Below are 70,597 nucleotides of genomic sequence, written 5' to 3'. Positions count from 1 at the left end.
TAGGACGCCACCCTGCCCAGGGGAACACCCTTGAGAAGGGCGGAGGGTCCTTACCAATATTCCAGGTCTGGCGACACCGAATGGGGGACGAGGAGCACCCTGAGCTTGTGTCGCCTGGGGTCCAACCGTTGGCGAGCAAACCACCGCTGGAGTCTGCGCATAAAAAGCAGACCCAGGGGGACCACGGGGTGGGCAGCTGCCATCAGCCCCAACAGGCGCATGGTGGACAGTGCGGTCACGTTTCTGCGAACGTGAAAACGGGAGAGCGCCGACAGGATGGCGTCTCGCCGAGGAGGCGAAAGCATCGCAGTCATGGTGGCTGAGTCTAGGCAAAGCCCCAAGTAGACTGTCTGCCGGCTGGGGAGCGGGGAGCTCTTCTCCCAGTTGATGGCAAAACCCAGGAAGGAGAGATGGTTTATCACCAACATGGTGTCCCCTCTCGCGGTCTCTTCTGAGTTGCTCAGAATAAGCAGATCGTCTAGGTAGAAGAGAATCCTCTTTCCCTGACGTCTGAGCGGTTCCAACGCCGTCTCCACACACTTCGAGAAGGTGCGCGGAGCCAGGGAATAGCCGAACGGCAGACACTGGTACTCGTACGCCATCCCCATAAAGGCAAAGCGGAGAAACTTCCTGTGCGCCTGCCGAACAGGGACGTGGAAGTAAGCATCCTTGAGATCCAGGGATGTGAACCAATCGCCCTCTCTCACACACCGGAACAATGCTCCGACCGTGAGCATTCTGAACTTCCTCGTGGCAACGAATCTGTTGAACACGCGAAGATCCAGAATAGGTCTCATTTCCCCTGACTTCTTGGAAACCAGGAAGTAGCGGGAATAAAAACCTAGGTGAGACTCGTGGGGGGGAACGACAGTGATGGCCCCCTTTACCAAGAGACGTGCCACCTCTGCTGCCAGAGCCGTGCTCGCAGCCGGGTCCCGTAGCGTGGTCTCCACCAACCCCATAAAGGGTGGGGGACGACGCTTGAACTGTATGGGATGGCCCCATCTCAACGTGGTGTCCAACCACGATGGCAGAACGCACCGCTCTTGCCAACACGCATAGCGGTTGGAGAGAGGGCGAGCCGACAGCTGAGGAAGACCGTCCAGGAATAACCCGTATTCCTCTGCCCCTACCGCCTCCACACTGCGTGTGAACCAAGGGGGGCTTCCCACGAAAGGGAGGAGGCTCAGCGAGCGTAGGAGACGTACCAGAACTAGCAGCTGTGAAAACAACGAGCTGTCTAGACGTCGCGCTCGTGCCCGCTGAACAGGGAGCGAGCCGTCCGGCCGCAGCACCTGTGCGCATGCGCTGTCCGCAGGCTGTAGCCACAGCGCGCAGACCCATCTCCTCACCTATAATGTGGGGAACCAGGAGACCGGTACAAGCGGCCGTATCCACGGGCTCGTGCAACGAGTCTCTGATCCGTCCATGAGGCTCCAAGGGACGCCGCTTCTTAGAAGCAGGTGAACCAGAGGCCATGTGAACACGCCGTCCGACCGTCACCCTACAGCCACCGGGCTGAGAGGGGGAAATAGGCAACATGGAGGAGCGCACCACAAGCGTAGGACGCAGGTGGCCTGGGGAATATCGCTCTTTAGGTACCATGTACTGCCGTTCGGCCGAACGGTCTTTACTCTTTTCTTTAATAGGGAAAGAAAAAGAGGCACAAACGAACACCCTGTCTGTTAGGCCGACAATCTGCTTCTGGAGGCGGTCGGGGGGCAGCGGCTTTTCGTTAAGGAGCCCGGCGCCCGGACAGAGAAGCGCTGCCAGGGGAGGCTCCAGGCGAGGGATCCCCCTCGCCTGAGTATCGGCCCACCCCTCCACGTTGGTGAAATCCGTGTAGGATCTTACCGGAGCCTTCAGGGTCGAACGGTCCTCACCGGCAGCAATAAACAAGTGCTGCAAAGGCGGGAACAAGGGGCACTGGGTAACCCGCCGGGAAAAAGATGGGGTGCGAAAGCACTCGCCCTGCATATCGTCAGATACGGGGGCGAGAGGCGGGACCGGCATGGGAATCCCTTTGATGGCCGCCGCCTCACCCATGATCTCCCGGAAGAGATCGGTCATCCGGCGCGAACCCTCGTGTTGTATGACGGTGGCGGTTGTAACCCGAGAGCGGGAAAAACCGGACGCCGAGTCGCCGAAGACGTCGTCCAGGGAGGCGTTGATGATGCCATCGTCGACGTCAGGTCCGAACAGGTCGATGGCGTCAGCCATTTCCACCGCAGGGGAAAAGAAGAGATGCCTGGAGAGGATCCCCTCTTCAGGCAGCTCCCGGCAGGCGACACAGGAGACGGGGGCCGCCATAGCAGCCGCGGCGTGGTCGGCGCCGAGGCACCAAAAGCACGCCAGGTGCCCGTCACCCGGTGCCAGGGAGGCGGGACAGGAGGCGCATAGGAGTCCTGAAAAGGACCTAGCTCTAGGAGCGCTCTCAGGTGGCCCTGAAAAGGGCCGTTTGTCCGCGGCCTCGCCCGAGCCGCTGCCACCGGCTTGGGAGATCCGTGTTGAAGTTCTCATCTTCTTAATTGTAGTTCTCAATTTCTCGCTGATAAGCACAAGTGCTGAAAGAAAAGGGAGGATGAGCGACGGTATACACCGCATTATATAGACACGATACCGTGGGAAATGTGGGCGGTGCCCACGCTGATAGGTGCATAGTTTGAATTTTCAGCGCGCGCACGGGACAAGCCCATAAGGCGAAGCCTAGACGGCGTAGCCTACATGAAATAGAACATATTTTCCGCCGAGAAACTCTGCTCATGCATACTCATGTTCTTGTTTAAAAGTCTGAAATAACTGCACTTATGGCTTTGTTTGCTCTACTTATGTTAACGTTATGGCTCGATTCTTCGGGGCCACCACTACTGTTTGGCCAGCAGCAGACTTTATTTTATGTCATCCACTACAACGCAGTCCCTTATTGGCCCGTTTACGTCATCAACTATGACTCAGTCCCTTATTGGCCCGTTTACGTCATCAACTATGACTCAGTCCCTTATTGGACCGTTTACGTCATCAACTATGACTCAGCCCCTTATTGGCCCGTTTACGTCATCAACTACGACTCAATTCCTGATTTGCCCATTAACGTCATCATTTACGACTCAGACCCTGATTGGCCCGTTTCCGTCATCAATTACGACTCAGTCCCAGATTGGCCCGTTTACGTCATCCACTACAACTCAGACCCTGATTTGCCCTGTTACATCAACTAGGACTCAGTCCCTGATTTGCCCGTTTATGTCATAAATTACGACTCAGTCGCTGATTGGCTCCAATTACATTGTATTTCAGGACAGAGGAATGAGTTTGTGATCAGGACGGTCTGTAGGCTGCTTTCTACCAGCCCCATGTATCAGGGCTCCAGACTAACTTCATGCGTTGGTTGCACTAGTGCGGCTAACTTTTTTTTAGGTGCACCAGCACAAAATGTAGGTGCACCAAATTTTTCATTGCATCGCCTTTAACGCCATAAGGTCACCTTTTTATCGCTTTCCATAACTTTCATATAATGTGACAGATTTTTGAACAAGAATAATGGTGCGTTCCAGGCAACCCGTAACCCGTGTTTTTCCACAACCTTCTACGCGTGAAATGCCCTGGAACGGCAGACAATCCCGCAACTCACTACCCGTGAACTCGTACCAGACCGATTCACTCCAAGTTCCAGCTTGTAACTTACGGGCTAAAAGGTTTCCCTGGAACGCAGCATGAGGTGTAGAGAAATGTTTGTCTTTATTTGAAGCACAATTATATATAAAATAAATAAATAAAGTGTTTCAAGTTTTTCACTGAGCTGTAATGGAACATTTCAAACTAAAAAATTAAGCAAAATAAAACATTTCCAAATAAAAGGGCTTGTGCGGCTCATTCAGACTCTCTTAATAACTACTCTCGGTAGTAGGGCAAGTTGGAACAGTAGGCTTAGTTTTTTTTTAATGAAAAAACTGAAATGAATGAATGAAAAATGTTTTCACCTCACTTAATTTTCGCCCTCTTTTGTCGCGATAATTCTTTTTATCCGTTTCAGTTACTCTGGCGCTCAGGTCGTTCGCAATTTAAAAAAAAAAAAAAAAAAAAAAACACAAGCAGTGAACAGGACCAGAGCCAATCGGAGGCAAAAAAACGACAGAGCTCTTTCTCTTATTGGTTTAGACCACGATACGATCCTACCATGAGTGTGAGTTAGATTACAGGAGAACACAGAGCGATGATACGATTGCAAAGGAAATTATTTTTTTCACCCGGGCAGCGTCAGGTGCACCAGTGCGACCTATAAAAAATATTAGTCGCACCCTTAAATATTTTGGTCGCACTCTGGAGCCCTTTGTATAAAGTTGCCTTACAAGATCGAGTGATGGAAAGATGATATTTGTATTGATGTTCAAGGAAAAACATTCTCCATCATTGAACTCTGATGACAAACTGATGACCATGCATATGGTGTCAAATCCCTTTTATGTTTGTGGTCGTAATGAATACTGTCCCACAGGTGATTCAGTATGCATTGAGAGACTACATCCAGTACTGGTACTACACCCTGAGTGAGGATGAATCCTTCCTGCTGGAGATCAGGCAGACTCTGCAAAACGCCCTGGTCCAGTTCTCTACACGGTACCTCGCTCACAGACACACATGGGACCCATTAAAGTTTATCATGACCAGTTATCGTCTAGCCTGGGTATACCCATGCTGCCTTGCGCGCAATCTCATTTCGCGCTGCTAGACAGCCTGGATTCCATGGATCCGATTTTCTCCTGAGATAGGGAATCTATCACAGAATGGGGAGGGACGGCAAGACGATGACGACGTCTGTGCGACACACCCATCGGTTTCTTCCTCATCGAATATCTGTCGCTCTACATACGTCATCTGGTATAATTGATACGATTGTACAGACTCGTATGATAGACATTTGTAGTGCCCAATAAACGGCTCCGGGCAATCGTAAACCACCCCTCAAATACGAGAAAATGGATGTGTGGTTCCCAGACCTCTTCTCAATGTAGATTGAGATGAGGTCTGGCGTTAGCCAGGCTAGTTATCGTCCATAAATGACATTTATGTCATCACTGACATTTATGTGGGCACCTCTTAATATAAGCCCTGGCCGGTCCAGCTTTATTGCATTTCTAACAATCTTGTGTGTGTTTGTAGGTCCAAGGAGGTGGACTGGCAGCCTTACTTTACTACCCGCCTGGTGGACGACTTCGCCACTCACCTGCGCGTCTTCAGGAAAGCCCAGGACCGGCTGGGGGACCGAGAGGACAAGCAGAGTAAGGCCACACACATGGAATGATCAGGCCATGTTCTTTATTTTTTTTTATGTTCTTATCATTTTGTTTTGATGGGTTATCAAGGTGTGCATTAAGCAGTAGAAAAACATCAAATCCATTGCAATCTCACGTAATTTCCGTAAATTGATTTACATCTATTCCTTCAAGCAAATTTTATGGCGCTAGTCTATCTACCCCTCAGGCTATGTCTAAGCAGTCAATAATTACTGTACACTCAGATTATGACGAGGGGGCTCCTACAACTTTGAGTCTTTCTAGAAATGAGTTTATTAGCCAAATAACAGGTGTATGTGATTATATTTTTGTGACGTTTAAATGAAGTACTATTTTGTAGCTGTGTTGGGGATACATCCCTCTATGTTTTGGTTACGGTTTTCGATCCGGCTGTCCATGACTTTAATGAATCCATGATAATCAGGACTCTGAGTGTTGTGGTGGTGATGTCGTTCTGGTTCTGACCAGGGGACATGACGGACGAGCTGGTGGACTCGTTCTTCGAGGCGGAGGTGGAGCTGGAGAGGAAGATTTGCCGAGACGTGGTGTGCACGTCGCGCAAAGACGAAGAGGGTATAATATGCACCTTCCTCTCGCTATCCTCTCTCTGTCCATCACTATATGTTTACATTCACTCTCCCCTCTCCCCTTCCATCACTATATGTTACATGCACACTTATCTCTCTCTCTCTCCTCTCTGTCCATCACTATATGTTTACATTCACTCTCCCCTCTCCCCTTCCATCACTATATGTTACATGCACACTTATCTCTCTCTCTCTCCTCTCTCTGTCCATCACTATATGTTTACATTCACTCTCCCCTCTCTCCTTCCATCACTATATGTTACATGCACACTCATCTCTCTCCTCTCTCTGTCCATCACTATATGTTTACATTCACTCTCCCCTCTCTCCTTCCATCCGTATATGTTACATGCACACTCATCTCTCTCTCTCCTCTCTCTGTCCATCACTGTATTTTTACATGCACACTTCTGTCTCTGTCTTTTTCTTATTTATGTATATCCCTAATATGTTTATGAACACTCATCTTTGATCTCATTGTGAGAGCTTCGTTCAATTGCAATCATATACTGAACACTTTCATTGTAATATGACCTCTGTGCACAAGTAAACATTCTGATTTGATCCTGCGACTGACTGTAAAACACATTCAACCACTTGGTGGATAAGTGTTATGTCTTGGCAGACAGATCTGAGGGGTGTGTGTGTGTGTGTGTGTGTGTGTGTGTGTGTGTGTGTGTATTTCTTTTTCTGTGTATTTCTTTTTCAGGTTTCCTGCGGGACCTGTGTGAAGTGCTGCTCTATCTGTTACTACCTCCTGGAGACTTCCACAACAAGAACATGAGATACTTCCTGCGGGTGAGAAACTCACAGGGAATAGTGTCACGCCATAGCGGAAAATCTGTGCTTTTTACTATTTGTTCATTTAGCAGATCCTTTCATCCAAAGCTTATTCGGATGTATGCCATTAATTAGGCGGTAGAGGTTGGACATTTGCCTCAAGGATGCCTTTTTTCTAGACCGTAAACATCGAGGTTTGAACCCGCAGCCTTCTGTCCGAGAATCACATCCCCACCACTAGACTATCGAGTGACTTCACTATGACAAATACATTAATCTAAGGTTCTGTTTATCAGTAATTGGGACAGGCAAAAAGCATTTTCTTCTCTTTTTCTGGGACCCTAACCGGTCTAAGTGAGGCCACGGTGGGCCCTGGAGGGGGCGAGGCTACAGGAGGTCTGCGGTGTTGATGTGGATTCTCTTCTGCCTGCAGGAGGTGCTGGCACGGGGCGTTCTCCTGCCCCTCATCAACCAGCTGAGTGACCCCGACTACATCAATCAGTTTGTCATCTGGATGGTATGACCCTGTTCACTGTTATTCCCCTGCCCCCGGGGAGTCCAATAGGAGGGAGGGGGTGAACTGACCAATGCTATTTAAGCTCTGCTGTTATTAATTATTCCTCAGGTACTGATGGAGTACCCATAGTCCTCAAAGGATTTTGTCATAGGGAAGGGATTCTGTGTTTGTTAATGTGTGTGTGTGTGTGTGTGTGTGTGTGTGTGTGTGTGTGTGTGTGTGTGTGTGTGTGTGTGTGTGTGTGTGTGTGTGTGTGTGTGTGTGTGTGTGTGTGTGTGTGTGTGTGTGTAGATCCGTGACTCCAGCTGTAACTACGAGGCGTTCATGAACATCCTTAGGCTGACCGACCGGCCGCCAGAGCTGGAGGCCGTCAAGGACAAGGTGCTGGAGGAGCTGCAGTACCTCCGCTCCCTGGACACGGCTGGAGACGGTGCACACTCACTTACACGCAGACACACACTTCATCTAACACACACTTCACAGACTGGCCCACATTCTGATGCCAGTAAATGTGTGGATCTATTTTATTTACATCAATTCGTTTTTTTCATTATTCTTATTACTTTCCCTCACTCTCTCACTTTCTCAAATCCTGCAGACATCAACGTGATTAAGAATCAGATCAACAGTCTGCTGTTTGTGAGGAAAATCTGTGAGACCAGGATACAGAGGCTACAATCCGGCAAGGTGAGCTACTCTGCAACAGAGCACAGCTCCCATAGCGTCTCACTCAGCATCTCAAGAGGTCCCATTCAGTACTATCAGGAATCATCATAGGACCGTGTTCATGGTGAGGTTAAGGATAAGGTTATGTTGCGGGGAACTGCTTGGAAATTGGATGATAAAATGTGATGCGGTTGGGCCGGAGAGAGCTAGGATGTGTCTCCTTTCAAGCCCCCCACGCTAGCTCCCTGGGGACACCTAGTTCTGTACCACTTCATGCCTCTGCCCCTGAGGCCGAATGTCGCCTCACATGAATACTCCTTGAGTGTCGAGGTGTCCCTGAGCAAGACACCTCACCCTGACTGCTTCTGACGAGCTGGCTGTTGCCCAGCATGGTTGACTCCGTCGGTGTGTGAATGTGTGTATGAACCTATAGTTGGATGAAAGCTGCTGCTAAATGCCCTAAATGTAGTTGTGAAAGCGCAGCACAGAAAGCGTTTACCTTCTTCTCTGTGTGCTTCTTAACCCCTGCCTGTTTTCGTTTTTTTTACGGGCCGAACAGGAAGTAGATGCACTGAAGCTGGCCGCCAACTTTGGGAAGCTGTGCATCATTCCCTTGGATCACATCCTGGTGCACAACATAGCTCTGCAGTTCTTTATGGGTAAGCCCTTCTGAAGCCTTTCCAGACCATTAGTTAGTTAGTTAGTTAGAAATGTATTGTCCCCTTGGGGAAATTGTTCTCAGTGAAAAGACAGATACACATGACCGTTAACAACAACAACATAAAAAACAAACAACAAAAAGTAAATAAAGATAAACCACCACTGACGGGACAAAACCCCCAAATCATCATATTTTCCACATAGTTCAGGGACACATCTAAAGATGTTGGCATTTTAAACCAACAATTAAAACCTTCTTTTTAAATGTTTGTTTAAAAGGCTGATGGATTGTGGAATGAATGACTGTTTTGATCTATTTTTGGAGAGGGCTGGGTATCGAAACCTGCTACCTGAGGGTAATAGTTCGAAGGTGGAGAAAAGTGGGACAGACAGACATATTGTTCTTTTCCGTGGACTTGGAGCAGTTGTTCTACATGCCTACTTAATCCATATCCTGCTTGTCCTATTTGATGACCCATAGTCATCACATTACTGGCCTTTCAAAACTGAAATCTCTTGCTTTTTAACACGGGAGGCGTTCAAAATGTCTTGCGACACAGAAGAACTGACATTGCACTGACGTTTAAATCGTTTAGATGAGATGAAGAGTTGAACCCTTTGGCTCACAGGGTCCCGTTTTCACATTGTGGACAATGTAAAAGAGCGGCGTCTTCTCAAGCCAGCGTTTAAAGAGCTGGCTTTAAGAGCTAGAGGTAGGACAATGAATAGTGGGTTGGTGTGTAATCTATTACACATCGGGATGTGTAGAGCTGCATATCAAGCCATGATTTGATCGTGTTTCAAAGAGTATATCAAGGCTTCGTTAACTGTGGTGCTTATTGACACTCGGGGAGCTTTTGAAGCGGGAATAGTGACAACCGATTGGACAGATGTCCTATCTTTATTTCCTAGCTTTAAGAACACTCTTGATGCCATCTAACGACAACTCAATCGATCATCGGTGAATCGTTCCCTTCCCCAGGAGAAAGAGCACCTTCCACTGTAGGTGTGAGTCCAGTTGTGGTCACACACCATCACGGAGGCCCCGTTAACACACCTTTTGTCGCGCTATGAGTCATATGGCCGTCGAAGAGTAGCTTGTCATGTTGGAGGAACGAACCCGTAGAATAAAAGGGTAGGGTGCATTCCAATAGTCGTACCAGATCTACTTGGATCGCCCTTGCTTCATTAATCTCCAGACGCTCTACTCTGTCTCTGACGGCCAGTGTCCAAGTGTGAAGTAGGCTATAGAACCTGCCTAAAGATGCCTCTCAAATAGCTTCGGACCGGTGACCGACGTCATGTTGTAATGGCGTGTGTGTGTGTGTGTGTGTGTGTGTGTGTGTGTGTGTGTGTGTGTGTGTGTGTGTGTGTGTGTGTGTGTGTGTGTGTGTGTGTGTGTGTGTGTGTGTGTGTGTGTGTGTTTGGTTTGTGGGGTGTGTTGTGTGAAGACTACATGCAGGCGGTGGGAGCGCAGGCGGAGCTGTTCTTCTGGCTGACGGTGGAGGGCTACCGGGTGACGGCGCAGCAGCAGCTGGAGGTGATGCATGCCTGGCAGCGCGACGGCAAGAAGCAAACCAGCAGCACGACAAAGGGCTTGCTGAAGGCAGCCGCGCAGGGCGTGTTCGAGCAGTACCTCTCGGAGAAGGTAGCGGCACCACACGGGCCGGCCATCCCTGCTGAATAGTAGAGACGTCCTGTGCGGTTATCAATCATATTGAAGCTGAAAAAGATGGCTCGTTTTCTCACCAGCTCTCTCTCCTCCTTTCGTTCTGTCGCTCGCCCCGCGGCGGCCAGGCCTCCCCAAGGGTGCAGGTGGACGAGGCCTTTGTGATCAAACTGGGGGAGAAGCTGCTGAAGGAGGACCCCACGGCGGAAATCTTTGATGAGGTCCAGAGAAAGGTGCAGAGGAAGGCTCATCACTTGGCTTCATGGCTTTGCGTTGTTATAGGTGCAGTTACACTTCAGCTGTGTGTGTGTGTGTGTGTGTGTGTGTGTGTGTGTGTGTGTGTGTGTGTGTGTGTGTGTGTGTGTGTGTGTGTGTGTGTGTGTGTGTGTGTGTGTGTGTGTGTGTGTGTGTGTGTGTGTGTGTGTGTGTGTGTGTTCTCGTTCTCCAGGTGTACGACATGATGCTGCGTGATGAGCGCTACTACCCGTCCTTCAAGCAGAGCCCGCTGTACGTGCGCATGCTGGCCGAACTGGACATGCTGAAGGAGCCCAGCTACCGGGGCTCGGACGACGGTGACGGAGGTGTGTGTGCTGCCGTAACTGTGTGCACAGTTACGGTGCGTGTACATTTGTTTGGTTTGTCTTTGCAGTCCCCCATGTTTTAGGGGATTGAACATTCGGTTTTTAGTACTAGGTTGTTTGATGATGGCGTGTAGCCAGGGTATAGGCCAGGGGTCTTCAATTAAAATTGAACAAGGTCCAGTTACTAAAAATTCCTTCAAAACAGCCGCATGAAGCTGTGACGGTGCGTCATCTGATAACATTTCGGATTTTCTGGTTGTCATTGCAGCTCACATTGGGATTAGCTTTATTTTGATTGATTGGATTTGATTGGCTATTTTTTGAGTGGCGCTATTACACACATGCCGTAACAGACGGAGGGAGGGGGGGAGTTCGGTGAGTGCATGATCTTCGCTCTGTGAAGATCATTGCTTTTTGCTGTTTTTATGCTGTACTACAGACTATTCTGCCTTTCAATTTGTATTTCAGTGAGAAATTATTTTACTAACATAATCATGCTTTGTATAGTGAAATCATAAAAAATATTATTTTAAATTGGTCATGGGTCCGGATAGGACCGTCACTTGGTCCGCCGTTTGGAGATGCCTGGTATAGGCTATGGTCAGGTGAGGGCGTATAGCCAGGGTATAGGCTATGGTCAGGTGAGGGCGTATAGTCATGGAATAGGCTACTGCCAGCAACTACTTGTAAGCATGTGGACCTTTTTAATTGTGGTATGTCTCTTGCTGTGCAGAATCCTTCAACGGCTCGCCCACGGGAAGCATTAACCTGGTATGTTTACTGTCTTGTCTTACTGTTTTATTTTCGCTGAATACATAGTCCTAATTTGTGTTGCTTCTTAATAGCCCCCAATTTTTGCAGCAGGCAATGTAGGTAATATTGTACTTGACTAAACAGTGAAATTAGTAATGAGTGGTAATCTGTAATGATTTTAATTGTGTTTGACTGCAAGAATAGTTTCATACTCTTGAACATGGTTAAAAATAAATACTGGCCCCAGCCAATGGAGGATTGAGATGATTGGTTTGCCGGTACAAAGATTCTGGCTTACACATGAATTTGGTTGCTTGGCGTGTTAGGTAAAAAGACAACATTCCCATGTATTTTGGAACCTTCTCTGGAAGTTCCCAAATGTTACTGACCTCCTCCCTTTGTTCAGTCTTTGGATGACCTGTCCAACTCCTGCCATGATGACACTATGCAAATCCATGCCTTCATCTCTGATACAGGTACGCTCCCTTACACATTCCGAAGTCATTCCTTAACAGACCGTGTTGAAGCTTAGCGGTGCTCCCAGGCATGAGGTGACTAACCCGACATTGATGTCAAACATGCTGGTGACATTCTAGCAATGCACTCTGAAGATCTCTGGATATACTTGTGCGTAGTAGTAGTAGTAAACTTGGAGCATGCAGCAGACATGCCAGACAAGCAAGAACAATGTTTTTTTTTTAAACCTCACTCTAATATTATCATGTTGATACGGAATTAAAATAACATGAGTTGAACCATCGCGTGGTGTAGGAATACAGTTTAACCATCTGAGTGAGTCCTATAAATAGTGAGGGGAAATAAACGTGAACAAACATGAAGAATCCCCTCGACAACATTCAAACCAAACGGCTGCCTTTCTGCACGCTCCTATGCAATACCTCCTCTTGTACGCTCCACCTGTAAGGCTGATCTTGATTGGCCCACTGGAGAATGTTTTAACATCCGCTATTATAAAAGAGGATTTTACTTGTGTATTGCAAAGTGTCTCCTAGCCCTTCCCTGTTCCCTCGCCCTCCTCCCCTCAGACTCTCTTGATTATTTGATCCTTCCCACCATTGATTAAAATCATCCGTTTGCTTTTTTGCCATTATGCATGACACACACGTTGTGTATTCCATAATTGCTCTCCTTCCATCATTACTTTCAACATTTTCTGTTCTTCCTTTTTCCTTCTTCTGTTCCTTCCGGTCATTTCCCTTTTCTGTCCTCTTTATTTTTCTGTCCCTTCCTCCACTCTATTCCTGCTCTTCCTCTTCCTGCTTCTCCACCCGCCACACACTCTCCCTTTAATTCCTTCTTCCTGCCTGCTATGGAATATTCACCCTCGCTCCTTGATTACATCACCCCCCCCTCTCTGATCACCCCCCCACTCTCTGATCACCCCCCCCCCTCTCTGAACACCCCCCCTCCTCTCTGATCACCCCCCCCCCTCCCCCTCTCTGATCACCCCCCCTCCTCTCTGATCATCCCCATCCCCCCCCCCCTCTCTGATCACCCCTCCTCTCTGATCACCCTCCCTCCTCTCTGATCACCCCCCCCTCCCCCTCTCTGAACACCCCCCCTCCTCTCTGATCATCCCCATCCCCCTCCCCCTCTCTGATCACCCCCCCTCCTCTCTGATCATCCCCATCCCCCCCCCCTCTCTGATCACCCCTCCTCTCTGATCACCCTCCCTCCTCTCTGATCACCCCCCCCTCCCCCTCTCTGAACACCCCCCCTCCTCTCTGATCATCCCCATCCCCCTCCCCCTCTCTGATCACCCCTCCTCTCTGAACACCCCCCCTCCTCTCTGATCACCCCCCCCCTCCCCCTCTCTGATCACCCCCCCTCCTCTCTGATCATCCCCATCCCCCTCCCCCTCTCTGATCACCCTCCCTCCTCTCTGATCATCCCCCTCCCCCTCTCTGATCACCCCTCCTCTCTGATCATCCCCCCTCCTCTCTGATCACCCCCCCCCTCTCTGATCACCCCCCCCCACTCTGAACACCCCCCCTCCTCTCTGATCATCCCCCCCTCCCCCTCTCTGATCATCCCCCCCTCCCCCTCTCTGATCATCCCCCCCTCCCCCTCTCTGATCACCCCCCCTCCTCTCTGATCATCCCCCTCCCCCTCTCTGATCACCCCTCCTCTCTGATCATCCCCCCCCTCCTCTCTGATCACCCCCCCTCCTCTCTGATCACCCCCCCTCCTCTCTGATGACCCCCCCCCCTCCTCCTGATCATCCCCTGCTCTCCCTGGGCTCCCCCGTTGCTCTGCCGTCTCCTCTCCCTAACCCCACCCTACCCCATGTGGTTGTGGTCGTGGTGCCTGTGTGGGGGGTGCGGGGTTAGCTGATCCTCCTCTCCCTGGCTTCTGGGGTGCCTCAGGGGTGTGCAACGACCACGGCAAGACGTACGCGCTGTACGCCATAACCGTGTTCCGCCGCAACAACGACGGCAGCGAGGACTGCTGGAAGACCTACCGGCGCTACTCAGACTTCCACGACTTCCACATGAGGATCACCGAGCAGGTGGGCGGCGGGGCTCCCAGCAGTTTACACGTATGCGCACACATGAACATGGCCAGAGAGGTCCGGACATTACCCGGAGTCTAGCCCTTATTTAAATAATAGAAGATTTCTCTGTCAGATGCGTTCTCAATTACTGGAAACACTCTGTTTGGTTTAGGCAAGGGTAAACGTCAGCACTATCTGTGAATTCTTCTTCTTTGTGTTTACCCATCTTGAAAATATGCCAAAAGTCTGATTTATTGTGTTGAGCTGACCCAGAGCTCGGCGGGTCACGCAGTCTTTGGCCTGCTGTTCACTGTTTTAGGGCTAGCGGGGTACCCGTCCAAGCAGCACTTGTTATCTCCATCGGGGGCATTTTGTGACGTATCCCGTCAAAGGAAGAGCGCTGCTGCTCCGATGCCTTCGCTTGGAAGCCCTGCCTCCTCGGCAGCTCCAGACGCTAGACAGACAGGACTGATACCGGCGATGGTGACTTCAGTACCCCGCCTAAGATCACTGATTCAGGGTCGAGCAAGAGAGCCAGAGGAGCGCCCTATGGGAGTGCTACAATTTCTGTGGTGGCTGACAACCAAGGTGGCTGTCGCCAATGTGTCTCATGTTTCGTTACTCTGATTGGTCTTAGCTCTATCCAATTACGTCCAGAGCCATTTTGGTCTATGCCCGTTGACAACGGCCCTAGGAAATAAAAATGAACTGAGAGGTTTAAAACTAATATGCATTTGGGAAATGTAATGCTGATGTCAGGTTACCTTTGAGCTAGTCTATCATTGGACTTGTGAAACTAGTGTCTGACAGAGCGGGCTATTGCCTTTCTTACTGACTGACTTGTTGTACGGTGTGGCACAGTATTGATGGTGGAAACAGGGCTTGTAGCACTACAAGGGGACGTGGGCCTTTACTTTGACAAAATAACAGCTAACATAATGACTCCTAAGTGTTCGCTGCAGTACGAGAACCTGACGTCTATCCTGCGGCTGCCTGGGAAGAAGACATTCAACAACATGGACCGGGACTTCCTGGAGAAGAGGAAAAAGGATCTCAACGCTTACCTCCAGGTACGGGCTCCTACTCACAGCCATCTCTGTGTCTAGCCTTGTGTGTGTGCGTGTGCGCGTATTCACTGCGTGTGCTCTCCAGTTACTGATAAACCCAGAGATGGTGAAGGCCTGCCCTACTCTGCTGCCCCACGTCTACGACTTCCTAGAGAACAAGGCCTACAACAAGGGCAAAGGAGACTTTGCACGCAAGGTCAGTGAGTCGCAGACCCCCCCCAGAGGCTGTGGGGGATGATGGGCGGATATGTTCGTGTTTTCGGATGCGGTTGAGATTTGTTTGATTCTGGTGCCGTTCACCAGAGTGGTTGTCCTAAACTCTCTCTGGCGGGGCGTCACTCTCCAGATGGACACGTTTGTGAACCCGCTGCGGAGCTCCATGAGGAACGTGTCCAACGTGGTGAAGGCCTTACCCGACAGCCTGGCCGAGGGAATGAACAAGGTCTCCGACAACATGGGACGCATGTCGGAGCGTCTGGGCCAGGACATCAAGCAGTCCATATTCAAGGTGAGCCTCCGCCAGGAGGTCCATGGATCCCTGCATCCAGACCTTGAAGGTTTAACTTTAAACTGATATTTCACTCTTCATTTTGGAGCATCATTTGTAATATTGTGGTGAGGTGTTGGGAACAGAAGCTGGGGTGTACCAGATCGCTCGCTCGCTGGCCAGCACCCCATCACCCAGAGTTATTTTCAAAATGTTCTAACATAAATTTGTAAATGTTTGCTTTTGATAAGACTATGTATGTCAATGATTGCACTTCTCACCATCCCTGAAAGGAGGGACCCTCCACTCTGCGGTTCTCCTCCAGATTTCTTCCTTGTTAATGAATGGAATTTTCATAGCCGTTTGGGATGCTAGGGTCAGGGGGGTATCATAAATACATGGCCTGTAAAGCCCTTATGAGACTCTGACTATTTATTAAGGGCCATACAAAAAAGATTGACTTGACTGCATCTATTTCGGGGCCTTAACTTCTAACACAATGATCATTCAACGTATATATTAATATACTCGTCAAATAGTCATATTATACATAAAACTATTGAAGGTATAACCAATCTAAATCTCTCAAGTCCCCCTTGAGCCCGCCCCTGTGGGCTGGTTAGGTGTCCCTGTGGGCTGGTTAGGTGTCCATGTGGGCTGGTTAGGTGTCCATGTGGGCTGGTTAGGGGTCCATGTGGGCTGGATAGGGGTCCATGTGGGCTGCTTAGGGGTCCCCGCTACAGAGCTGGTGCTGACGTTGGCTCTGTGTGTTCAGGTCCCTCCACTTCTCCCCAAGTCGGATATCGACCCTGAGCACTGCCGCGTGCTGGCCCAGCTCGACGACAACGTGAGTGTGGTGTGTGTGCGGGACACTTGGAGAATACATTGAAGCAGTGTACAATACATTTAATACTGCCGCTCCAGAACCTGACAAGCTGGTGTGTGTGTGCGTCCGTCCGTCCGTCCGTCCAGGTGGACGACAACATCCCTCTGCGCGTGATGCTGCTGCTGATGGACGAGGTGTTTGACCTGAAGGAGAAAAACCAGTGGCTGCGAAGGAACATCAAGAACCTGCTGCAGCAGCTCATCAGGGCCACGTATGGAGACACCATCAACAGGTCGGCATAGCCTCATCCCTCCCTTAGCTCCTACCCTACACTCCGACCTACACTCCTACCCTCACCCCTACACTCCTACCCTCACCCCTACACTTCTACCCTCACCCCTACACTCCTACCCTCACCCCTACACTCCTACCCTCCTACCCTCACCCCTACACTCCTACCCTCACCCCTACACCCCTACCCTCACCCCGACCTACACTCATACCTATACCTAGCTAACTACTCACCCCTACCCTAACCATACCTGACTAACTGATCGTTTTCTGCTCGCAACAGGAAGATCGTGGACCACGTGGACTTCATGACCTCACCGGAGCAAGTAGCAGACTACGTCAAGAAGTTCAGGTACCTCCTGTCCCTCTTACCCCTCCCTTCAGCACACGCATATCATTAAGCTCACTGTGATTGGTTAGGGGGACGTGTCAGTCACCCTCTCCGGCCCCACCCTTTTCTGTGCAGGGACTCCTACTGGCCCAACGGGATCCTGGCAGAGAGCCCGCCCACCCGGGACAAGGGGACCCGCATGAGGACCCGTGTCGCGGCAAAGACCAACCTGCTGGGCATCATGCCAGGTGGGGCCCCCACACACAGATATTTGCAATACATTTTCTGAACATGGGTGGCCCAACTGGGATTCAAACACCAACCCTTACAGTGTTTTTGCAATGTTCTGTCAGTTCAAAACTGGCAGAACAGAAAATTTTCTGGAAATGCCAATGAATATAAAATCTGTAGTACCAGATTGTTAGTGCTTGGCACTTAGTTTTATGAACATCCTTACTGTACCAACAGCGATATATTCATTCACCTTCTTCTGACGAATGTACTTCATGTAAGTCGCTTTGGATAAAAACGTGCTCAATGTAAATGTTAATGGCAACCATCTCCATGCACCTGTACGCCATGGCATACAAACCATAATAACCTGACCTGTTTCCGCGTCTGACGGCTTTCTCCCTCCAGACGAGCTTAAGCACATCATCGGCGCGGATACCACCCGGAAAGGCATTCTGCGCGTCTTCGACATGTTCCAGCACCAGCCCATGAACCGCCGGCTGGTCTACGTCTTCCTGGAGAGCTTCCTTGAGACCATGTTCCCGCAGTACAAGTTCCCTGAGCTCTTTGTCAAGCTGCACTCACGCTCGCCCCGCACCCACCGCTACAGCCAGAAACTTAAGAGCACCGCCCTCAAGAGGTGACAGGAGAGAGGTGGAGGGGGGGATGGGCCACCGGGCAGCAGAATCCCAAGGCGTGGAGGCGTACGAGATGGGCACGTCGCAAGCGTGCACATGTAGACCACCACCATAAACAAACACGGATAGACTCGAGAACTACCACGATGAAGAGTGAAGCGATTGGGGGAAGCGAGGTGTGTGTGTGTGTGTGTGTGTGTGTGTGTGTGTGTGTGTGTGTGTGTGTGTGTGTGTGTGTGTGTGTGTGTGTGTGTGTGTGTGTGTGTGTGTGTGTGTGTGTGTGTGTGTGTGTCCATTCTCTGGACCTCTCTTGGTCTCCCATCGACACTCCCCACCATGGTTCTTCACTCCATCCAGCTGAGACTTTAGAAAGACTGAAATGACCGGGAACAAGTCGACACTCGCACACTGCCCTCCTGACACACAAACACAAACATGTTTGTATGATCTTGTTTGGACCTTTTATTTAGGTGTTTAGCTTTAGCTGGCTCAGGCCGTGCCGAGCCCCCCTTCCTGGTCCAGAGAGCAGACCACATACTGTTGATGTTGGACGGTTGGTTTCTAACCTGCAGTGTAGCCCGCATTGACCCTCACCTTGCCTTACCCTCCTGCTTCTCTCGGCTTGCATATAGACGGATTGAGCTCTCATTAATTTGTTTGACCTTTATGTGTTGAGGAAGATTGAGCGAATAATCACTTGGGTTTTAGATAATTGTGTATATTACATAATCGCATATTTAGAAAACTGATTTTGTCAGTTGCACTGGTTCAAAAGGACACGTCTTGTTTTTTAATGTGACTAAACTCTCTCTGCATCAACCTAATTCTAAAGAGTTAGTCAAAGGCTTCCAGGCCTTTCCAGACTGTAAGAATGCCCCATTCAACACTACTGTCAAACTAACAAAGCACCTGTGCACACACACACCTGCGCACACACTCACCTGCATACACACGCACACAAGCAGACGATACTCCAAACACTACTGTGCTCCATATCAGTTTTCATGTGGGGTTAAAAGGTTAATCCACGATGCACTGTTCACCTTTAACCCTTTCCATTAAAAGGGTTAAATCTATACTGTGGTGTTGGCGGCCCTCTGGCTTTGAAAAGTGTACTACTTTAGTATAATGTTTAAGAGAATGTACTTTGGTCTGGTCTGTACTTTGTTCATTGAGAGCGTTGTGTGTCTGTATGAACGTGCGTGCGTGTACGTTTGTAGCATGATGAACTCTTTTCAGTCCGAAACTGTGCCAGTGTATGCTAGTGAGCCAGCCTTAAAACGCTTTATTATATTGGTGACCAAGACGTAGCTCTCCTTGACACACACACACACACACACACACACACACACACACACACACACACACACACACACACACACACACTGGAGTGATACAAGGAAACAGATTTATCCCTAATTAATCACTTTCTTCAGTGCATGTATATTTGAATAATTGGGTACTGAAAAAAAGTTTGAGCATACTTCTAGAGATTAACAGGTCAAAAGTAAATCAAATCAAACAATCAATCCAACAACTTACATTCCGTTGTTGTAAAAGGACTTCTTTAATTAACTGACCTGTAACTATGTTTTTATGGTTTTTACTTTGAGTTTTGTTTTTATTTTTTGGGGGGGTTACATGACTAGCTCTTAAGCCAAGGCCAGACTTGGCCTAGAACAAATTTGCTAGATGTTCAGTGAGATGTGGCTACCTGTCAGAGGCGCTCTCCTCCAATGGAATCGCAGGAATGACACTTCCTATGACCTCATTGAATCGCTGCTTAAAGCGGCACAAGAGGGAGTGGTGGGCAGGATGTGTGACTACCTGCCTAGACTGTACCGGAACCCTCCCTTACCCATCTGCTGGGATTGGCTTGCACTGAGCAGCCCTGTTGGACTTTAATTGGCTTGAGACGAAGAGAACTTTTGAACCTCTTGCCCTTTAAGAGCTGAATATCTGTCCCCATACTCGATGCAGTGACTTCCCCTTTGTGTCCCTGTCTGTCCATAAAGGAACTTGTCATGGTTTTGTTTTTTAAATTCCCAATGTATATGAATCTATGATGATAAAAAAGTGCATATGTGTACAGTATGTGTTAATAGTGTGCCTAAATGTACTGTCAATTCTATTTTCATATTTTTCCTTATCTACAAAAAAATGAATCAAAGTCATGGTAATTTTAAGCGACTGAAGAGGATTTAAGGGTGTTTGTTTTTTTTCCGCATCATGCATATCAAACTGCTACTTTTGGAGCAGCCGTGCTCAGATCAGTATAACACTAATAAAACAGTAACTGAGACTAACTGACCAATTGAGTGTTTCATATGTACTCTGTAAGGGCTGTATGTACATCAAGAACAGACTTTGTGTATTGCTTGGTGATATGCAAGCATCAACTATTCTGTATTACAGTTTTGAGGGGTATTCCATCAAAGTCGCTAACGAAAGCGGCGCTTAGAACTAGCCAACTTCCACTTGAGGCTAAACCCATTCCATCAACGTAGTTCAGCCGCTCCTTGCTCAGGCTAGTTCAAGCCAGGTTTACGTTATCGTGGATTTCGCACGCTCACGAGATATGTAACCAGCCCAGAACCGTGAATGTCAAATCATGGATCAAATGTCCGAAAAGGACCGAGCGGGATCTTTTCCAGAGGCGAACAGACGCTGCTTGTGGAGGTCTATGAGGAGTACAAGCATAAATCAAAAAGGGTCTACGAGGAGTACAAGCATATAATAAATCAAAAAGGGAAGACCGTAACCATTAATAAAAACAGGGAGGCCGCCTGGCAATAAAATCACCGATCCAGTGAATGAATAAGTAGTATTAACCGTAACATATTTATATCTAATATTGTCCGTAGATTTGTGTTCAGGGAGATAGTCTCGAGGTTACGTGTCGGATTTGCACCCGTCCGGGGTTCAATCCCCACCTAACGTCAGACCTCGGAGCCGTTTATTGGGCGCTACGAATGTCTATCATATGAGTCTGTACGTAGCTCATAGCCAATCAAAGCCTCTTGGTAGCAGGGCAAAGACATCCTTCTTGGTAATGAAAGAGTTTAACGCCGAAAGTTGCTATTTTTTCCAAATAAACTTGCGTTCTAAACTACTTAGAACACTATAGAGTGGCGAAGTCACGCCCCTTCCGGTAGGGCTCATGGGACCTATGAGATCGAAAAATATGAATGGGTGTCAATGGAGAGAAAATAATTATTTTCTGGTCCCAGTCTTTATATGCCCTGGATTACACATATGTTGTTTGTGGATTTAAATGATAATTTTTCATGCAAAGAAAACTAAAAATGTTCGTGAAGAAGTTTGATAATTTTAGGTTTTATGTGAGGCCGCTTTGTGAACTACAGCTCTTCGCTGCTCTCGACGCATATGATATGCGTCACCACACCCGCCCTTGGAACTCGGCACAGAGATGGCGATCTCTCTGCCCCACTTCACCGCTTTTTCCAAGAGGAGGATAAAAGCATCGAAAGAGGTGAAAACCATTATAAGTCGGGGCACGTGCAGAGTTTCAGTTATGCCGATGGGAAGATTGTCGGTCTTCTCCACGCCAGTCGCAGGGAGCGTGACGTCACATACGAGCCGTGTAGTCTTTCTCGTTGTGTTTTCTCTACAGCCTTTATCTGAACAATTGCACAATAAACGGTCGAACTCTTTGCATGAAAAATTATCCTTTAAATCCACAAACAACATATGTGTAATCCAGGGCATATAAAGACCGGGACCAGAAAATAATTATTTTCTCTCCATTGACACCATTCATATTTTTCGATCTCATAGGTCCCATGAGCCCTACCGGAAGGGGCGTGACTTCGCCACTCTATAGGCTGCATCGAAAGGTAACGCGTCTGCTGCCATTTGGGATCCGTAAACTACAAGCTTCGGTGTGTTGCATAGACGTCGTCATCGTCTTGCCGTCCCTCCCCGTTCTGTGATTGGTTCCCTATCTCACGCGAAAATCGGATCCATGGAATCCAGGCTGTCTCGCAGCGTGAAATGAAATCGCGCACAAGGCAGCATGGGTATCCCCAGGCTAACACCTAAATAGTAATTTAGGAAGGATTACTGGAGAAATCAAACAACTTTCCATGCCTTTTATTTTCCATTCCTTTGAATGTTCTATATTGACTAACATATGGGTAGTCTCTAAAGCACCGGAAACCATTCTTTAATGACGTTGGGGCATTCAAGGCGCCTCCACCAGCTGGCGCTGTATGAACACCGGTATTGTTCATTAAAATAACCTATTTCACTTTCGTTGCCCCTATTTGTAAACAATCGAAATCTAACCCTAACCAATATTGAGTATAAAGAATATATTAATATTTGAATAACGTTAACATTATTCTTGACAACGAATAAATAACTGCAGCGAACTAATTTGGATTTCTGACATTTTATTTGACAATCATTTGAAGGATAAATAAAGTTCCTGAATTTATACAAAAGGTGGCATTAGGACAAATCGGGTTCGACTACATGATAGTCAAATATACATTATGGTTTTGTTTCATATTGTCATTCATCTGTCGAAGACTTCTGTGCTTTTCCTACAGGGTCAGCAATCACAACAATCCCCCAGGCTCCCAAACCTGCAAAACAAGCGTTTGTACCGAATTAAAATCTGGATATCATTCATCATCTACACAATAAAGCACAATCACGAAGGAAAGCTTACTAGCAGCGAAGGTGAGCTGCATGGCCAGGCCGATGGTCGGAGGGGCTCCTGTCCGCATGACGCTCTTCGCCGCCCGGAACACATACAGCCCGCCGGCGATCAGACCTCCGCCCGACAGCAGCCGGCAGCTCCAGCAGCTCTGGAACCGTTCCCTGGGGCTGGGATCCCTCTCCCCGGGACTAGAGACCGCTGCGGATCCCGCTGTCGGCGCTGGTTCAGCTACTGTTGACATTTTCCTGTTCTGGACTCGGCTCTATTCCTCCTGACTGTGGTGATGCTTCTGCACTCAGACGATGACGTATATGATGTCCGAAGTGTTCCGCGGCAGATATGTGCAGCCACCGATAATGAAGTCGAGATATTAGTTACAAAATAATGAAATCGTGTTCTGTAGGGCATGGGTGTGAGGATTGTTTACAGATCACCTTTCAGACAACAGTTCCGGGTTATGTTTTTTAAACTTCCAGTCTGCCTCTTTCAAAATAAGATTCCATGTATTATGCTTTGGTTAAGATGCACTTCCGTATGCATCACATTGGGCTCCATTATTGGGAGGGAAATGTATTTTACTTGAAATGTAACGTTTCAATTGCAGACTTTGTGTGTCTCGGATCTCAGCAAGACAACAAGAAACGAATAAACTATATTGTGAAATGATACCCTGGTTACGTCGGTGGTGCTCTGATAGCTCACTGTAAAGGGGGCGTTTCGTTAATTACGTTCTAAAGTGCACTATCGGCTGGTCTACTCTGCACAACTCGTCAAATTATGTCCCACTCACAATCCCTCCAATTGCGGACGAGTAACCAGTTGGACAGTTACATATGGAGACTCTTACAGCGTTAACTATGGATATCAGAGGTTTCTCGATAACTCTTTGTTTTCTGATTTGTGTCTTTCCGTCGTCGTTTGGTCTGAATCCCGATGAAGTAGAGAGACTGGGTAGATCTTCATACATAGCGGCGGTGTATGAACACCGGGTTGTGTTGACCCCTGAGCCGCACCTGGCCCGGACGCGGGCCGCTGCGCTAAGACACATGAGGACCAACCTGGACGTCTTCGAGGAGCAGGCCAGGCGGGCATCTCAACAAGTAAAGACATTGTTTACAAACCCTAACCGAAGTAATGATTGTTTCTCTTGGAAATAAAGTGTCCGTAAATGTACAATTTTCTTGACGAATATTTGGGGATTTTTTTTTTTCTTTTTTTATTCATGAACACTAGAACTTCTTCCAGTCTTCCTGGGTTCCACACATAAAACAAACACAAAAATAAGAAAATTTCCAATGAAAGTGAGAACACATCAAGACAAAAATAACAGGCAAAAAGCTGGTTATAACACAATAAATACATACAATCTTACAAACAGATATGACTTGGTTTTAAAATAGAAGGGACAACCCCTGCTACCAAAACATTAAACCATACCCCCAGCTAATGTACATAAAACTTACTGAACGTAGCAGAATACGAACAATGTATTTTTCAATTTCTTCAGGGTGTCCAGATCCTGGTGTTTCCAGAGGACGGCATTCATGGTTTCAACTTCAGCCGCTCCTCCATATCCAGCTACCTAGAGACCGTCCCTGACCCCCGACTTGAGAGCTGGAACCCCTGTACCCAGCCGGGAAGATACAACAACACTGACGTACCAATCACGTTATCTTCATTTAAAAATTAACCTTTGGATCTTACTTCGGATCAAATCGTAAAGAATGGCTCTGTGTTTCAGGTGCTCCAGCGGTTGAGCTGTATGGCCCGTTGCTACAGCCTCTACCTGGTGGCCAACATGGCCAGCCTGCAGCCCTGCCCCGCAAGCACGGACCCCCCCACCTGCCCCCCCGATGGCCGCTGGCAGTTCAACACAGACGTAGTTTTCAGGTGCTGTTGTTGGTTCAACTCCTCCTGTCGTTGGATTCGCTGATACGGGGAAATTGCGTGTTAACAGTCAGACTTTTATTTTATTCTGTTGATTTCTTTATTTGCTCGTATGACAACAGTTCTGACGGCCAGCTGGTGGCACGCTACCACAAGCAGAACCTTTATTTTGAAAAGGCCTTTGACGTGCCCCCGAGCCCAGAATTGATCACCTTCGACACGCCCTTCGCCGGGCGGTTCGGCGTCCTCACTTGCTTCGATCTGATGTTCCGCGAGCCCGCGGTGGGGCTGGTGGAGAGGGTAAAGGAAGACACACGACAAGCATGTATGTCCTTCGAACCAACTCCAAATCTCCCTCATCTCCTCCCCATCAACCCTCCCTCCCCTCCCAGGGCGTGCGCCAGCTGGTCTACCCCACCGCCTGGATGAACCAGCTGCCCCTGCTCGCCGCCGCCCAGTTCCAGCGAGCCTTCAGCCTGGGCGCCGGCGTCACGGTGCTGGCGGCCAACGTCCGCAGTGATGTGCTGGGCATGACAGGAAGCGGCATCTTCACCCCGGCCTCCGCCCTCGCCCACCACCACTCGTTCCAGGGCCAGCCCGAGGAAGGCCGGCTCCTGGTGGCCCGGGTGCCTGTGTTGGATCCCCTGTGGTCGGGAGCGGAGGAGGAGGCTGCTGGGGGAGAGGTGGAGGACGTCGGTGGAGATGAGTCCTCTTGGTCCGTGGTGGAGTCCAGACACTGCAAGCAGGAGGAGAACAACTGTTTGGATTCCATGGCTTCAACCCCATCTCCCTCTCCTCGCCCCGTTACCTCCTCCTCCCCCATCTTTCATTCCTCCATGATGTATGACCTCTTCACGTTCGCCCGGGTCCCGGCGGTGCAGGGACAGCTGAGGGTCTGCCAGGGCACCCTCTGCTGCCACCTGCAGTACCGGAGGTCACAGCCAGGGGGCGGCGAGCTCTATGCGCTCGGGGCGTTCGCTGGCACGCACACCGTCAATGGCCGCTACGCCCTGCAGGTACGACCAAAAACCTTGAATACAGAGGGCAGGTCAGTCTTAACGGTTGGGGTGTTTGACTCACTGCTTGAAGCTTCCGGGTAAATCACTCAGGTTATTTTCCGAAAATACTAAGTGAAATTGTAACATGTCTTTACTTGTCTCAAATTCAAGGTTTGTGCACTGGTCCGATGTGCCGGCCAAAAGGCAACGTCCTGCGGACAGGAAGTGGTGGAGGCCGAGTCTAAGATGGACTTCATGTTGAGCGGGAGGTTTGAGACGCCGCACGTCTACCCGTCGCTGGTGGTCAGCGGCGTGAAGCTGGAGCAGCCCCGACACTTTGACATAAAGCCCACCGGCACCGTTACCATGGCGCACTCCAACATGGCCGCAGGCCTGGTCACCGCCTGTCTCTACGGACGCATGTATCACCTGGACCGGGTCTGAGGTGTTTGCATTTTTGCAATGCAAACGATTGCACAATTGATCAATTTGTATTGAAATTAATTTAATTTAAGGGATAGTCTTTCTTGACTGAATAAAAGGGTTCATGTATAAAATATATATATAAATCGATAATTAAATTTTGACAAATCTCAAGACTTTGCTCCGACCTTTGACCCTTTGATGACTTCAGCGGCACTTCCAGTGAATGATGGCTCGTTCAGATCGCTGGGAATTATTGGGAAAACATTTTCGCTACGTCAGAGAGTTCTTGTGAACGACACCTCCTGACCTTCTAATGATTCTACTTCTGTTTGGCAACTGGGGCCAGATTTGATAGAGATGCCCAGTTGGTGACGAATAGTTAAAATTCCGAACGCAGTGCACATGAACGGTCGCTGTCGGGAACGCGCGTAAGCGTCACTGACGAGGCATTACCAGGATCATGAACGCGCCTTGAACAACACAACTCATGCTTTAGTGGAGTCTGCTTTTTGCCCATTACCATCCACTCCCCAAGAAACAACATCTTCTGTATCTTTTCAAAACATATCTTTTTTTTATTACGTCATTGATAACGCCTTTAAAAACATTTACAACAAGGACAAATCTGTCCTCTGTGGAAATGTTTTTCGGAAAGTCCATGGATATTTTCTATCTCTGACACAGATAATTTACGCACACACACACACATGCAGACACACACACACACATACACACACACACGCAGGCACACATGCATACAGAAACACGCACACACACACACACACACACAGGCACGCACGCCCACGCCCACACCCACACACACCTCTTCATTACACTACAGTACAGACCAAGACCAAAAAATCCAAAGTTGCAGTCCAGAGGCGTCCCACACCCCGGGCAGTGGACAGGGAAAGGCTAAAATTCAAATGTACTGTATACTATTTATATTCCATTTCATTCAACATCAATACTTTCATTTTCCCTCTTTCCCGATCTCCTGAGTGGTTGGCTGGCCTGTCAGTCAATCAGGGGCAGCGGCCAATAGCAGCGTCTCTGAGACACATTAACCAGGCATTGGTCTGGGGTTAAAGGGGAGCAGTGGGCGGGGCCTCTTCAGTACGTCTCTGAGTCCGAGTCGTTGAGCTCCTCGTCCGCCGAGGCCGCGGAGCGCGGGCGGTCCCGCCTGCGATGGGGGCCGTGGCCGGAGCGCAGAGAGGGCGGGGCATGCACCACGCCCTTGTCGGTGTGCTTCGAGGAGGAGGGGTGGTGGTGATTGACGGCCGTCCGGGCCCGGGGCGTGGTGGGCAGAGTCGCTATGGTGACCATGGGGGAGGAGGGCATCATGGAGCTGAGGATGAGCGCCAGGCAGTCGGCCACGTCCCGGTTGGGGGCGCACGCCAGCGCCGGGGTGTAACCTACAACTCACACGCGCGTGTGTGTGTATGTGTGGGGGGGAGGATTTGTTATGGCAGATATCTTATATATATTTTTAATGCTTTAGTATAGAGAGGGATTGAGTGGCAGGTATGGGCGATAGAGGGGAGGACATGCAGGATTCAAACCGGGTTGCTGCGTTGAGGACTGTGCCTAGATGGTACGCGCTGCAACCCGGTGCGCCAACGGGGCGCCCCATGGCAGAGATCAATAAAGCTCAAATATCTACTTTTACTATTATGCAGTAATATATAATTGGACAACAAAACGTATCTTTCGGATGCCTATAGGTGCTCTGCACGCAAGTTAGCTGTGCAGCACTTTGTAATCGTGTGCTTGATTCTCAATTGTAAGGCTCTTCGGAGAACAGTCTGCGAAATTTAAGTGTGATATAAATGTTATCATATCATACTTCTTCATATAAAGGGAAAACATTTCTTGAAGAGCAGGACATCGGTACCACGTATCTCTGGGCTAACTTAATGTCCTGCTCCGGTCCAGAGAGCAGTGATCCCCTCCTCCTACCCCACGAGTCACGCTGGTAGCGAGACAGAGGACCAGTGACCCCCAGGGCTTACCGTTCTCATCCACGGCCTGGATACTCGCCCCCTTCCCCAGCAGCTCCTGGACCACCACGGTCAGGCCGCTCTTGGCCGCGACGTGCAGGGGCCTGGGGGAGAGAGAGGGATGAGAGACTGAGGGTCTCTCGGGGCTCTCCAGTCAACACCCTACAGCAGCCGGTGGGTGGTGTTGGATACGTACGTCTGCAGAGCAGCGTTGGTGCAGTTGACAAGGTTCCGGTCGTGGATTTTCTCCAGGATCAGCAAGGCGCTCGTCTCGTGACCCTGGAGAGGGAGACACCAAGTTGGGGAGGGGAGGGAGGACGACGACGAGAAGAAGAAAATGAAATCTTAGTTGCACAAACAGATAAAGAAAGAATGAAATCTGAGCTGATGGCTGGTCTAACAGTGGCAACAAGAGGTCCAATGAAACAACATTATTTAGCCGATGCATTATGGGATAATGAGTGAGATGGGAGTGTGTGAGCGTGCTTTACCTTTCCACATGCCAGGTGTAAGGCCGTGTTCCTGTCCCTGTCCTGCAGCGTGAGGTCGGCTTTAGCACTGCTCACCAGCACCTCTGAAACCCAGAACACTGGTTACACCCGTGTGTGGGTGCGTGTGTGTGCGCGTGCGTGTGCATGTGCCCACTTACCCACAGTGTTGGTCTGTCCGTTGTGAGCAGCCATCATCAGGGGTGTGCTGCGGGTGTGTGTGTCCGTGGTGTTGCCGTGTGCGCCGTGCCCCAGCAGGAGGGACACACACTCCACATGGTCGGAGAAGGCCGCGGCATGGAGGGGGGTCCTGGGGGTTCAACGCTCAGTCAGTAACACCGCTGTGCCGCTTCATAGCAGAGACCACCTTATGCAACGTTATCCAAACTTTATTTCTCCACAACTTTTTATTTGTTTGTTGATATTTTTTAGGTGGAGCAAGTTAAATGTGTGCATTCTGATTGTACTCACAAGCCATCAACCTCTGAAGCATATAATTATGACATTCTGCTGACAGAGGGCAGAACTGTGGCGCTGTTTCTGCTGTGTGTGTCTGTGTGTGTCCGTCAGTGTCTGTGTGTGTGTCTCTCTCACCGGCCCTTGGAGTCTATGGTGTTGACGATGGCGCTGCCCAGAGAGTCTAGAAGCATCTCCGCCACACCCTCATTGTCGTTCATCCTGCAGCAGACAACACACACCGTCAGAAATCTCCAATCCACATAATCACTAATCTGCGTGCGTATGTGTGTTAATGTGTGCGTGCGTGCACAGACAGACTCACACAGCACAGTGCAGTGGACTGAAGGAGTTTCCCTGAATGTTCCTGAAGGCTTCGTGTTCCAGCAACAGCTCCACACAGCCGTCATAACCTGGAGAGAGACCGCAGGATGGTTTCACCTATGATGTTAAAGACTGTGCTCACAACTTCAGCCTTGTCTTGGTTGGAGAAGGAGTTTCAACATAGGCCTGAGCCCATCAGAATACAGTTAATGACGTATTCTATAAATGTTCTCGCTGGATGCAATTGGAAAGACCTAAAACCAATCAGAACAATGGGATGCGTGACACAACAGCAGCAGCCATCTTGGTAGTTTATGATAAATACCTTAATAGGGAGAGTCTTTCCTTGTCTAAATACCTTATATTTTGTTGAATGAACATGAGGTAGACAATTATTGATCACCTTCGGTCATCAGGGCTCGTGTCCACATAGCTTGTTGCTCTAGGAGAAATACACTGGCATGGCGCTGGGACGCACTGGGACAAACTGAGATGAAGTGAATGGTCACTGGAACAAAAACCTGCTCCATCCCTGTGCTTTGTTTACCTTTTTTATGACAACTAGATCCCCTTACAGATAGCAGACAGCCCACAGACCTTGAAGAGAGACAACAGCCCGCCCGACACCATCAACACTGTGCCTTCCCCCATCGCTGATGCTGGCTTGGTGATGAACGGCCACCCCCCTCCTCTGCATTCCCCCATCGACGATGACCTCCAGCCTCATCTCTCCCATAGCCACAACAACAACTCCAGCCCCAATGTCTCCTCCCTTTGCGATTTTCCAGCTGAATTTAAGAAACTGGAATATGTTGGCATCAAACTTGCATCTGTGTCAATGATAGCATCGCCAGGTCATGGCCACAGGCTGATGACACCCAAGAGGATGGCGCCCCAGCCCCCCCCCTGTACTGATAGTAGTCCTGAGTATTACTGAGACAAAAAAGGGTTCAGCCGTAGACACAGTATAAAGGAAGTTTCACATAATCTGCTGAACCCAAGGTTGCCTACGTCAAAACAGGGCAACTTTTGCATTCATGCTGTAACCACTAAGAGAGTAAACAAAGGGAAACTTAGACACACGGCTAACCTCACAAATCTCATATCTATTGCCTCCAAACCAAAAACAACCTTAAAGCCTATCAACAACACCATCAGGATGGCTCTACTTAATATGAGTTCTCTTAATAACAAATCATTTTTAGTTAATGATTTTATTACCACTTCTATGACTTCACAGAATTATTGTCTAGCATCTCCACAGAATTTGACTGTCTAGTTATAACTGGTGACTTCAATTTTCATACTGATGATTTGAATGACAAGTGCGCAAAAAAACTTTTTACCATTTTGGACACATTTGAACTGTCTCAACAAAGAGAAAGAGGCTACTCATTGTAAGGGGCACACTCTAGACCTGGGGCCATATTCACAAAGGATCTTAGGGCTAAAAGTAGGTCCTAACTGGAGAATTTAGGAGTAACTCCTAAAAATAATCGGCGTGTCACTCTTAAATTTAGGACTCCTAACTTTTTTCACTAAGAGCAATTCACAAAGTATTTTAGGCCTAAAAGTAGCACCTAAGTCTAGGAGAGCTTAAAAGTCCTCAAGAGGATTCCTAACTCAGACCCATTCACAAAGAATCGTAAAATGCCTGCGAGACGAAATGTTAGGGTATTAAACTTGTTGTGGAGTTAGTGCGCGATGCAATAACATCCCGACTAACAGGAATAATCCGATTAGTCACGAAATAAAATGTTTGGCCACACTACGTTATTTAGCAACAGGGGAAATGCAACTTTGCAATGCCGACGATTAAAAAATATCGCAACCATCAGTCAGCCGTGCCATAAACTTTCCTTTGGACATTCAACAATTACACAGGATCAAAGCCAACTTCATGGCAATTGCAGGTATGCCCGGTGTGGTCGGTGCTATTGACGGGACGCACATAAAAATAATTGCGCCATCAAAAGACGAGGACGTGTTCGTCAATAGGAAGAAAGTGCATTCCATCAACACGCAGGTTGTTTTTGATGCATATTTTAACATAGCCTACTGGATGTTGTTGCAAAGTGGCCTGGATCTTCAGCTACCCATGATTTGCGCATTTTAATGGTGAGCGGTCTGAGGCAGCTTTTTGAGACGTTCCAGTTGGGTTACTTGCTGGGTGACAATCCATGCAAGACGTGGCTCTAGACACCCTACCTCAATCCACAACCGGGAGCACAGTTAAAGTATAACATGTAAGTGATTACGCAGATTACGCTTAGTCCTATGCGTAGAACACATCGTATTGGCTATTTGACGCCTTTTATTTGTTGAATCCATATTTATTATTGTTTGCTGATTTCCTCCATATATGCTAGAGCACACAAACATACACGAAATGTTGTGGAGAGAGGAATTGGGCAGATGAAACGTCGGTTTCATGTCCTCCACGGCGAAATACGCCTCACCCCAGAGAGGGCAAGCACAGTAATCACTGTATGTGCCATTCTACACAACCAATGAATTTGGCCGTGTGGAACCGAGTGGACTGGCATTTAGGGATCACTTTGAAAACACATTTTAGGTAAACACCTTGGCACAAATCAGTCAACACTTGGGTAGTTCGTAACATTTATTTTCTTTTACGTATTTTTATTGTTTGCTTTCTCTCTCTCTTGAACGTGCAGGCTACAACGTCATTATCGTGGTCTGCACAAAATTGTCATCATGCGTGTATTCTGCTAACTGCACTATAACTACTTAATAGGAATTCATTTCGCCTAGGCTATTTCCTTCCTTGTTTTAGTGGGCTCGTCTGAACAACCAATCACCGAACTGACCGCTTCTAAACTCGTGCAGGAGAATTGACGTAATCCATAGCAACGGCGCGTCACTCTTAGTTCATTCTTAGTGATTCATCCTTAGTAAGAGTAGGGTCTCAGCGGCTTTGTGAATAACTTTTAAGAAAAAACTCCTGCGTAAAATGTTTTAGCGCGAGTTAGGAGCACTCCTAGCGGTAAGATAAAATGCTTTGTGAATACGGCCCCTGGTTATCACAAAGGGCCTCAATGTTTCTGATCTCTCTGTGACTGATCTTTCCTTGTCTGACCACTTTTGTGTTTTCTTTAACATATCTTTTATTCCCGACATACTCCCAGACAAAATCAAATACTGTCAAAAACGGTATATAAATTAAGATTCTAATGTACTTTTTAAAAAGGCCATCTCCTTGCTACCACCTCTCAACCCATGTTCTGCTGATGATCTTGTAGAAAACATTAATTTGAACATTTTGAAAGTCATAGATGTCATTGCACCTTATAAGGTTACAACGATTTCTGGAAAGCAAAAGGCACCCTGGAGAAAAGTTGCTTCTGTAACAGCACAGAAAAAAGAATGCAGGAAGGTTGAATGGATATGGCGCAAATCAAAACTTCATATTCACCATGATATCTATAAAGAGAGCCTCCGTGCCTACAATTTAGACTTAAAAAATGCTAGAGAAACATTTTTCTCCAATATCATTAAAACCAACACTAATAATGCAAAAACCCTATTTGCAACTGTTGGCAGACTGACCAACCCCCCAACACAAATTCCACCTGATCTCCATTCCACGCAGAAATGCAATGAGTTTGCAGCTTTTTATACTGACAAAATTGAAGGCATCAGACGCGCCATCAATATCTCCACTTCAAACAAAAATGTTGGACTACCACCCTGTTAAGGCAAAAGTAATGGGGCAAGGATAGCATGCTTTAATGTTATAGACTCTCAAAATCTTGTGGAAACTGTTACACAACTAAAGCCATCCACCTGTTGCCTTGATACTTTACCTACCAACCTCTTTAAGAATGTTTTCAACTGCCTAGCAGTAGACATATTGCAGATAGTTAACAACTCTCTCCAGTCAGGCAATTTCCCCAAAACTTTGAAAAGTGCAGTTATTAAACCCCTTTTAAAAAAGCAGAGCCTAGATGCCTCTATTATTAACAACTACAGACCAATATCAAATCTAACCTTCATAAGTAAAATCATTGAGAAAGTTGTCCTCCAGCAACTTAATCACTTCCTGGCATCAACTGGTTGCTATGACACCTTCCAATCAGGATTTCGACCCCTGCACAGCACTGAGACCGCCCTTATTAAAGTTGTAAACCTCATCCGTCTTAACACAGACTCTGGCAAAACCTCAATACTAATGCTACTTGACCTCAGTGCTGCATTCGACACTGTCCAGAAGTATTACATTACTTCTGGACAGGTTAGAAAACTGGGTGGGGCTTTCAGGCACAGTCTTAAATTGGTTCAGGTCCTACCTACAAAATAGGAACTACTTTGTTTCCATTGGCGACTTTGTATCAGAATCAACCAACGTGACGTGTGGAGTCCCACAAGGTTCGATCTTAGGACCCTCTTTATTCAACATCTACATGCTCCCACTAGGGCAAATCATGCAAAATAACAATATTGACCATCATTGCTATGCTGATGACACGCAAATCTATGTATCGCTATCACCAAATGACTATCGGCCCATAGATCTGCTGTGCCAGTGCATTGAGCAAGTGAAAGAATGGATGTGCCGAAATTTCCTTCAATTAAATGAGGAGAAAACAGAGATAATTGTATTTGGTTCTAAAACGGAAAGGCTTAAAGTAACCCAACACCTTCACTCTCTGTCCCTGAAAACCTCAATCAAAGCCAGAAATCTAGGGGTTATCATGGATTCAGATTTGCATTTCGACAGTCACATCAAATCAGTTACAAAATCGGCATATTATCACCTTAAAAATGTAGCAAGACTTAGAGGGCTCATGTCCACCGAAGACTTACAAAAACTTGTACATGCCTTTATCACTAGTAAGCTTGATTACTGCAATGGTCTCCTTACAGGTCTCCCAAAACAAACTCTGAGGAAGCTTCAGCTTGTTCAGAATGCTGCTTCTAGAGCTCTAACAAAGACCAAAAATTTTGAACATATTACACCAATTCTGAAATCGTTACATTGGCTTCCTGTAGGTCAGAGAATTGATTTTAAAATCATGTTGCTAACCTATAAATCCCTACATGGTTTAGGCCCAAAATATTTAACTGATATGCTTCCACTACATAAGCCTTCTAGACCACTAAGATCCTCTGAGACCAATCTGTTTATTATCCCCAGAGTAAACACGAAACCTGGGAAAGCAGGATTTAGTTACTATGCAATAAATAGCTGGAATAAACTCCCAGAGGATTTAAGACTTGCCCCAACTCTGAGCACCTTTAAAACAAGACTGAAGACTTTTATGTTTGCTTTAGCTTTCTGCTTAATCTAAAATACATTGCACTTTCTAAAAAGCTTTTTTAACTTTGCCTTTATTTTCTATTTTAATACTAAAATGCCTTTTTAACTTTCTATTTTACCCATTTCTTTGCATATGGTTTCTTTTACTTATCGATTATTTTATTTTATTGTATGACAATGTTTATATGTGAAGCACTTTGAGTCTGCCTTGTGTATGAAAAGTGCTAAATAAAGTTGCCTTGCCTTGTCTTCCCTTAGCTCCTAGCCCCATCGTAGCATTATCTTCCTGCTATACCTCCATGGCTGATGAGCAGTGTACGCAGACACAAATCATTACAGTTTTGATTTGGGACACCAACTAACGCAGAAGCTATAATGTGTATGTAACAACCTGCTCTTTTCTGAAATGATGTTTGTTGACTGTTGACATCATCGTTATCGGGTTAATAAACCACAGTGACGACAGCGCTCTTCTGAATAGTTCAGAGATTTTCAACCTGAAGCGCCCGGCACGGAACTCAGAATTACGGGCAAAATGGAAAAAAATAGAACATATCTCTAAGGATTCCAATCCAAGCAAGGCTAGAGATTAAAAGATTAATTAGAAACTTAATGGAAACAGATTATAAGTGCATCAATCTCTCATTGAAAACATGGTTAAACACTATCACTAGGTGTGGCATGCAGGAAGAAATGAAGACCCTGAAATGGTGCCCTCATGCCCTTGACTTTTACCAAGCAAATTGGACGCAATTAACAGGGCCTCTCCTCATACTGCACCTTTTTTTAATAAGGTGACACTGAGCGACTTTCAAACGTTAAAAAGACTGCATGGGTTGGACAGCTGTGATTCTTTTTAGATTTCACATACATTTGTTTTCACATAAATAGTTCCCTGTTAGCTAGTCAAAACGCCTTTGAAAACTCTTTAATGAAAGTGCATACATTTCGGACTCGAGGCTTAAAGTAATCTCAAGATTATATAAGGGCCTTCAGGATAAAGTACCACCTATATAAAACAGAAATGGGACAGGGAAACTATGAGAGGTATCCCTGAGGAAGTTTGGCTACAATATTGTAATTTTCAATGGAAAATATCAGGCAAAGTCTCTGCCACACCACATGCCCTTCTGCCGCATCACAGGCCCCTCTGCCGCACCACAGGCCCCTCTGCCGCACCACAGCCCCGGCTCCGGGGCTGCAGCTGGATGCTATTGCACTATTCGGTGAAACGTCAGCATCCGTCTGTCTGTCGGTCTGTCATGGGTATCTGACCACAGAGGAGTGTCTGTGTGGGAGTACCGTTGTAGCAGGCCCAGTGCAGTGGTGTGTATCCCTGGTTGTCGGTCAGCTGGGTGGGGGCATGGTAGGAGCTGGCCGCCTGCAGCAGGACCCCCAATACGCCCACCCGCCCGCAGGCGGCCGCCAGGTGGACCGGCGTGCGGCCCCGCACGTCCCTCACACACACACTGGCCCCCCGCTGGAGCAGGGCCTCCACACACTCCTTCTGGCCTGTCACTGCCTTGGGGGGTCACAAGAAAATACAAACACACTTTAGTGGACATGTTCAGACAGCAGAGCCGTCTGTGCTGAAGAATGATTACCGTTGAACCTTCACCTATTGTGTGGAGTTAAACCCCACCAGATTGACCGTTTGAACAGACCTTGGAACAAGGGGAGATTTGAGCATTTCTACAATAGGAGCATCAACTACAACACAGAGTATTGCTTTTAATAGTGTCAGCTGGAGAAAGACGTGATGAGTTCAGGTTCAGCGATGGAACCACCGGTTTACTGAAGACAAGGAGTACCTCATGATAGATGCTGATTATTCACAGGAAAACCGGCTGATGTACCCGTGGAAACTTGACTAGAACTTGGTCTGTGAGTGAGTGAGTGAGTGAGTGAGTGAGTGAGTGAGTGAGTGAGTGAGTGAGTGAGTGAGTGAGTGAGTGAGTGAGTGAGTGGGTGGGTGGGTGGGTGGGTGGGTCGGTGGGTGAGTCAGTGGGTGGGTGGGTGAGTCAGTGGGTGGGTGAGTCAGTGGGTGGGTGGGTGGGTGGGTGAGTGAGTCGGTTGGTGGGTGGGTGGGTAAGTGAGTGAGTGAGTGAGTGAGTGAGTGGGTGAGTGAGTGAGCGCTCACCCCTCGGTGCAGCGCCGTCCGGCCCCAACGGTCCTTGGCGGCCACACTGGCTCCCTGGCCGAGCAGCGAGTACACACACTCTGTGTGTCCGCTCAGCACGGCCAGCATCAGAGGAGTCCTGCACACACACACACACACACACACACACACACACACACACACACACACACACACACACACACACACACACACACACACACACACACACACACACACACACACACAGCTACTTAAAGTACTGTTATGATCAGAGTAATCTCTAGTAGGAAGTAATGGCTTTATCGGACCAGTTGGGTGGAAAGTCAATAAAAATAGATAAAACAACAAAAGCAAAGCACATCTGCATGCATATTTGCGGTTTGAGTCTTGCAAGCGCACACACACACACACACACACACACACACACACACACACACACACACACACACACACACACACACACACACACACACACACACACACACACACACACACACACACACACAAAATAAAGTGCTTGTTTTAATGTTACACAATCGAACAAATCAGAGGATCAGACTCTGAGGCACCAAGTCATGTGGGCTCACACCCTCCGCTCACGTTACAACCCGTCACTCTACACTTTGGTTGCTTGGTGTCGACATAAAAAAAAACAAGCAGACAAAAAAACCACTGACAGACCTAGGAGATAGCAGAGGTCATAGGGCGAGATATGACGCTCCTCGACACGGGGACCAGGGCCTGCTCTACGGCTTTAGTAAAGACGCTGAGAAACCGGGGTCAGGTCGCACATGTTTACACATTACATGTTTGTTACAACGACTTTGAGTTATCTCAATGTTTGTATAGTGTTTGAGCCACATATTTGCACACACACGCACACGCACACACACACACACGCACACACACTCTTACTGTCCGTTGCTGTCCTGTACGTCCACTGAAGTGTGCTGGTTGTTGCCCGACATGAGTAGACGCAGGCACTCTGGATATCCGTTCAGAGCTGGAACACACACACACACACACACACACACACACACACACACACACACACACACACACACACACACACACACACACACACACACACACACGTTAAGCCAAATGTCAATCTGCATCATCTAGCCTTCTCATTAGATTTGTTTTAAATTATGATTCCTATTCCATTCTACCAAAGTACTAGAAACATATTAAGGATTGTACTAGCTGTATCTCTGTGTCAATGTCGGAGTCATTAACACAGCTTCAAGCCACGTTGTCCATCTGATACCTGCACATATACCCCTGCTTGGTCAGGCGCTCAAATGTACAGATACACACATACACATGTCTTTATTGAGCCCAGAGGAAATCATATTTGTACTGCTGCTCAGCTCCAGCCATAAACACGCAAGTAAATAGAATATAACTAGCAAATAAAAATACAAAACACAATTGAAATATTCTAATTAAATAAATCATAGAAAATGTGCATTTAACCAACAGCAAAATGTAATAAAATCTGTTTGTAAGTGTACCTGCGGCGTGCACGGCCGTTCTCTTGTGTGAGTAGTCGCGGGCCATGGGTGTGGCCCCGTGATGGAGCAGCAGGGACACACACTCCTGGTGGCCCCGGGAGCAAGCCAGGCTGAGGGGGGTCCGTCCCTCGGGGCTCCTGACGTCCACCTCCAGCAGGGAGGACAGCAGCACCTCCAGGGCCCCGCAGTGGCCGTGGTACGCCTACAGACACACAAACATTAACACACACACACTATTTATATTATACAGTTTTTACCCAACAGCCATAACCTCACTAAATGTTGCTACCAAAGCATAGTTGTTTATCACATTTGTGTAAGCACATTTATGAATGTGAATGTTTGTGTGGGTGTGTCTTGTGTGTTTTTTAGTGCAATCTTAACTTCACTATAGTTGACTATTTTTATAGTTTTAATTGAGCTGTTATTTATTTATTTATGCATACGTACATATTACCTCAATGTGATGTTTTTGCACTGAACAAGGACTGCACTTAATTTTGTTTAACTTTTTACAATGACAATAAAGATATTCTATTCTATTATCATTAGCAAACGCACACACACTATCATACACACAGTTAAAATGGACATCAGGGGCCCTATTTTAACGCAAGTGAGAAGCGCCAAACGCAAGTAGCTTTCTGGGCGGTTCTATGGCGATGTTGCTATTATATCGGCGGATAAATGACTCTTGCGCCCGACGCAAATCTAAAAAGGGTTGCCCTGAAGTAGCCTAAGGTGTGGTTTGGGCGTAATGTGCAATAAACCAATGAGAGTGCCATCTCCCCTTTAAGAGCCATGAGCGCATTTGAATCTGACAAGTTGATATTTTGACAGCGCATTTGCAGCCTCCGATGAGAAAGATGCATGACCACATGAACTTTAAACTTCAAATGGCTCAGTTTATGGCCAAATAATATGGCCTAATTCACACATGGAATAGCGTTTTCTTCCACAACGTCCTCAAATAAATTTTGGCAAAGAAAACATAACAGACATATGATATGCGGTAACTGCAGTTGTATTTAATGATATACGCAATACATTAACAAACATCGTTTCTTACCAGTATTGTATGCATTATCGTTATCGACTTGTGTTCCTAATATGCATGTGTCCCCCCGTTAATATACATTGCCATGGACTGTATTATGCGTTTGTGTTTAGCGTGTGTTTAAACTAGTGCTGTCAGTTGAACGTGTTATTAACGGCATTAACGCAAACAAATTTTAACAGCGTTCATTTTTTTATTGCACGATTAACGCTCTTTTGGTTTGGCAAACATTGTAGTTTTTTCACCTGCTGTCTAGCAACAACTAATCACGTTAGAAAAAACTACAACACCATACTGGATTCTAGCTACACCAGAAACAAAACAACAAGCACTCCGCACAAACTTGTTGAGGCAAGCAAGGATACGGAGCGGGTGAAAAACTCCTTAAAAGTGTGTGTGGGTTTGTGTGTCACTCTGTCGAGCCTGCACGAGAGTTCAATGTTGTATTTAGCTGTTACGTCTTTCCGACCAATCGCAGTTCAAGGCCCACCTGGGCTGTACCACTTCGGGAGGGGCCGCTCAGTTACTCCCCTCTAGACGAAATCGACTTGGTTGCGACGTTGACAGTTTTTGAGTGTTGCAGCTGTTGAGTGAGTGAGAGGTTGCGGGCGCACAGCTCAGGCTGCCGGAAGGCGCTGCAAGGAACTTTTATAAACGCAATATTGTTATCCCGCAGTAATCAGCGTGTGTAGATAGATAGATAGATAGATAGATAGATAGATAGATAGATAGATAGATAGATAGATAAATACTTTAATAATCCCAGAGGGAAATTATTTTTGTCACGAGCTCCAGATATACATACACAAATAAATAAAATAAATAAATAAATAATAAGAATAAAATATAATATAAAAAATAACATATATATATCCATATCCATAAATACACACACACATATACACATATATATATACATATATATACACATACATACACATATACATACATACATACATACATACATACATATACATATATACATACATACATATACATATATACATACATACATATACATACATACATATACATACATACATACATACATATACATACAACATAAATACACATACATGCACAAAAGATACAACCTAAGAAAAACAAAATATACAAATAACAAATTTAAGGATAATATAAATATATATACAACACCATATATACAAACATATATATATAGATACACACATACATACATACATACATATATATACACATACATACATACATACATACATACACATACATATACACATACATACATACATACATACATACATATACATACAACATAAATACACATACATACACAAAAGACAGCACTGTACAAAAAGAATTGTACAGTATTGTGCAAAAGGTGCAAGAATTATAGTCCTTGTTTGAGGTCAGAGATTACAGAGAGGGACGGTGTCTGACATTCTAAGGGAGGTGTTGTAAAGTTTAATGGCCACAGGCAGGAAAGATTTCCTGTGGCGCTCTGTGGTGCATCTGGGTGAGAGGAATCTCCTGCTGAAGGTGCTCCTCTGCAGGGCCAGTGTGTCATAGAGAGGGTGTGAGACATTGTGACATTGTGACAGTGTGTGTGTGTGTGTGTGTGTGTGTGTGTGTGTGTGTGTGTGTGTGTGTGTGTGTGTGTGTGTGTGTGTGTGTGTGTGTGTGTGTGTGTAGGAGTTATTCAATAGCCTGGTAATGTGTATAGGCCTTCGTACGGTAGGAATATTCATACTGGTTTAAATAATAAATGTTATAGTATTTCCCATCTTTGCTGAGCAAGAGTTTTGTTAGAAAGTTCAGTGATTGAAACAAATGCCTGAGCTATTGAAGTTTTACGGTAGGCCCACTGTCATGCACCTACCCGATGTCAAGTTGACCAGGTTCAATTCACTGTGGGTCTCTCTTCTTATATCCATCTTACCAAATACACTTTATTACTGTCCTTCTCAAAATTCTCTGATCTCACTAAAAGGCTAGCAGCACGAAATCAAGGGATATTTAGAATAGAAAAAGTTTTGCGATTAATCGCGAGTTAACTATGACATTGATGTGATTAATCGCGATTAAATATTTTGTTCGCTTGACAGCACTCGTTAAACAGATGGATGCACACACGCGTGCCCGCATTCATCAATTATTTTACACATACACACACGCGTGCCCGCATTCATTCATTCTTTTTAACACTCACTCGCGGTAAAACAATGTTTTCTCACGATCAAATACTCATCAATCCTTAAAGTTATGGGCTTGCACACGATGTCTGTGTCAAGAAAATATGTGTTGCTGTACGGTGTTTGCAGATGCATTGATTTAAAAGTACAACTTATTACCGCTGTATCAGCTGTTCTTTCCCAAATAATTTACCAAGAATTTGTGGCTAGGTAGATGAGAGAAGCAAAGTGTATGCGCGAGGTGCACAAGCAACATTATGCATGCACCCTTAAAAATAGCATCTGAACAACACACCTCTGACTTTAAACCAGGTATTTCCTGATTTGTGGCGGAATTGTTTTCTGAAACTACAAAAAAGCACCAGGGAACGTTTGCGCCAGAACTCCTCCTTTCGCTGAACCGCCCCTTGGGGCGCAAGATCATTCCCTAATTTAGCAAGGCGTGCCTGTGGAGGGAAAAAAACCGCTCCGCTCCAGTTGCAAACTAGCAACGACACATGCGTCGGTGTAGAAAGTAAATTGCACTGGATGCAAGATATAGGTATGAAGGTGTTATTGTAGCAAAAGTCTTTAGCACCTGTAACTGCAGATTTTAAATTCACTAAAGTCACAGTAAATTTGATTTGTTTTGTTTTAAATATTTATTTTGCATCCTCATCGTCATCCGCTTATCCGGGGTCGGGTCGCGGGGGGAGCAGCTCAAGCAGGGGGCCCCAGACTTCCCTTTCCCGGGCCACATTGACCAGCTCTGACGGGGGGATCCCGAGGCGTTCCCAGGCCAGTGTTGAGATATAATCTCTCCACCTAGTCCTGGGTCTTCCCCGAGGTCTCCTCCCCACTGGACGTGCCTGAAACACCTCCCAAGGAAGGCGCCCAGTGGGCATCCTTACCAGATGCCCGAACCACCTCAGCTGACTCCTTTCTAAGTAAAGGAGCAGCGTGTGTTATTCCTCCGATTTTGATAACACACATGCTTTATTTTGCATGTGTACTCTAAAGTCACAAATGTGTAACAGTACATTTGAAGTCGTAAATATATTTTCTACCATTGTAAACACAAAATAGGGTCTACGAGTTCACAAGTCTGTGTTACAGGTGTACAAATCCTATCCTGTGCATCACAACTTCAAAGAGTCATGCACTTGACACTTTTGCTACAATCATTGCAGTGCAGTTGGTGCAAAACACATTTGCACACCCGTGTTTCATCATCTGAGAACATGCCCAAAATGTGTGCATTCGTAAACCAAAATGTGAACTAATGCATCAGAAGTTGTACATCTTTGAAAAATGTCCTCACAAATAAAATGATATATAACGCTATGTGGATTCAGCATTTAAATGAGTGAGCGCAAGTCCATCGTTACAACTGCTCGAATCTGCTCCTGCAAGTCTCAGCAGTGGGGTTTTTTGCAGATAGTTTTGCAACACGTCTTGGTGGTAAATGTGTAGCAAAAGTGATTCGTATCCGTAGAAGCCTAAAAGCAGAGCATCCGTGGGCGGGACAAAATAGCTCCGCCAATCATTTCCGACGAGGTGACGAGGCACTCCATACAAGAGACACTTCCAATCTTTCAACATTCTAATGTACTGCTTTCACTGGCAAGGGTTCTGATTTACAATGCTTCTACCCGTGCTTACACTGATCTAGAGGTCATGGGAGGACTCTGGAACTGCCAGTCGGCGGTCAAGAAGGCGGACTCGATTTCAGCCTACGCGTCCCTCATGACCCTTCACTTCCTGGCCCTGACAGAGACCTGGATCACTCCAGAGAACTCTGCTACTCCTGCTGTCCTCTCCACCGTCTTCTCATTCTCACACACCCCTAGACCATCCGGGCGAGGAGGGGGGACCGGACTCCTCATCTCGCCCATGTGGTCCTACCAGGTCCTTCCACTAGAATACTTGGCCAGATCTGCATTTGAACTCCATGCTGTCACGGTCACCATTCCTATCAAGCTCTCCATTGTGGTGATCTACCGTCCTCCAGGTCCTCTCCGTGACTTCTACGACGAGATGGATGCCATCCTCAGCTGCTTTCCTGAGGATGGCACCCCACTCGTTATCCTCGGCGACTTCAACATCCTGCCAGAGAAGTTGCACTCACCTGAACTAACCAACTTTTTCGCCACCTTTGACTTAACACTAACCCCTTCTCCTCCCACACACAGGGCCGGGAACCAGCTTGACCTAATATTCACCAGGTCCTGCGGCACCTCTGCTCTCTCCGTTACCCCACTCCCTGTGTCTGACCATCACTTTGTTGATTTTTCTCTCCCCTTGAAATCCCCTCCCTCCCTCCTCTCTAGTTCCCACATTGTCACCACTCGCCGTAACCTCAAATCCCTCTCTCCCTCTACGTTTGCCTCTACTGTTCTGTCTTCGCTTCCTTCTATCGAACGATTCTCTCAACTATCTACAGATGAATCTTCAGACACTCTGCTATCCTCCCTCTCCTTCTCCTTGGATTCCCTCTGTCCCTTCCACTCCAGACCAGCGTGATCCTCACCGCCCCCGCCTTGGCTGTCCCATCCTCTGCGGTCTTGTAGAACAAAGCTGCGAGCAGCTGAGAGGAAATGGAAGAGATCAGACTGTCCTAATGATCTATCTCACTATCTTTTCCTTCTTTCAGATTTCACCTCTTGTGTGTCAACAACCAAATCTGCCTTCTACCGGAACAAAATCAACTCCTCTGCCTCAAACCCCAGGAAACTGTTTTCCCTGTTCTCGTCCCTCCTCAACCCTCCCTCACCCCCACCTCCTTCCTGCCTCACTGCTGATGACTTTGTTAACTACTTTACCCAGAAAGTGAAGGACATTAGCTCCTCTTTTATCCATGCCTCCATTCTCCCTCCTCCCATCCCCTCCTCTGTCTTTACCCAATTTATCCCTCTCACCTCTGACGAGGTCAACAGAATAATAACATCTAACCATGCCACCACCTGCCCCCTTGACGCTATCCCCTCCTCTCTCCTCCAGGATGTCTCAAGCGACATTCTGCCATTTCTCACATCAATTATCAATTCCTCCCTCACTTCAGGCATTGTTCCAGCGTCTTTCAAGACTACCAGAATAAAGCCTCTCCTCAAAAAAACAACTCTTAATACCACCGACATCCAGAACTACAGACCGGTATCTCTTCTTTCATTCCTGTCTAAAACACTGGAACGTGCCGTTGCTAACCAACTGTCCTCCTATCTCTCATCTAACAACCTCCTTGACCCTCACCAGTCAGGCTTCAAGAAGGCACACTCCACCGAGACGGCTCTCCTCGCGGTGACTGAGTCCCTCCGTGCTGCCAGAGCCTCGTCCCTCTCATCGGTCCTCAATCTCCTCGACCTGTCCGCAGCATTTGACACGGTGAACCACCAGATCCTTCTTGCCACTCTTGCCGAACTTGGCATCGCTGAATCTGCTCTTTCCTGGTTCACATCCTACCTGACGAACCGCACCTATCAAGTGACATGGAATGGCTCCTTGTCCAAACCTTGCACGCTTGAAACTGGTGTCCCTCAAGGCTCTGTACTTGGGCCTCTTCTGTTCTCCCTCTATACCAGGTCTCTGGGCTCGGTAATTGCATCCCATGGCTTTTCCTATCATTGCTATGCTGACGACACTCAGCTATTTCTCTCTTTCCCCTCATCTGAGAAAACCCTGATTGCAACACGCATATCGGAATGTCTGGCGGACGTCAGCACCTGGACAACTGCCCATCACCTGAGGCTTAACCTCAACAAAACCGAGCTCCTCCTAATCCCAGGGAAAGACTGCCCACACATGGACTTACTGGTCACCGTCGAGAACATCACTGTATCTCCCTCTCCAACTGCCAGAAACCTCGGGGTGGTACTGGACAATCAATTATCCTGCACTGCAAACATCACTGCGGTTGCCCGATCCTGCAGATTTGCACTTTACAACATCCGCAGAATCCGGCCCTTCCTCACAAGGGAAGCAGCTCAGCTTCTTGTCCAATCACTGGTCATCTCCCGTCTCGACTACTGCAACTCACTCCTGGCTGGACTTCCTGCCTCTGCGATTAAACCTTTGCAGCGCATCCAGAATGCGGCAGCGCGCCTCGTGTTCAACCTACCGAAGTTCTCCCATGTGACCCCCCTCTTCCGGGACCTCCACTGGCTCCCTGTAGTAGCTCGCATCAAATTTAAGACGATGGTACTGGCATACAAGGCAGTCGATGGAACTGCCCCTGCCTACCTCCAAGCATTGCTAAAGCCACACACCCCAGCTCGATCCCTCCGCTGAACTACCTCAGCTGGACGTCTGGAACCACCATCGCTAAGAGCTAGCAAAGGCCGTTCAGCAAAGTCACAACTTTTCTCGGTTTTGGGACCTCAGTGGTGGAACGAGCTCCCTGCCGCCCTCAGGACCGCAGAGTCGCTCACTATCTTCCGAAAAAGACTCAAGACTCACCTGTTCAGAGTCCACCTCGACTCTGCATAGCCACCTTCCCACTTCTGACCACCATTGTACATTGTACTGTATTGTATTGTAGTACTTAACTGTGTAGCAACTGCAGTAGCTGCTATCATGGCTGTAACACGGGGAATTGATTGACCTAGCGATCGTGGTACTTGCACTTGGTTCTATGAACATCCTTTCTGTACCAATAGCGATATATTGATGCACTTCTTATGACAAATGTACTTATTGTAAGTCGCTTTGGATAAAAGCGTCTGCTAAATGCCCTAAATGTAAATGTAAATGCTTCTGATTCACATCTTTCATATCGCCTGGCAAGAAATCCTTTGGTTTTCACCGTGGAACTTTATTCAAAGTGAAAGCACATGGCATGACACTGTCATGAACATCAAATACACTTGATTAGTATTATGACTGTTGTCATTAAGTGTTATTTGTTTTTGTTATCCATCCGTTATAAGTATTGATAAAGTGTATTAGATGTTCATGAACGATGTTATGTAATAGTTAAGACAGTATCATGGCACCCTTATGTAAGTACCTTCAAGTGAAGTGTAACCAAATGTTTTAATGAAGTTTAATGTTTCTGGTGGTGAAGCATGTGTTTCTGGAAACTACAAAACAAATATATTTCTAAAGACATATTCTGTAAAGTTTCATCTTCTTGTTTTGGTTGTATCGCGGAATGTATGCTCTGGGATTACCACGCATACATTTTGGAATTCGTGTGAATGCGCAACAGTTGTCAGATGAGCATACTGCTGGCTTAAGGTTACTGTTGTGGCCGACGAGTAATTATTTATTATTTTTCAAACATTCAGTTAGACCGCCACAAATTAATCATTAGCTGCCTTGTACTATTCCTGTCCTGTAAAGTCTTTTTCAGGCCCTCACGCTGCTTATTTTTAACGTTGTTTTTTTGTGTAATTCACCAACCAGTAATGTTCTGTTGTACCCTGTCAATCAGTCCCCCTTACAAAGTGGTTTGAAAAATTATATTCTATTTTGTCAAGGTGGCAGTGGCAAGAGTAAAATTATATCCCTACCCCAGGGGACACAGGGGTACACGGGGAAGATCCTAAAAACATCATCCAACAGCGGAGAGTATGTTTTATAGTACCGCTCTAGGAGAGCCTGGATCTGAAACCATTGGCACATACTGCTGTGGAATTCCATAAGATTCCAAAGCACACAGATTCCTTCCCCACCATATCAAATTATGCAATGCAAGTCTTTTTTTTGTGTGTTTTTGTGATGTATTCCGCGTTACACTATGGTGCAAAGTCCTTTTACTTTTTTATTGTTTCAGAAAGATGAGCCCAACCTTATTTATGACGATGACGAAGACGACGCCGAAGACACAGCAGCCGCCAAAGACGTAAATGATGACGTCATTGCCATAGTAAGCTTCCACTGATGTTTTAGTTTCATACATAATAATACAATTCAGGAAAATAATACAAATCGTTGTTTGATTAAAAAACATCAGCATTGCTGGCAACATTATTTTTGTTTAATCATACAGTTATTTTTGACCCTCTCTTAGCAGTCATGTCAAATTTGTGGGGAGGACTTTGCTGTTGACTACTTGCCTACTCATGCAGCATGGTGTGATAAAAGGTATTGAAGGCTGGAGTACGAGAAATGTCATGATTCAGTGTATGGCTTTGCCCATGTAATTGCAAATTTTACTGTATTTCTGTGTCTCTTGTTGGGTTGTTTATTTTGGGTTTTATGCGGTTGCATGTTTCCTACAAATGTAACAACACAAGAAAATTAGGATTCGATATCATTGACATTCCACGTTTCTTAATACCTAATCGATATCCTAGCTTTTAGTGTCAAGTGTCATGTAGCTGTAAAGTGAATAGATTAAAATTGTCAGAAAAGATTTAGAGAATCTGCGTAGCATCTCAAGTATTACATATAAACAAAACACGCTACCCACCATATTTTAATACTTTGAATACTTAGAAAAACAACATTTATCTCTACATGATAAGGCCAATGCCTTCATGCTCTACCCAGCCTCAAATCCAGGGCAGACTTGAAGGAGTGCAGGACAGAGCTGAAGGAGTGGAGTCGTTTTTTTCTACATTTTACAGTTACAGTAAATATGATTTACCCCAATGTAGAATTGCTATGAATCAATTTCTTCCATTTTCTTACACCAGACCCCAAACATTGACTGGGCAAGACCTTATCAGGCCAAATTACAAGGTACAGTCAGAATCGGAATGCGTTTTATTGTAATTGCATCTAAAATGCAACAAAATTGGAGCACTACATTGAAAACACATACTCACAATAAAAGCAGTTAAGGGTTGATATAGATAGAATTTAATGCCTTTAGAGACCTTTAATTGCCGTAGACAGACAAAGTCATTTGTTGATATCTGAAAATTACCCTACATTGTCAATGTTCCACCCATCCTTTCCAATGGCTAAATACAGGGATAGCAAAGGACAATGGACCCATTTCTGTAAGCATAGCACACTGGTTTGGGCCAGACTTTTCAACATTGTATCATGTTCTGGCTGGTGGCACCCCACAAACGGCCACCATTGCCCTTGAAGACATAACTGACATTGATGTTCGAGAAACCATTGGACCAGTAAGTAAAGGGGAGTGCACAATGAATACATTGGTTTACTTTTGTCATTTCTTTACTGTGCTGGCAAATGCTAGATTGCTTGTCAATCTCAATTGATACAGAGTGTGTTTGGAGAAGTAAACTGAACTTTCAGGGACCAATTTGTAATATGTTGATATCAAATGTTGCTGACTTCATACTTTTTCTGTCCAAGCTTTATGAAGTCTGTGAGAGCAACAATGGGAACCTCACAACTCTATCTGTGAAGCAGAGGGATGTTATAAATAAACTCGCTGTGGAAATGGACTACTCAATTTTGAAAGAGACCAACCGCTCTTGGCTGCTGCATAATCTCCTTCAGGATGCAGTAACTCCACATTTACCAGTCTAGATTTAAAGGTCCTATGACATGTTGATTTTTGGGTGCTTTTACATAGGTCTTAGTGTTCCCCTAATACTGTATCTGTAAGTCTCTTTGCATGCATGGTTGGTGCATGGTTAGTGCATGGTTGTAGGAGCATAACCGAACCTTAAGCCTTTCCAGGAACACCAAGATGGAAAAGCCCCTATAACTGTTGCAGAAACTTTTCAAATGTTTGCCAATATAATATATCTTTTCAGAGCCCAGCAGGATTTTCACGCTGTGCTGTATTGTATGTTGATATGAGCCTGGATTTGTTTCCTCTATGAGTGTGTTAGCAGTTCATCATGAAAAACATAACAGTGATTCTAAGTCAGATGCTCCTAAATGCAGTTAATGCTTCTGGAAGACTGTTGAATATGTAGGGAAAGTATCTGAACCTGCGGTTTCTCTCACACTATTAAAAACATATCAGTTGGGTAAAAATAACCTGTCTCAATAAAGAACAGCTGAAGCAGATCAAGCAAGGTCTGAATGAGACCTATGTTCTGGACTTGTGGGAAGCAAGACCTGATGCCATCACACAAGTGTTCCCATCCGAGGCCGAGGCTACCTGCAGTCCCGAGGTAATAACTCTTATTTTCCTACTCATATGTAAAATTACAATTACTATTTAATCATTACAGATGTATTAAGTGCTAATAACTTAATTCTATGAACACATAATGTAAACGGTAGTAAGTAATGCTCATTAAATTAAATGTGTAGCAAAAAAGTCAGACCCCATTGAAGAAATTATGACTGAAATAATGCAATGAGTTATAAAGGAATTTGTGTTTTATTCTTCTGTTTTTAACATGCAGTCTCCCAGGACAAGCTAAAAACGCTCATCAAGTTCTGGGTGGGCTGGGAGATCCCAATGACCGATATGAAGGTGGAGGTGGTGGATAACAACAATTATCCAAAGGCATCCACGTGCTTCCGCACACTCCGTGTACCATCACACTACCAGACCTACGATGACTTCAGTCAAAGTCTAGAAATGTGCCTTGGCACCAGTGAGGTTGGGTTTGGCTTAATTTATTGAGTCAGAAATACTCATTCAAGTGCTGTTGCACACATGTTAAAATGAGTCATATTTGCTGCGTTGATTGTTGACTGTCATTGTGATTGTTATATTGCCAAATACTACTCATTCCTGCGCTGCTGTGCACTTTTTTTTGTATTCCACCAAATATCCCTAATGTAATGTGAAGTTTGTTTTATTTTGCATGGGTCATGCGCCCTCAGCGCCTGAGAGGCTAAAAAAGGCCCATTGTCTCCTTCGCACATTATAACTGAGTCTAGGCCGGTTACATACAGTAGTAGTGTATATATAGTCAACAGTTATTTATTTATTAATGCTTTATAGTTTATTTGATGCTAGTGCCTAATGGGGATTTTAATTTGACTGTTTATTGTCGTAGAAACTGATAACAATATCGAGTGTTGAATAATCTCAATTACTCATGGTGGTGTTTAAAGGACGGGTGTGGGAGAGGCAAGGAGGGAATCATCACAGTATACCCACTACAAAAAAGTAGACTTCACCACTGCAATCTTGTCACACCATTCCACAAACCTATCAACATTACTCTGATCGAGAGTAGGGATGGGTCAGAATACTCGATTATTCGTTCCCGAGGGTCAGTCGACTTAACATTTGGACCGTCAACATTTTTTCCCATTCAAATGAACAAGAATTAACAGACAGAACTAATGTTGGACACCTCGAAGGGCATTATCCCTCTTATACCATGGTCACTTGCCAAAGAAAATTAATTAAGACCATTCATTTATATTTTCATGCGTTTTAATCCAAATATAAAGTTTTTCACAAGCCATAACTATGTTCTCTATACATTACAAGACGTTTCAATGTTGTAACACCCATCTCTAAAGCTCTGGGAGCTGAATGATCAGAGAATCACTCATGAAATGAGGGTACATAATCTTATATATATACCCTAAGCTTTGCATGTACTGCACTGCAGCCATGTATATGTCCACCCCCATGCATGTGGACGGTGCCAGTGGGTCCACTGCTGCATGAAGTCCCGCAAGTTCCTCAGGCCTGAGAGGGTAGTCACTCTCGGGCACATGGACACCACAGTTAGGATCCGGAATGAGGCCACTGTCCTCCCAGTCGATGTGAGGAATGTGTAAATCCTGCAGGAAAAGTTGTATATTAGCTAAAGTGAACCGAAACAAACTTGTTAGGGTTTAGATTTAGCTCAGCGAGCAAGTATAGTAGACACACCTTGAAAGCCACCTGCATGCGCCAAAGGCTATGCGTCAGCGGCGACACTCCCGAGGCTATGTCAAGTGCTCAATGGACAAGCATGAGTACTACTAGCCTAGCTATCTGGTGATCGCGTAGCAAATTGTAATTTTACCGGTACAAACCAGCACTTGACACATATTTTCGAATCATTTGGGCGGTTGGGGGCATTCAAACTATTTTCGAATAATTGGGGGGGGGGCAACTTCACACAGGCGGCGCCGCATCCAAGACATTTACAGACAAGTTATGGCGACCATTAAAATACATTGAAGGACATTTGCAGCATGTTAATGCAATACTTTGGGGGGAATTCACTTGAACTAAGTCATTTCATTTAACATAATGTAGGATACCCACCTCCGTCCAGTAGGACGACTTCTTCACTTCTCCAGAAAGGAAGTATCCCACGCAAAGAGTGTGCTGCGATCTTTAAAGGTCCAAGGCTGCGATGGGTCCCAGTGTAATTTGAAAAATGCACCCCTGCCGGCGACTTTCATTGGATTAGGAAATTATGGGCAGAACTATTTTGTCCTCCCGCCCACAGACGCTCTGCTTGCATCTACGGATACAAACTACTTTTGCTACACATGTACCACCTAGACGTGTTGCAAAACTACCTGCGAAAAAACCCACAGCTGAGACTTGCAGGAGCAGATTCGAGCAGTTGTAACGATGGACTTGTGCTCGCTCATTAAAATGCTGAATCAACATAGCATTCTGTAGCCTATCATTTTATTTGTGAGGACATTTTTTCACAACTTCTGATGCATTAGTTCACATTTGGGTTTACGAATGCACACTTTTGGGCATGTTCTCAGATTTTGAAACACGGGTGTGCGAATGTGTTTTGCACCAACTGGGCTGCAACGATTGTAGCAAAAGTGTCAAGTGTATAACTCTTTGAAGTTGTAATGCACAGGATAGGATTTGTGCACCTGTAACACAGATTTGTGAACTCATAGACGCTATTTTGTGTTTACAATGGCAGAAAAAACATTTACGACTTCAAATTTACTGTTACACATTTGTGACTTTGTAGAGTACACATGCAAAATAAATATTTACGACTTCAAATTGAATGTGACTTTAGTGAACGCATTCAAAATCTGCAGTTACAGGTGCTAAAGACTTTTGCTACAATAATACCTTCATAGATAGGGCCCTAAGTCATTAGATCTTTAGATCTAGGCTTTCAAGAAACACAATCATGCACAATCAAAATTTGAGTAAATACAAAAATATCCACGTACGGTATGACCTAGTTCCTAAAAAATAAGTGGAGTGGAGGGTAGTGCAAAAAAACTAAAAACCCCTAGATGCATCTCAGAGATACACTGACGTCGTGCCTTCTAACTTAGACCTCATCAAGTTGAATTCGACAGCGACCTGTCGAATGAGCTGAATCAAACACACAAAGGGAGGTGGAGAAGAGCGGGGAGGTGGGAAAGAACCAGTGCAGGACTCACGGCCAGGTGCAGCGGGCTGACGGGGGCGCTGCACTCTGAATCACTCAGCAGCTCCAGTCCAGATGTGTCCATCAGCTGAAACCGAAGGGGAAACGCACTCAGCACAACAGGCTGCAATACTCACTACATTCCTAGCAGAGGGTGTCGACGTTGCCCTTTTGCTCACTGTCTTGTAAAACCGCCCAAACTCACCACATCCAGGGGCGTCTCACTAGCGATCTGAAACAGAAAGCGACACAAAAGAGCGATCATTGCGACTGGTAACGCGCTTGATTACTATAATTACAACGTGGTTAGGGTTAGGGTAAGGGTTAGAACCGACACACAAGAGCGTTCATTGCGACTGGTAATGCGCTTGATTACTATAATTACAACGTGACACTGGGAGTTTAGGCAAGCAGTGTGTTGGTGGAGCAGCTCGCACCAGTTCCAGGCACAGCGTGTGACCGTAGGCCGAGGCGTAGTGCACAGGGCTGAAGCCGTGGTGGTCTCGCACACCTGGGTCCGCATCGTTCCTCAACAGGTACTCCAGGCACCTGACACACACAGAATACTATTGGAGAACGAGCAGTGGGGATAGGACATGCACTGGAGGGAAAAAAGAGAATTTAAGCACTTTTCAGTTACGAGCAGATTCCATTGTAGAAATTCAGCACACACACACACACACACACACACACACACACACACACACACACACACACACACACACACACACACACACACACACACACACACACACACACACACACACACACACACACACACACAGTACTGACTTCCCGGCTGCGTCTCCGGCGGCTGCGTAGTGCAGGGGGCTGCAGCCCCTCTTGTCCAGTTCTCTGACGCTGGCCCCGGAGCCCACCAGGGCGAACACACAGTGGTAGTTACAGTTGGCCGCAGCGTAGTGGAGCGGGGTCCTGGGGGGGACGGGACAGAGAGGTTCTGGTTGAGGTTGTGATTGGCCGATAGGTTGAACGCAACTAAAAGGAGTGTCTGGGGACTGGTTACTTCTGAGTGTTGGAAGTGTTTCAGTCCATTACATGGGGAACTGGAAAGGGAAAGGTAGGAGGGATGGTACTTGTAGACAAATAGGGGTTGGTGTTGGGGGCGAGACAATATATTATATTGACAGCAAGTATTTAAAATGGGCACTGCGGTCCAAATTCACAATATTGGACCGAGTGGTCAGCACCTGATGGCTCCTCCCCAGACTCAATGCTCTCGCAGGTTGCCAGGTTAAGGGAAGTGAAGAAACGCCTTATATTTTGAGAGAAGCACAATTATTATATTTTGACAATAACAAGCACGGACGAGTCCTAGACTTCAGCCTCTCACACGTGCACCAAAAGTCTAATGTATTCGTTTGCAATTCATTAAAACAGCTGATGTGCCATCAATCTTAAATCCTTCTGGGCTCCAAGCCGTCTCCTTCTTTCAAATGCAACTCCAAGGCTCACCTGTGTTTACCACAATCTCAGTGGATTACTTGCATTTTTTTTTTTTCACAATTTCTTTAAAACCTGGTGACCCTGGGTGCTCTGAGAACAGTGAATCACAACATACAGGCCAAAACAAAAACAAACATTCCGACCCAGGACGGAAATCTTAAAGTTGACCATTCTGGCTGTAGCATTGTCGTCGGAGGATGAACAAAAGAAATCGGCAATCTTATGTTTTATTTGCTCTGGCTTTTCCGACTTGCCCTCCTGCCCTCCCATTTGTGCATTGGTCGACAGCCCCACCCATCTGAACGCACACAGAGCTTGTAAGAAATCATGAAATGTCCAAACAGGTAGTGTCACCTTACTTCAGTACATCCCTCATACATGCACGTAACAATAATACTATTGTTGACAGAGCTTACCGGCCAAAGTTGTCCCTCCTGTTGAAGTCTGCTCCCGCGTTCAACAGCAGGTTCAAACACTCCACATTCCTAGAGGGTGGGGTCAGAAAGAAGATGGTGTTATGTTATTATTTGTAATTTATTGTTTAAGTGATAAGATACAGACCTAAATAAATAAGTTAAGGATAATGTTTATAGAATAAAAACTGTCTTAGTGACCGACAGGTGGGTTGAGCTACAGCGACTGACCCTCCTGCTGCAGCAGCATGTAGACAGGTCCTTCCGAAGTCATCCGGGGTGTCTATGTCAAAGCCTGCAGAAAAATGTCAAGGATGATTTATTCACAATTGTTTCCACACCACACTGTGTGTAGCATTGTTTGTGTGTGTCTGTATGCAAGTGTGTGTTTGAGCATTTTTGTATGCGAGTATGTGCGTCTGTATGCAAGTGTGTAATGCATGCAAGTGTCGCTATATGCGAGATTAAGTGTGCATGTGTGTGTATGTGTCTGCGTGCGACCGGGTGCATGCGTGCGTGTATGTCTATGTCTGTTTATATCCCTTTGTCTCAGTCTGTGTCTGGGTGTGCTTGCGTGAGACCTGAAGGGAGCAGCTTCCTGCAGCAGTGTGAGAAGCCGCTGAGTGCGGCGAGGTGCAGGGGAAACATCCCATGAGATCCTCTCCTGAAACACAGACAAACAACACACCGCTAGAGGTAGTGGCAAGAGAGGGCTGCTTCTGTGCTACAATCCTTCACTCCTTTACAGGGACAGATACACAGAGAGATGTGGAGACAGAGGCAGAGAGAGAGAGTCAGAGTGAGTTAGAGAGAGAGTCAGAGAGAGAGAGTCAGAGAGAGAGAGAGAGAGAGAGAGAGAGAGAGAGAGAGAGAGAGAGAGACAGAGACAGAGAGTCAGAGTTAGTTAGAGAGAGTCAGAGAGAGAGAGTCAGAGAGAGAGAGTCAGAGAGAGAGAGTCAGAGACAGAGAGAGAGAGAGTCAGAGTTAGTTAGAGAGAGAGTCAGAGAGAGAGAGTCAGAGAGAGAGAGAGTCAGAGAGAGAGAGAGAGAGAGCGCGAGAGAGCGAGAGAGCGAGAGTGAGAGAGAGAGAGACAGAGAGACAGAGAGAGAGAGCAAGAGAGAAACACGGTGTGTGAACTGACTTGGCGGTGGCGGCGCCGTGGTCGATGAGGGCGGCGACCACCATCTGGTGGCCGTGGCGAGCGGCAAGGTGGACCGCAGAGTTCCCGCTCTTGTCTTCCAAGTCAAGCTCCGCACCTAGACACACACACAAAGACACCATTTAGAAGGCCTCAAAGAGACTAGAGAGGGAGAGCCCCGGCTCCTCCTAGCTGAGTGTTGATGTGTCCCTGACAAGCTGGCTGTCGCCTTGCATGTCAAAAGAGCGGTAGTGCACAGGGGTGCACTATTGTCAAAAAAGTGCATTGGGGGTTAGCCAACTTGCTCAGGAAGGCCTGACCATAACGGACTGACTGATCCCATATGAACCATATGGCTTGGAGTCAGGTTGAACACCCTAGCGACTAAATAACCTTGCTTCCATTGCAACACACACACACACACACACACACACACACACACACACACACACACACACACACACACACACACACACACACACACACAGTTAACAGCTGGAAGAGTACGGGCCAGTTGGCACCAGCTTTGAGAATGCACAAAACATAGTCTAGTTTGAACGTAAGTGTTTATTAAAGTCAGTTAGACATACTAAATGAACACTGGTTGAACCACAAATACTAGTTATTAGGTAGCCCTTATGGCGCGTTTCCACTGCAGGGTGCGGTACGGTTCGGTTCGCAAAGGTGCGGTACGGATTGCGTTTCCACCGCCAAATGTGGGCGTGACCCGGACTGAGCCGTACTCGTTTTGCCCTCGTCTTCAGTACTCCTCCGTTGGGGTACTGAGACGCCTGAAAGGGTGCCGGAAAATTCGACCTACACACCCCCACCGTTGATTGGTCGACAGAATCGTCACTTCCGGGTGACGTGGGGATAAAAACAAACAAACAGTAGCCTCGAGGTATTATTCTTTACAATGAACATGTTGCGTAAAACGGGGCATGTAAAACGCGACAATAACGTACAACTTTTCCATTGTTTTTATTGAGCAGGCTACACTGTGTCGACATGCTATGATGTCACGATGTTTACGTAGCTGCCGCGGCGATCGACATCCGGCCAACCATAAAGGGTACTGTCGGCGGTGGAAACGCAACCTCGGAACTGAGCTGGGCTACACTGCCCCCTCCCTACCGGACTGAGGCGAACCGTACCGCACCCTGCAGTGGAAACGCGGCATTAGTGTGGCACACATTCCCCCGTTTGGAGGGACTCGGACGAGTTCGGAACAAATCAGTTTTGTGTGTTTCCTGTGTTGGAAGCTTTCGGAACCGCGCACACAGTGTCTTGTCCGATTCAACATGCAAAGTCTGAGAGTGTTGGAGTCTGAGGATCGGAGCCTCTGATTGGTTGAGCGCTGCTAGCACACGCTATTGTATAGTTGGTGTAGGAGCCAGAATGAAGAAGGAGAAAAGTTTATTTTATTTTGTAATTCTTGTGTTTCTCTGAGTCATCTCCCTCTAGTGGCTGGACCATGCGGGTGACCTTGACGCCTATATAAGGGCGACCCTACCTGGGGGGAGGGGCTTGAGCAGGAAGACACAGGCCCCGTTTACACGAAGGGAAAACGCAGATATTTTCACACGGTTTGGCCTCTCATTTACACGAAAACCCAGTTTTTGTCACAGAAAACGATCATTTCTAAAAACCCCGGCCAAAGTTTCTGAAAACGCCGGTTACGTGTCGTCGTGTCAACGGGTAGAAACGGGGTTTTAGGTTCTGAAACGTCACATTATGCGCCAGGAAATGCTTAACGTCATATGAGCGCCCTATGTTTACAGTTTGTTTGTTACAGGAAGACGCTCATGTTATTCGTTGTTGTTGATTCTGAGGATTCTGATTGGCTTGCATGGCTTTATCCTTCTCCCTACACTGCCGCCCATAGGTTTGGCATAGTTATAATGTCCCAACGGCGTAATTATGAGTTTTGATGTAAACGACAACTTTTTTGAAAACGATGTTGTGTGCACAATGTTATTTTTGAAAACGGAGGGGGGGAAATATTTGTTTCTATAAATACCCTGCTAAGTATAAACGTGGCCACAGTCTTTGACCTTGTGCCAGAGAACCAAACTGAACCCCATGATTATCTTTGCAATCCTTATGTTGACCTAACTGCAAGAACTTTTGAGTTTTGTATTTTCATTGAGTCTAATTAAACCCATTGGAATTTTCAACTTTAAACCGCACTGGACCTGGATTTCTTTTGATTTAGTACATCTGGTATAAGCGTCAGACTTTCAAGCTCAGCCACACAGTGGTTAACAACGGACAAGAGTTAACCACAACAGTTGGCATTAGTCTTCGCGGTGTGTACAATGCAACTTTTCTGCCGAACAGGTCAGACGAGGGGCAACGGAGTGGTCGGATAAAGGCAGTTGGCCGTTGGTTCTGGCCTGGGCGGTGTGTAGGCCCAAATTGTTGGGCCTGCTGTTACCAAATTACACCAACCCTAAGAGGTTGTGTGTGAAAATTCTGTAACAATTGTGTATAATTATGGGGGTCGGAGGCTAGGATTGTAGCTCAGTGAACACAGATCCCAGCAGCACGCCTCTACACAGGATACTGGGCTGGTTTTACTGTTTAACTTGTGATTGCAATACAAAGTTATTCTAGAGTTCATGAGTGCAACAAAACATACAGACGATTTCAACTTTCATGCGAGTCAATGTCCTCCTCTCTGGTCTTCTAATGCTCTCCCTCGTTTACACAATAGCTTGTTGTTGATTCGATACAACTTGGGAGTGCTAATGTTGAGGAGACAACTAACTGCCTACGCTCAAAGTTTGCATCACGAAGTTGTTACTAGGCTGGACATTACACGTATTGGTGGTGCAACTGAAATTATTAAACAGCTAGTTTGAATCAAAGTAGGACTTGCTAGGACTTTAGGGACTGACTAGCGGGTGCATAGCTGACAGTGGCTTCGCCCGTACACCTGACCTCGGTTGACCTCTCACACTGACCTTGGTTGACCTCTCACACTGACCTCGGTTGACCTCTCACACTGACCTCGGTTGACCTCTCACAATGATCAAGGTTGACCTCTCGCAATGATCACAGTTGACCTCCACATTTGATGGGTTCACCAGTAGCACCTTGTGTGTCTCACCGTTCTTAATAAGGGACTGAGCACGAGAGAACCTGCCGTGGGAAGCGGCCATGTGGAGGGGAGTCTTCCCGTCTTTACTCTGGAGGCAGAGAGAGGTAGAGAGACTTAGATAGAAACAGGGGGAGTCAGTGACAGAGACACAGACAGAGACAGAGAAATACCGAAAGAAAGAGTAAAGAGAAACAGAAATAAAAAGAGTGACAGATGGAGTGAGCAACACAGCGGCAGAGAGAGAGACAGAGGCAGAGAGTGAGAGACAGTTTGGTTCCAGGGTTGAGATGGTGAATGAGCCATTTTCCCGGTATATCATAAGCAGCATGTGGTCGGGTGACTCAGTGGGGGAACCACTGATCTGTGTTAGAGATGGAGCCCACCAGCTTCACACACACACACACACACACACACACACACACACACACACACACACACACACACACACACACACACACACACACACACACACACACACACACACACACACACTATGAATGGTCACTTGAGGGACTGTGTGGACACCATTTCAACTCAAGAATCTGCTTATAATGCGTGTGTGTGCTACTGAGGCACACGTCAACAGCCACAGGGTTCCTGAGGACGAAGCATTTATCGAAGTGTGACTGTGTGAATGTGAATATGATGACTGAACGTCTAATCGAGCAGTGTAGTTATGGTGAATGATTCTGTACCCACTCTGGGGTTGACGTGAGCTTTGTTGGCCAGCAGCAGTTCTTGACACAGCGCCCCCTGGTGGGTGGAGGCGGCAAAGTGCAGTGCAGTGAATCCCTGCTTGTTCACCTGGAACAGGAAGGGGAAGTAAAATAACTATGGATGTTTTGTTTTTCTGCAAACGCACACCATCATGTGAAGCAGTGGTTCTCAAACTAAAACAAACTATTTAGCTTGCGAGCCCTAAAATGACTTTTAGGGCCGATACTTGCGAGCCGACACAACTCACACAGAGACAGACTGTTACTAGCAGGGTCATGTTAAAACTACCAGACATAAATTTTACTTATCAGAGACACTATGAACTTTGGCATAGGTATCAATCATTTTCTGGTGATCTTGATGTCACATGCTGTTTCATTGTATACCGAGACTTTTCTTTTAACATTTCTGAAAGTGTTATCCATGACAACGGGAGGCGTCTCAGACTCACTTGGTTGACGTTGGCCCCGGAGGCAAGGAGTTCATGGACCACCACGTTCTGTCCGTTATAACAGGCCACATGGAGCGGGCTGTTACCTAGGCTATTCACATCGTTGACCTACACACACACACACACACACACACACACACACACACACACACACACACACACACACACACACACACACACACACACACACACACACACACACACACACACACACACACACACACACACACACACACTTTAGAACCATATGGCTACATTATAATGACCAAAATATCAAAGCGAGGCTGCGACTGGTTATCATATTTCCTTGAGGGCTTCTGTGTTTCTTCTTCGCCAACAATTACTGGCAGGAGAAACACCTGGCTTTGTCCTTAAAACGTAATATTTAAACAATTCCACTAACCCATACTCATTCAAAGGGAAGTAAGTGTTAACTACACTATTCCAGCTTCTAGAAAGTACAGATACTTTATAGATTTTATTTCCTTGCGAATGGTGAATCTACTAATTAGTCTTACAATGATTCAAACTATGCTCCGGTGTGAACTGCTCTTGCCCGTGACAAGACGCACAGGCACAACAAATAAACAAACTCAACATTCCAAAACAGAATTTTAAAATGAACGACAAGCAACATCTCCTAAATATCTTTGACCTGGGAATAGCTAGAAATATGTATTTCTATGAAGGTATTATTGTACCAAAAGTCTTTAGCACCTGTAACTGCAGATTTTGTTTGCGTACACTAAAGTCACAAATGTGTAACAGTACATTTGAATTCGTAAATATTTTTTCTACCATTGTAAACACTAAATAGGGTCTACGAGTTCACAAGTCTGTGTTACAGGTGCACAAATACTATCCATCCAATACACGGAATGTCCGCTGGTGACGCCACTGAGGCTATAGTAGGCTAAAGCCTATAGTAGGATGCTCTTAGCATCCTAAGAGTACCCCTGGAGTCCTCGTTAGCTGCGAGCGTTTTCACGACGTTCATTACCAACGATGCTTTCGGGAAACGGTATGAAAACTGTACGATGCTCGTACGACGCACTTCACGATACACTTAGGCTAACAATGCTTTCGGGAGACTGGGCCCAGGGCTGATTGAGGAGACAAAGGAAAGGTGCTTCTGGTTTGACCATAGGTAAGTGGAAGATAACCCTATTTCCCCAAAAGTCTGAGTTCTTCTTTGATCAACGACGTTCACATACATTGGAAACACTGTGGACTTAACTCATTCATTTATTCACATGCCAGCAATCCACATGAATGGTATATGACTCATGTGATTTAAATACGTCCAACACCTTCGCCAAAGAGGTTATGTTTTTTGCCTAGTATTTTTCTCTGTCCGTCTCTGTTAGGATGGCTATGGGCCAAGAAAGAAGTGATTCACTTTACATGCCAATCAGCCAACACGGTCCGTTATAGAAAATACAAACGTTGTTTTCTATGGAGAGTGTGTGTGTTTGTTTAATCAGATCAAGATGTATGTGCTTAAGTTTCAACAAACAAACAAAATGAAATGGGAAACTGTCGTATAGCCAACCAGCTTCAAAAACACGAAATGAAAAAGAACAAAGTGTTTGTGTGTGGTCGAGTCACCGGTTTTTCCAAGTCATTTTATGTCTTTCTTACACAATAATACTCAAGTAGTTCTAAAGTAGGGAGTCACGTTCGAGTAAGCTACACATTCCGTGAACAAAACCAGAACTTGCAACGCAGACGCCAAAAGACGATTTTATCTGAAAAACCTCAGCTCAGAGCCGGCCGATTGGCTCCCTTCCAAGCCACGCCCACTTCTGGTGAGTGGATTTCTTGGCAGAGGAATGTGCTCTACTGTGGGAGTGTGTGTGCGGGCTCTCTTACCGGGACCCCCAGGCCCAGCAGATGATGCAGGATGGCGGCCATGCCGCTGGAGGCGGCCGCGTGGAGGGGGGTGAAGCCCTGCTTGTCCTTACAGTCCACCTCCGCCCCTCGGACCACCAGCAGCCTCACCACGTCAGCCTGACCTGGGAGAGCCACATGGAGCCACATGGAGACAGAGAGAGAGAGAAAGAAAGTAAAGAAGAGAGAGAGACACACACACACACACACACAACGGGACGAAGATAGATAGATACGGTGAGAGAGGAAAGAGACAGATTGAAAGATACAACAAAAGAAGAGGATGAGTTTAGAGGGAGACCAAGGGAGACAACAAGAAACAGACAGATGGGAAGAATCGGGAAGAGCAACTCAAATGTCATTATCACAATGAACCCGTCTGTTGACAAGGGGGTCGAGGCGAGACGGGGGGAAAACTCTCCATCTGACACAGATCCAGATCCATACGTTTAGTGGAAGCGGCTAGATGAAGCAAAACAAGGTCTGGGCGCTAACAGAAAACACACACATGCTCAGCTTGAGCACGAAAACACGTGTGTGCGTTTGTGCGTGCGTTTGTGCGTGCGTGTATGTGCAGGGGCCGTACCCATGTAGGCTGCCCAGTGAATGGCCCTTCTCTCTTTTTTGTCCAAGGCGTTGATGTTGGCCCCTCTGGACAGCAGCAGCTTCACCATCTAAGGGAACGAAAGCCCTTCAGATTCACACATCTACTCCGCACATCGGTTTCAAATAATCAACAAACAGTTCTCAGTAAAATCACATGTGATCGAGTACAGGTCAGATGCAGGAGTTTGTAATGTTTTGGTAAAAATATAAGATTTGTAAAGATATCTAAAATAAAAATATCTAAATATACTTATTTTGAGCTGCTAGGAACATGATGAATGGAGGGAAAGAAACATTTGATATACACAGCTATGTGTTACAAATACTTGGTAACACACAAATACTATGTAACACTTTGTTGTTGTTTGGTTAAAGGTTGGGTATGGAATTTGCTTTTTTGGCCATTTTTGCAAAATTACTTGAAATCCTTATCATAACCCACTTACAGCCACTGAGTTAGAAGTACTGACATGACAATTAAACAAGTCAATCATCTGTGGAACGGGCAGGGCTCGAAAAACTCCAGCCAATGATTTCCAGAGCCACCGAGTTGCATTGGACAGTAAGTACGTCAATCAAACGGTCGCACTGCACTCCCCCTCCCCCGCTCCCTGCGCGACCCCTTCGTGCACGTACTCAAAGCTCGTGACCCAGAGCAAGCTTCTGTTTGTTGTTATCCTGCGGTAGCTACTGGACTCGCTCTCGCGCATCTGTGTTCACTCGTGCATGATTGCGCGTCTATGTACTTGGAATGGGTGGAGTCAGAGTCAGCGTTGAAGGAGAGGGGGTAGGACCATTTGAGTTGTTTATTTTCAAAATCTGCTGACGTTTCGCAAATCCCATACCCAACCTTTAATGTCCCCGGCCCCTAAACTGAATGTGTAGCAAGGATTACGGATTTCTGTGTGGGGTACGGAGGTCTGTGTGGGGTACGGAGGTCTGTGTGGGGTACGGAGGTCTGTGTGGGGTACGGAGGTCTGTGTGGGGTACGGAGGTCTGTGTGGGGTATGGAGGTCTGTGTGGGGTACGGAGGTCTGTGTGGGGTATGGAGGTCTGTGTGGGGTACGGAGGTCTGTGTGGGGTATGGAGGTCTGTGTGGGGTATGGAGGTCTGTGTGGGGTACGGAGGTCTGTGTGGGGTATGGAGGTCTGTGTGGGGTACAGAGGTCTGTGTGGGGTACGGAGGTCTGTGTGGGGTACGGAGGTACAGAGGTCTGTGTGGGGCACGGGGTCTGTGTGGGGTACGGAGGTACAGAGGTCTGTGTGGGGTACGGGGTCTGTGTGGGGTACGGAGGTACAGAGTCTGCGGGGTACGGAGTGGAGGTGGAGGTGAGGGTGGGTATGGGTGGGGCCGACCTCCAGGTGTCCGCTGAAGGCCGCGTGGTGCAGCGCGGTGCGGCCCGCCCGGTCTGCCACGTTGACGTTGCTCAGCAGCGGCACCAGCGCCTCGGCGCAACGCACCGCCTTGTTGCCGGCGGCGACGTGCAGCGGCGTCTGCCAGTTCTTGTCGCGGGCGTTGACGTCGGCGCTGTGCTTCAGCAGCACAGACACTGCCTCCTGGGGGGGGGTTAGGGTTTCTGTGAGTGAGTGAGTGAGTGAGTGAGTGAGTGAGTGAGTGAGTGAAGGAGTGAGTGAAGTTTATATTAGCTACAATCAGCCTCAACCTCAATTTTTTTGGAAAGAATAAGCAAATTCTTTCAGAATCCATGTTCTTTCTAAAATGTACATTAAATATTAAAACATAAGTATACGTGTGTGTGTAGATTGTCTGCATTTACTGCAGTTTGGTGCAGCATTAACTAAGGCCAACACTGTACAAATGGCATTAGGTAATCAAGAGTGTGTGCCTTCGATAAATAATTATTATGAAGTAGCCACACCATAATTGATAATGAATGAAATGTGGGTTTAAGTGTGTGTGTGTGCATGTGCGTTCGTGTGCGTGTGTGGGATTAATACCTCACTACAAGAAGCGACAGCTCGGTGAAGAGGAGTCAACCATTTGTTGTCTTTGGCATTAACTCTGGCTCCTGAGGCGCAGTGAGAGAGAGAGACGGTTAAAACCTGTTAGGGGCAGTCAGAGACGGGAAGACAAAGATAGAAACCGGTGTGTTGAGGAGACGCATGTAAAGCATGGATCTATCTGGGTCAGTGAAGAGAGGCGAAGCTTCCAGAGAGTGAAAGGACTTCCTCCGTCTCTGTTGTGTGTGTGTGTGGGGGACCCCGTTAAGTCACAAAACCCTGGGGTTATAAGTGCCCAGGGGTACACCTGTTGGAAGGGTTAAAATAGCCCTCTATACTGCACCTGTCGCTGCACGTCACTGAGAGAACAGAGGAAAGCACACACACACACACACACACACACACACACACACACACACACACACACACACACACACACACACACACACACACACACACACACACACACACACACACACACACACACACACACACACACACACCATCTCCTAGAAGAAAGTGACTCTGGTTGTCTGGGCATGTGCATGAATGCTGAGCCCAACATGCCACTCAACATGTAGCGAGCTAACCAGTGACATCCTGAGAACCATGTGTGTCTGCACCAGGGCACTGTACCAGAAAAAAAGAAAAGAAAACCTTCTTCATCTGATCAAACTTAGGTCATTTTGAATGTCATTCGTGTAGTTTTCCGAAGGTTGGGACTAATCATGTTTTCAAATGCTAGTCGTACGTGTACGGCAAGCATTTGAAAACCTGATTAATCCCATAGCCTTGGTAAATACCGGTTGTTCTTCATCCTCGTGCCGGGCTTTGGTCACTACTTATATTCACGCCCATAATTAACCATGTAAGCTCACAGAACCTCCCCTTAACCCTTTAAACACCACAAGAAATGTGTGAAGGAAATTCACAAAATAGAAATGGAAGATTCAAAAGTTGACGGAATGGACAAGTGAACGGGAAAATCCAAAGACTAAAGAAAGAAGATCTATGGATCACAGAGTGAGACATAAGTTCTTAGGACAGGAGTGTCATCAGGGTGTCAATCAGTCCAGATTTTTTATTTATTCTGTTTATTTATTTATTTTTTACACAATGTCTTGTTTTTTTAAACGATTTATGATGACTATATGCTCTGTAAAGTGACCTTGGGTGTCTTGAAAGGCGCCTCTAAATTAAATGTATTATTATTATTATTATTATCAGAGGAGAGGACACTTCTTGGTGCACTCTGACACGCTCCCTAGACGCTGACGAATGTGGCGTGGGAGGGGCACGGTTCGCCGTAAACTGAGTTGAATAAGCAGACCCTGCACAGGAATTCATCTGAGGTTAAAAGTGTCCTGAAATTAAGTGCTATAAATCAGTGTTCGTTATCAGCGCCACACTGGTCCCAACGGGAGCGAAACAGATCCCGTTCTCCAGAGACATTGGCAGCATCATTGGCAGGGTTCGATAGGGAGAACAGGTGGAGAGGGTTAAAGGGCGAGAGAGGTAGGGTTCAATAGGGAGAACGGATGGAGAGTGAGAGAGGGCGAGAGAGGTAGGGTTATAGCAGCGTCACCTGAGAGAATGAGCAGCTCCATGATCTCGGCGTTCCCCAGGTACGCGGCCGCGTGCAGGGGGGTCCGCTTCTCCAGGTCCTGGAGGAGGAAGAGGGTTGGAGACTTATTACACAACCAATCACACACAACCAATCATCAGGGCATTGTCGACACAGCCGACCGCACAATCAATACACACAAGCAAGTGTAATAGCAGAACAGTGGAAACAGCCAAGTTTGACACCTATGTCTGTGCACACCCCAACACCAACCAAACACACACACCAACAGTAAACGATGTATCTGCTCCTTAGATGCATATATATAGTAACACTATGACGTCAGATGTTTCTGCATGGGAAAAACGTCAAACAATGACCAATCCTCAAACTACTGGATGAGGAATTTACTGTTCTGCAACGGTGATTAGGTGTGTCGATCAGGTGACCCTCTATTGGCTGATACTTTTACACTCAAAAAGTGGGAGGATTGAGAAATGGGTGATGAGAAGGTTTTGATCGCCCTCAATCTCAAACTCTCTGACAGTACAGTATAGCTGTGGTCAAAACCACATAACAAACACCAGTGTGTCTTTCTCTTCTTCAGCATCGAGCCATATAAACGCCTCTACCAGAAGCAATAGAGCAATGCATCGCCCTTTACTCTCATTGCATTGATCTCTCCATCCATCTGTCTCTTTCTCCAACCCCCCCATCCTCTCCTTTACAGTGAGGTAGAGGGCAGTCAGGAGGACGCTGGTATAAACAAACGTGTCACGTGCTCCCGGGGAGCCAATCGCACGAGGGCCAGGCCATTGTTGCTGACTACTGCAGGGAGGACGCATTGATGACCCTAGCAATAAGAGGGGGGGGGGGGGGGGGGGGGGGGGCGGTAGAGAGAGGAAGAGAGAGAGAATAACAGAGGTATATAGGCAGATGGAGACAGGACAAAAATAAAACACACTTGAAAGTAAAATGAACGACAGAATGTTGGGTGTCCGATGGGCATAGAGAGAGAGGGAGTGAGGTAGGAAGGAGGGCAGGAGCGGACCAAAGGTATTCTGATCCATCCACGACCACGAGGCCATTGGACCCAGGATCCTAGATCAATACTAGCACGCTGGCTAATCACTCTCCTCTCCGGTGTGTCACCGAGACAAAAACAGGTCCATCATCAGCATACAATACAAAAGAAATACGGGTTGGGGTTCTGAGATATTCAGAACCCACAATCAAGAAAATGTCCATTTGGAGGAGCACGTTCAAAAAACGATGACAAAAGGTATGAATCTACCACCTGGATGTTGACATCCTCTTTCTTGAAGATGAGCGAGCGAACTTCATTTGCGTCTACCTTGAAGATGGCTTTCAGCAGAGAGGCCTGAACATAGATAGGAAAAAACACAAAACACAAATGTTAGTGTGCGTGTGTGTGTGTGTGTGAAACACTGTAATTTGCAGGGCACTACTCATCTTCCCTCAATGACCTCACAAAAAAAACATGCCATAATCCGTTACATCGCTTGTATAAAACTCCACACAGAACACATCATTGATGACAACACACTAGCAGAAGACAAGTTCCTCGTGCCATATAAACAACTCTCCTGCCAATGATACCACACACACACACACAAACCAGATGTTGGAACCTGTGAGGCATCAACCAAGCCCGAGTTGGCACCCAGGTGTGCACAGATGTGTGGAATGCAAGTAGCACTGTAAAACACAGGGGCCATGAGAAGCATGCAAAACAGTGACAAGCGTCTGTCTGTCTGCACTAAGCACCAAACGGCCATCCATTAAAACATTAAGCACATAATAGAGGAAGGATGAGACGACATGCAGGAACAGGAAGGAGCTCAGAGTCAATGTGAGTCGTAGGTCGTAAGAAGCTGAAATTTATATATTGGTGATTGTCCGATGGAACATGCAGGTCGTTGCCTTACAATCACAGCTCTGAGGTTTGTGTGATTGGGATTGAGCTTTACATCAATATGTTAATGTGATTATTGTGATGACTGTGATACGAGACTGGATATCATCTGGGAACAAACGCAGCTTTACTGTAGTAGGAATACTATTATTGTAAATCTACTGGCCATAACAATGTGCTCGACTGAAATCCAGCAATACCAAGTATCCACAATGTCTTTGGAGGGCGGTTCCCATGTAATAGTAGCTTGATCGCACCTGAAATTCCAAGATTCTTAAGATTTTCAGTTTTGGCTTGTGTAAAAATGTTTATTCCCCTCTTGGGAGGGGGCCGGGGGGCATACTGAGGGTTGTGACCCCTCCTCTTTGGCTCATAAAGAGGCCTTCCCCCTGTAGCCAGAGGCTGTCATCGTAAGGGGAGAATTAAACTATGCCATTCAAACATCCAATGTCCTGCCTCCATCCACCTCCACGCCCCCCGACCCAACCCCCCTCTAAAAATACTGGGGGTGGGCGGCTGAGCGGGGGTGGAGTCGCGTGTCGGCTTCGTGGGTCTCTTACCATAACGACCACCTTACACCTATAGCCAGGGATGAGGCGTCGCTAGAAGTGAGCCAACTGGACGCTGAAACAAGGCTCCTCTTCCCAGTGTTAGCGCAGAGCAACACGGCTCTCCCCCTCCCCTTCACAGACATCTTGCTTCATTAGATCAAAAGGCACATTTCTATGGGTAGGCTTGTTTACAAAAGGAAAACCGGTACTACAGGCGGGCAAGGCAAGCCCTTGCAAGTGCATATCCAGACAAAGCAGGAGTCCTCCTGCTGCCAGGCTAGATGAGCGGTTGTATCGGTGCTACATTCAGCGACAGCGGTCATGTATTACATACGTGCGCCAGTGCGTGTTTTCCTGTAGCGAGGTTATTTACGTAAATTTTTGGTAGTGTATTGCGAACAAGATGTCCTTTGAATGAACCTCAAGCCTGGCAAGGTAACAACTGATGACAGGACTCCTACGGACGCCGTGTGGGGAAGGGAGAAGGGTCATTGCTTTGATTGCAGCCATCTCATCATCTGGGTACAGCAGCGCAGCTCTCACCTTGTGGTCCTGATGAGTTAGAACCCGACGCGGGGCATGATGGGATTTGCGGTCCGGAGAGGATTTTGGTCGAGGAGGTGGTGGTGTGGTCGAGGCGGTGGGGGACTCGTCCTCCTCCACCTCCTCCAGCACCACGATACACACGCGGCTGGTCCGCGCCGACTGCATCAGGAACTAGCGACCGCGCGCGCATACATCAACACACTCCTCCGCACCACACAACATGAACCCAGTGCTGCCCACCCGCCTCTCACACATGTGCTGTGGTCCACAGCTCCTCTCTCTCTCTCTAGTAAAATCCAACACAGATGCACATCCTCCAGAGAAAATCCAGGCGCACCAAGCGCCCTGTGTCCTTATCTGGAAGCACTGCTTGAATGCAGGTCTCTTTCCTCCTCGCTCTCCCTCTTTCCTCCTCTCGCTGCCTCGCTCGTCCCACTCCCCCCCCCCCCCCCCCCCCCCCCCCCTCTCTCTCTCTCTCTCTCTCTCTCTCTCTCTCTCTCTCTCTCTCTCTCTCTCTCTCTCTCTCTCTCTCTCTCTCTCTCTCTCTCTCTCTCTCTCTCTCTCTCTCACGCTCAGTGAGAGGCGGCGGTAATGCAGACAGCAGGGAATTCCTGGTGGTGGCGGCATTGGCTACCGGCATGCGGCAAAAATGTGTCTGGTTGGCGGGCGGCAGCACGCTCAGCGAAGTCCACCACGACTGCAGATAGGCAGACGTTCTGCGCACGCATGCGCGCTCTTTTAGTGGAGAGAGAGCCTGTGATTACCATGAACAAGGCTGGGAGCCGGAGCCACAGAGTGAATATGTATGAGAGATCTATAAAGACAGAGTGCTGAAACCAACTCTTTCAGATAGAAAGGCAGAAAGGGAAGGAGAGAGACAGAGAGAGCAGAGAGGGGGTAGGGGGGAGAGTGAATAAGGGGAAAGGGGAAAGCAGGGCAATGCAGATCAGAGATTGAGAAACAGCTGAATTGTTGTAGGCAGGAACTGGAACCTCTGTCTGAAGAACACCAACCCCGATGGAGACCTGGGGGACAGGAGGACAAAGACAAGGGTGGGGTTGGTGTTGGTGCAGCTGCTGGATCCAAAACTGAGAAAACCCACACCTTAACAAGCAGGAAGAAGAGAGAGAGAGGGAGAGCATTCGGGAAGACAGCGATGAGAAAAGTAATCTACCTAATTCACTTCACATGAACTATAGTAGGCCTACCTGTCCTCTACACGACTACAATAGGACAACACAGTTAGATAGGTCCATGTAATGGAGCTCGTCTTTTACCAATACTGTCCTTTTTACTCATTTCCTTTTAGTGTACTGGGGGAGTCCATTAATTCTGCAACAATGTATTAATGTTGTATATATAAAATGGATTATTAAACAAACTACTGAGGTAACCTCCAAACACCAATCAGAATTTAGATTAGATAAAGTGATCCTGTAGGTTGGAGTATGAACCACCTGTCACTGTTTTTGCTTCCTGCATACACCCCCCTCAGAAACTCTGTTTCTACCATCAGAAGGACTGTTAAAACATGGCCCGATGGAGCCTATCAGCAGCTGCAGGACTGCTTTGACAGGACCTGCTGGGACATATTCTACGCATTTGGGTTTATCCCATAAAGAAGCCCTGGATGACTAGGGATGTCCAGGAGCTGCTAGATAAGAGGAACACCGCCTTCAGATCAGCTGATGGGGCTCTGTACAGTGCAGCATGCTCCAATCTTAAGAGGGGCATCAGAAGGCCAAATCGGCAGCAACGCTACATCCAGCATGCAACATCATCCTC

The 70,597-nt window shown here is 46.8% G+C and overlaps 4 protein-coding genes across 14 annotated transcripts in view; 2 read left to right on the top strand and 2 right to left on the bottom strand.

Moving 5' to 3' along the window:
• Positions 1–20,203, top strand: part of snx13 (sorting nexin 13) — a 36,833-nt gene extending 16,630 nt beyond the window's left edge. For 3 of the 8 annotated variants that reach the window (XM_060044300.1, XM_060044296.1, XM_060044294.1), the window contains exons 5-26: positions 4,496–4,617; positions 5,161–5,279; positions 5,763–5,867; positions 6,591–6,679; positions 7,095–7,178; positions 7,470–7,608; positions 7,777–7,865; positions 8,404–8,503; positions 9,956–10,152; positions 10,302–10,406; positions 10,622–10,754; positions 11,488–11,525; positions 11,914–11,983; positions 13,859–14,037; positions 14,973–15,092; positions 15,175–15,285; positions 15,436–15,597; positions 16,352–16,423; positions 16,549–16,694; positions 16,977–17,045; positions 17,160–17,272; positions 17,664–20,203. In XM_060044300.1, coding sequence (XP_059900283.1) covers positions 4,496–4,617; positions 5,161–5,279; positions 5,763–5,867; positions 6,591–6,679; positions 7,095–7,178; positions 7,470–7,608; positions 7,777–7,865; positions 8,404–8,503; positions 9,956–10,152; positions 10,302–10,406; positions 10,622–10,754; positions 11,488–11,525; positions 11,914–11,983; positions 13,859–14,037; positions 14,973–15,092; positions 15,175–15,285; positions 15,436–15,597; positions 16,352–16,423; positions 16,549–16,694; positions 16,977–17,045; positions 17,160–17,272; positions 17,664–17,899 — 2,598 coding nt within the window. In that variant the 3' untranslated portion in view covers positions 17,900–20,203. The remainder of the gene's footprint in view (positions 1–4,495; positions 4,618–5,160; positions 5,280–5,762; positions 5,868–6,590; positions 6,680–7,094; positions 7,179–7,469; positions 7,609–7,776; positions 7,866–8,403; positions 8,504–9,955; positions 10,153–10,301; positions 10,407–10,621; positions 10,755–11,487; positions 11,526–11,913; positions 11,984–13,858; positions 14,038–14,972; positions 15,093–15,174; positions 15,286–15,435; positions 15,598–16,351; positions 16,424–16,548; positions 16,695–16,976; positions 17,046–17,159; positions 17,273–17,663) is intronic. The other 5 variants (XM_060044297.1, XM_060044295.1, XM_060044301.1 and 2 more) reach the window with 3 other exon arrangements.
• A 2,088-nt stretch (positions 20,204–22,291) lies between these two features.
• On the bottom strand, positions 22,292–23,056 carry dmac1 (distal membrane arm assembly component 1). The gene is made up of 2 exons (XM_060042923.1): positions 22,590–23,056; positions 22,292–22,503 (listed from the first exon to the last, which is right to left on the bottom strand). Exons 1-2 carry the CDS (start codon positions 22,819–22,821, stop codon positions 22,430–22,432), a joined length of 306 nt encoding a protein of 101 aa, XP_059898906.1. The 5' UTR covers positions 22,822–23,056; the 3' UTR covers positions 22,292–22,429.
• Positions 23,057–23,120: 64 nt separating this feature from the next.
• On the top strand, positions 23,121–26,065 carry btd (biotinidase). Its single transcript, XM_060042922.1, has 6 exons — positions 23,121–23,680; positions 24,088–24,237; positions 24,322–24,470; positions 24,590–24,767; positions 24,860–25,483; positions 25,637–26,065. The coding sequence occupies exons 1-6, from the start codon at positions 23,414–23,416 to the stop codon at positions 25,907–25,909; spliced, it is 1,641 nt and encodes a 546-aa protein (XP_059898905.1). The 5' UTR covers positions 23,121–23,413; the 3' UTR covers positions 25,910–26,065.
• Positions 26,066–26,445: 380 nt separating this feature from the next.
• Positions 26,446–69,527, bottom strand: LOC132450818 (serine/threonine-protein phosphatase 6 regulatory ankyrin repeat subunit A-like). 4 transcript variants are annotated; one of them, XM_060042919.1, is made up of 29 exons: positions 68,810–69,527; positions 67,077–67,160; positions 65,801–65,879; positions 64,213–64,283; positions 63,610–63,810; positions 62,235–62,322; positions 61,631–61,773; positions 59,759–59,866; positions 59,290–59,394; positions 58,600–58,678; positions 55,491–55,605; positions 54,931–55,013; positions 54,581–54,644; positions 54,353–54,421; positions 53,265–53,405; positions 52,910–53,021; positions 52,678–52,704; positions 52,486–52,560; positions 38,077–38,278; positions 37,475–37,562; positions 36,581–36,698; positions 35,743–35,962; positions 29,161–29,248; positions 28,974–29,057; positions 28,541–28,689; positions 28,383–28,465; positions 28,088–28,170; positions 27,904–27,995; positions 26,446–27,306 (listed from the first exon to the last, which is right to left on the bottom strand). In XM_060042919.1, the coding sequence occupies exons 1-29, from the start codon at positions 68,975–68,977 to the stop codon at positions 27,005–27,007; spliced, it is 3,321 nt and encodes a 1,106-aa protein (XP_059898902.1). In that variant the 5' UTR covers positions 68,978–69,527; the 3' UTR covers positions 26,446–27,004. The 4 variants fall into 4 exon arrangements, 3 of the variants coding, with proteins under 3 accessions (XP_059898902.1, XP_059898903.1, XP_059898904.1); XM_060042920.1 differs by lacking the exon at positions 68,810–69,527 and adding an exon at positions 68,276–68,803; XR_009523925.1 differs by lacking the exons at positions 26,446–27,306; positions 27,904–27,995 and having other exon boundaries at positions 28,545–28,689.
• Positions 69,528–70,597: the final 1,070 nt, after the last annotated feature.

Source organism: Gadus macrocephalus, chromosome 22, assembly GCF_031168955.1.
Source record: "Gadus macrocephalus chromosome 22, ASM3116895v1".
NCBI lineage: Eukaryota > Metazoa > Chordata > Actinopteri > Gadiformes > Gadidae > Gadus > Gadus macrocephalus.
Note: the sequence above shows the minus strand (reverse complement) of the source record. Positions and strands in the feature narration are given on the sequence as shown.

What these genes read in the sequence shown, in the direction of transcription:
- dmac1 (XM_060042923.1), bottom strand. Translation starts at nt 22,821, where the DNA reads ATGTCAACAGTAGCTGAACCAGCGCCGACAGCGGGATCCGCAGCGGTC. An exon ending in GCAGCTCACCTTCGCTGCTA is followed by an intron (nt 22,504 to 22,589) that starts GTAAGCTTTCCT and finishes CTTGTTTTGCAG; the next exon opens with GTTTGGGAGCCTGGGGGATT.
- LOC132450818 (XM_060042919.1), bottom strand. Translation starts at nt 68,977, where the DNA reads ATGCAGTCGGCGCGGACCAGCCGCGTGTGTATCGTGGTGCTGGAGGAG. An exon ending in GTACAGGACAGCAACGGACA is followed by an intron (nt 36,699 to 37,474) that starts GTAAGAGTGTGT and finishes GTGTGTGTGCAG; the next exon opens with GACTCCTCTGATGCTGGCCG. An exon ending in AGTCCACTGCACTGTGCTGT is followed by an intron (nt 29,058 to 29,160) that starts GTGAGTCTGTCT and finishes TGTCTGCTGCAG; the next exon opens with GATGAACGACAATGAGGGTG.
- btd (XM_060042922.1), top strand. Translation starts at nt 23,414, where the DNA reads ATGGAGACTCTTACAGCGTTAACTATGGATATCAGAGGTTTCTCGATA. An exon ending in CCAGGCGGGCATCTCAACAA is followed by an intron (nt 23,681 to 24,087) that starts GTAAAGACATTG and finishes CAATTTCTTCAG; the next exon opens with GGTGTCCAGATCCTGGTGTT. An exon ending in CGGTGGGGCTGGTGGAGAGG is followed by an intron (nt 24,768 to 24,859) that starts GTAAAGGAAGAC and finishes CTCCCCTCCCAG; the next exon opens with GGCGTGCGCCAGCTGGTCTA.